We start from the raw sequence: 70204 nt of genomic DNA, 5'->3' as shown, positions 1-70204 counted from the left end.
TGTGCTCATCGGTGTGTGTTGAAGGCACCATTGTGGAAGATCCCCTCTGTGCTCTGGCTCTCAGCTGGTGACAGCCACAGAAAAATCACAGTGCCTGGGAGAGGTGCTGAGGAGACACTTGACAGCAGGGTGAATTCTTAGCTTGGAGCAATGCTGGCTTGTGTTTGTGTGCTTTGATCAACCGTGCTTAAATTGACACTTGGACTTAACTTGCTTCAACTTCATGTGCAAACAAGCTCGAAGTAGATGGGTCTCCCTTGGACTGCTCAAGGAGGCCTCCAGATGAGCTCTGGTGAGCCTTGATGAGGCAAAATCCATATTTTCTACTTACTCTGTCCCTTTGTGGGAAGCATCCACCGGCAGGACCAGTGCAGCAGTATATCAGTGCTGGTTCATCCACCTTCACAGCCTAGGACATTCTTTTCAGCTGCCGAAAAGTCCAAATTGTGACCTTCAGGTGTTAAAAATTTGCTCTTATTTAAGGCAGGCCAGTGAGCAAACTTCCCAGACAGTCTCAGAAATGCTGGTGAATTATCAAAAGATCCCTTTTCTCAGTGGGGGCACCAATAACACTGGTGGACATCATGAGTTGGTCTCTGGTCCAGTGGAAAGGCAGTTTGGCAAGCTCACAGTGGGTGGGGCTGTTTATGAATTAGGATCACATTCAATGGATAATTTGGGAGGAAAAAAAGATAGAGAATAAACATTAAAAAAGAATATAACAGACATACTTTGAATTGAGAAAGTTATGTGTATTGTGCTGATCTGCTGTCCCACTGTGAAATGTTGAATTTACTATATTTGAATGAATACATGAGCTTAGAACTTAAAAAAAAAAAACAACAAAAAAAACCTGTAAGTGAAACACATGAAAAGGAAACAAAATCTTTTCTCTTAGACTGAGTTAAATGTTCTGTTTGATCGGGTGTGATTGAGGTTTTCTTATTTTAGTTTTGCTCTGTTTGCTGCCTTGTTTTGGAAAGGGTGCCGGGGGGAACCCCACCTTTATGCTAGATCCGCCCAAAAGGAAAGCCTTCCAAGCTAAATAAAGACCATTTTCCATCTGTCCCTGCTCTGACCTTCTGGAAGGGCCCTTTCTGTGGCTGGCACCTCGCAGAGGGTGTCTGCACTCCTCAGCTGACACAGGGCCATAGCACCCTCCCAGATGTAGCCAACTTCTCAGGGCACGTGGCTGGGACAGAGAGTCCAAAGAGAGGGAGCAAGCTGCCAGGTGTCATCCCTCTGAAAGTTTCACCACAGCCCACACCGAGCCTGGAAACACCTCCCAGCTGATAGAGCTCTGTGCAGCTGCAGTTACTGTCTGCTTTGCTCATCTTCTGTGTTAGCTGCCTGCTATTGGACTCTGCTCACACTGTTGCCTGTCCCAGTAGATCTGGGCTCCCTCTCTGATCAGAGGCTGCTCCTGTTTTTCAGCAAACACCACTGTCTGCTCTGGGGTGGCTGCATCTCCACAGAGGTGATGACTGAAAACATATGCAGGGACAGTCAGGGCTGTTCCTGATGTGGCTAATATGAAAGCTGGGTGTCCTGGCACCCCGAAGCCACCTCCTGCATGTCTGCAGTCAGCAGTACAGGTGATGCTGGTTAAGCACATGGCTGCTTGGTGTGAGTTAGTCTTGATCTTCTTACTGAATGCTTACACAGATGTCCTCTGGGTCTTGTGAACATGTGTCTTCAATTAATTTTCATCAGCAGGGCTAAGGTAAAAGAGTTTAAGAGTTTTCCAGTTGGAAAATGAGATGCCTGGTATACTCCAAACAGCAGATTGTCAAGACTGGTCTGCTCTCATTCAAACTGCTATTGGCAAATTTTCCAACAGGCAGAGGCAGCCATGGCTGGTGAGAAGCTGTTTGCATACAACACCTGAAGGGCAGAAAAGTTTGGATAACATGGATCCTGCAGGAGGATCGCTCTCCCCTAGCATCATCTCCTGGAAACTGGCTCCACACAAATGTTTGAGAAGAAGAGCTTCTCGGCCCTACATGGATGCACCTGCAGGTCTTTAGTCTACAGCCACCACCTGCAGAGGATTTGCTGGCAGAAAAAAGCTGCATTGGGTGTTGGTGTCCAAGACATCCTAGCAGCCTCTTCTGTCCTCTGGAACTGCACTGACAAAAAGAAGGAATCTATTGTTTTCAGCCGCGTAGACTTTAAGATGCTGAATCCTAAAGTATGCCTGGAAGAAATAGGGAGACTGATGCCTTACACCATGAGTCCATCACTGCCAGTCATCCAGATGGGATCTGTGTGGCACAGATTTCCCCAACTCCACATCTTGTGGGGCTTCTTTCTCCTTCTGAAACATCTGAGATGGACTCTCTGAGAGGGGCTGTGCAAGCAGCAGGTAAAACCCATAGCTCAGGAAGGAGTAGGTGTGGTAAGCAAGACTGGACTATTTTCACTGGAATCTTTTCTGATTATGACTGCTTCTCAGACAAACAAAATCAGGTCCAGGAGACAGTTCCGGTCCTGTTTCTCCCATCTCACTGTGGAAAGAGCTGGAGTGTGTTGGTGGGGCTTTGAGGCTGGAGGAACTTGCAATCTCAAACAAAATGGCACCACTTACATTTTTATCAGAGCTGCCAAATTCTGGATGGATTTGAGTAATATGTCATGCTCTCAGGCCATCTTCATAATTTTATAATTTTCCTTCAAGATAGAAAGCAGTTCAAGCAGCCTTCAGAGACTGATTTAAATGACATGTCCTCAAAGGTAAAAGACCAATGGAGACCTGGTGAAAATATAAGTGGCTAAAATCTCAGTCTCTGTCCAACATACCTAGAGACTCTGTTAGCAGTGAGTCCATGAGAAATGACCCTTTGTTGTTCCCAGCATACTTTCTACTGTTGAAAATCACCAGGAGCAGCGTGAGCAGGTCAGCTTTGCATGCCTGCTAACCTTCTTTGCTGTCATTGCTCTGATTTCTAATGGTTGTTTCCTACCCTCTGGATTCCCTGCAGCAGGGGAAGAGGAGGGTATCCAAATAAGGAACTAAAATGATTAAGCAAACCAAGGCTGCAGCCTGTTAATCAGTCTCCTTCAGCTGGAGGAAGCCAGTCATGTAGAAGTCAAAACAGCACCCGTGATTTGAGGTTTAGCTTCATTCTGCAAACATCAAATACATATTTTGCTTGCTTTCTCATAGCCAAAGGATGGAAAGCTCACTCAGAGTGACTTGCTTGCCTTTGAGCAGATGATGTGAAGTGTTGCCCCTGTGATCCCACGAAGCAGCCACACAACAGCCCAGCTTTGCTCAGCAAAGCCCCCCGCCCAGCGAAGTCAGTGCAGTGTGGAGATCAAAGCCAAGTCTTCTCCTTCATGACTTTCCTGTTAAAATTTTTTTCCTCTCTTCTACATTTTTTTTTCCATAATCAGAGTCTTGACTCCTTTTTCTTTCGTATTCAGGCTTGAGATCAAACAGGCCAGACATCTGCTTCGCTATTTTTAAAATCATTTTAATGATTTAATAATTTCTAGGGGAGAGGGAGAAGAGGGAAATGAAAATAATGACAAAGCCAAAAAAATGACACAATTTTTTAAATTCAGGCACAGTTGGGAGTGCCTGTTTTCCCCTCCTCTTCTTTTTTTTAGTCTTGAGGAAATCACCATGATGATTGTAGCTGATGTATGCTGGCAAAACATTTAAGTAGATGTGTGCCTGAAAGCATGACTCACATCTATTTTCTTCTTCTTTTAGGAAATATGTTACACTGATTAAGGCTTTTTCATCTGAAAATGCAAAAAATCTTCGTCTGAAAATGTTGCAAACACCTCATCCCTGTGATGCAGGTAGAGTTCGTGTGCTGGATGGGCTGAGGTAGAGAGTTCCGGCAGCTTTCCCTGTGGGAGAGTGTCAATAGGGAGTGACAATAAAACAAATCAGTCTCCTCTTCAAAGCTGGACCATGTTTTTCATTAAAAATACATTAATTTCTCTCAACAAAATTTTATCTAGGGTTGAATTGCTGGTGCCAACACCCAGGACACTCAGCAGAGGTACAGTTTCATGCCAGGCTCACCCTCCCATTTTTTGGGAAGACCCAGCCTAGATATTTGAAGTCCTCCCAGTTTTAATGAGTCACGGGCTCAGGGTTGCAGGAGGAGGAGCATGGCCAGGAGTTGTGGGGGGCTAGCCCCCATGCAGGGGAAGGAAGCAGTGCTGCTGGCTTTATTCACAGACCAGCTCTGGGGCACAGAGGATTCTTAGCTCACCACAAGGTTTCATTTTTCACTCAATGTGACACCAGTCACACTCCAAAAGTTACAGACGTCTTTGGTTGTGTATCAGCACCAGGCCAAAAGAGTATGTACGAACTCACCCACGCTGCTTATTTTTGGAGGGAAGGCACTCAGCCTGCCAGCTGTCTCTGGGAAGAGGTCTTTTTGCAAGGAATGATGGATGATGAGAATTTAGGATATCAATCTGGTTCTCCTTTTTAAATTTAAATATACACCAGAAGTTTTCTGATTATGGAGAGGTCATTTGAATGTACACTCTATGTACCATCATCTTGCATTTTTTTGTGCAAAAGTAAAAAAACTTGAAGCAGAAAAGTCAAGACAAACCCAGCATCCAAAGGTGGTATATAATCTTCCTCTTATCTGCATGCCATTGCCCAAAACAAATGCATTAATGTATTTTATGTTTCACGGTTATGAACTGCCCCGAGGATAATCAAAATCAAATGCACCTACAGAAGATAAGGTCACTGATACTGTTTCCCACCCATTCCCACTCTGGCTATGAGTTTCACTGCAGTTGCATTTATTACCCTCTCTGAGTTTCATTGCTGTTTCTTTAAAGATTGCTTTTCCATATGGGTGGATCAGGTATAGGTCTTTTTAAGCTGTATACTCTGCAGAAATGAGACTTACTGACAAAACTGGCAGTTGGAGATGTGAGATCCTATTAGTGAGAAATAGAGGGGAGAAGTGGATCACAGTCTCCCAAAGGGAAGGGAATTCCTTGGAGCACAGTCCTTTGAAGTGTCTCTCGCCTGCTCCTTAATCAAGTGATCGTATTGGCCACCTTGTTCCTTTCAATGGGGGAAAATTTGCAGACAAATTCCTGCCAGCAGGATGTTGGAGCTCTCCCGGGTGGTGGGATAAAGATACCTGTCACCTCCACCCTGCCTCGCTGTTGGCTCACGCTGGGAGCGTGGCTGGGGAGCCCTGTGCTGGCTGCAGGGCCGGTCATTTCCAAATCCCCGTCAGAAAGTGAAATAAGACCCAGCTCCCCAATGGCTCAGCAGCCCCATTGAGCATGGCAAACAACTGTGTAAGTGGTCCCATATGCTGTAGGTACATTAGAGGGATATAAATCGTGCTTTGTGCTCATGGTGGTGGCGTCTTGCCCCTGCTGCAGAATTGCTCTTGCCTTTTATTGATTGGAGGGGCAGCAACTCTTCCCAAGAGATGTGTTAGTGGCACTGCAGCTCTGACAACTGGATCTTCCCCAGCTGGCTAGCCAGGAGAAATATTTGAAGCAATGGATCTGCCAGTGTTTCGGGTGGTGAGCACTGTGACATGGGGTACCTGCGGGCAGCAGCCCTCTCCTCCAGTCTTTGTCCCTCTACCACTCCCCCATCACCAAATGAAGATTGTATGGGCAAGGATAAACAAAGAGCCTGTTCATACGAGAGAAGTTTTGGGGGCAGAAAGGACTGAAAGGCTCAAGATACGGCAAGGCTTAATGCCGTAAATCTGATTAATTTACCTTGTGACAATTGTAACAAAAAAGCGAAGGCTGGGAGCCGGGGCTGCGGGCTGACCTTTTGCTCGCACTGAAAGGCAGCACAATAGGGGCTGGGGCTGGGCAGGGGAATGACCCTGCCTGTCACTGCTACCTGCTGTTTTTGACAATGCCATCGGACACAGCTCTTGGGGTGATGAAAAACACCTTCCCGCCAAAGGCCCCTTTTCCCCCTGCCCTGGGCAGGCCAGTGCGGGGGGATTTGGTGTGGGCAGAGCCAGCTGTGCAGGGTGCATAAATGGGCATCACTCACCAACATTAATATCCACCAGGAAAAAGTGCCCTGGGGACTTCATGGTCAGGCCCTGCATGGCCAACCCTGTGGCAGGAGTTATGGGGGGGACTCTGGGCTGAACTGCCCAGCAGACAGGGAAAGGCTTTTGAGTGCTCTGCTGCATGGTAGGATGACCCTATGTGCATGAATTTGTTGCACCAGGGAGGGGCCCGGCCATATCTGAAGGCACAGGCTGTGGGAAAGGGTTTTTCTGTGCATCTCCTGGAGAGCATCTTCCTTGTGCACCCTTGCACTGCCTGATGAGCACAGGATTTATTCCTCTCTTGTCCTTTGCTAACCAAGTCCAAAAGCACACAAGGAGGGCATGCACTATCTGCAGCAGCAGCGTATACTGCAGGGAACATCTGTCCCAGAGGCATCACAGAGCAGGAAGCAAGCTTAGGTTTGGCTCAGCAGAAATGTTATTATCTGAGGAATTAACCTTTGTATTCAATACTTGTTCTCCAGACTTGTCTTTGTCTCCAGCATCTGCTTTGCCCTGAGCAGCAGCCATTCCCACCAGGTATGACTTCTTGCTTGATTCAAATGGAACACGTGCACCCAGAGCAGCACCCAGCATCATCCCAGCCCTGCTCCCTCTTAGGAGAGTGAGGCAGAGTATTTTCATACCCCTTCACATTTCAAGCTCTCTTCTTTCCACTGTGACAGTTTGGCTTAAGTTCTTTTCCCAGAGTCACTACCACAAGAGAAGTCTGAGGGATTTCACAGTTTATTTTATTTTTACCAGCTTACAAAAACCCTGAAAACTTAAAAAGCAGGTGAAAATAACTAAAAATCTTATTTGGACCATGCACCAGTCAGGCAAAACCTGTGGTCTGCCTTTAAATGCACTGGCTGGTATCTCATGATATTCATCAAAAATAAATAGTTAATAAAGATGTTTTAACTGGAACATCTGCTACAGTTCTTGGTTGTGGAGGCTTAATTGCAGACTAGAGTATCAAACTTTCAGAAGGTTCGGGGACAGAGATTGATTGGGGTCACCAGGTTATTCAGGATAATATCCCAACCCTTATCTCTCAAACGCAGTGTCCAATTGATTTTCTCTGGACCATTACACACCACGCAGGGCCGCAAAGCCCAGAAGGGGAGTGGTGGAACATCACGCTCCTCAAAATCCTCCTGACACAAACACTGCAGTCCTTTGCACACAATAGGACAGGCACAGCTTTTCTCCATAAGACTGAAGAACAGGTGAGGAAGCCACTGTGGAAAAGGCTCAGCTGTTTTCCAAACTCAGGCTGTATCCCAAAAGGTGTTGCTACCCCCAGGAGTGCATTTGCACAGCACCCAGCCACGTGTGGTGCGCCTGATGAAACCTGGCTGATGAAAACCACCAACTACTGTTCAGCATTTCCACACAAGTTACTGGATTCCACTTATTTCAGTGCTTCAGCCATCAAAACTGGGAACAGCTTCAATCTGTGAGCAGAGCTGGCAGAGATGGGGATGTGTATGATGCCGTTTGCTTAACAGGAAAATACTTTCAGGTTAACGAGCACTCTTCACACCTAAGCTGTGGCTTGTTATCTACCAAGTCCCAGGCAGCTTGGATTTGCCAATCAAATAATTTTTAATCAAATGCCAACACCATCCCTGGTTGCCCCCTCCCACACAGCCTGGGGCTTTGCTGCCTTGGGGAAAGCTGGCTTTGACATTCCAGCCAGCCCCAGGCCCATCCCCTCACTGTTGAAGCCCAGACTTCCTATGGGGGTTTCCTGGCATCCTCATTTGGTTGGTGAGTCATCCCCCTTTTCTCTGGTCTCAGGGTGGGAGTGGGCTGGGGTGCAGCCTCCCCAGGGACAGGTTTGTGCAGCCCTGGGTTGAGCCCAAGCCAGGAGGGGTGGTGACCACAGCGGACCCACTCACTTGGAGCCTTCCCAGCACGTTTTGTTCTGCAGCCCCTAATCCTTCCTGGTGTGCTTCTCACATTCATGGTCTTCCACCTACTTCACGTTTGGGGAAAGCAGCTTTCCCTGGCATCTCCATTGATTTACTAGCTCCAGGGTCTGGCTGTTGCCCTGGGTAATTGGCAGCAGTGATATATTTGGGCTGAATTTTATTGTATGTATTAGGAAAAGTCAGCAAACAGAGCTGAGTGCCATGTCAAGTATTGCCTTTGACTTTCTATTGCAGCCGTTTGGGATCTGTTTTGTCCATGCCCTGAGAAAGTCTCTGTTCTGGTTGAGGCTTTGTCTGAGATGTTGAAGGTTAGTCTGAGGAGAGCTGTCTGAGAGACCCCACTAATCCCTTTTTACTTTTTGAACAAGAAAGTCAAGTGTTTTTTATAATAATAATAATTTGAGCTAATAAGTAACATGCTGGCTGGAGCTGCAGCTGCCTGGGGTGGAGCAGATTTGTTTTCTCCATTAATTAGAAAGCCTTAGCTAATGTCACACATGTCTTCATTTGGAGATTTTCAGGAGAGGTCCTGATTCTCACTGCTAAATCAGCATTGGCTCGGAGTCCAGGCACCAACACCGGCTTCCACCACCTCAGAACTTACCCCCCTCCCTCCATTTACACCATTCAAATCCTGCTCTGCCCTCCCTGCTACATATTTTTAGGAGGACCCCAGGCTCTGGTGTGGCCCTGAGGCAGGACACCCCCCCCATGAACAAGGGGTGCTTTGGGAGGGTGGGCTCCTCTTTCTGTGGGTAGAAATGTTTATTTTATTATTCCTTTAATTCCTCCATGCTGTGTTCCTGCCTCATCAAAAAGCATTAGCAAAGTAAATCTTCATCAGTGAGGGAGGTCTCACTTCCTTTCAGGGATAACAATTCTGTAAGTCTGTGGGAAGATTAAAAGTGTGGTACTAAATAAAAAGTCATACAGCTGGGGAAGGCAAATGCCTGTAACTGTGTTCATTAACAATATTGTATATCATCTAAATGGAAGGAAGTTTAAAGGCTTAATGATTTCCTTCTCACCAATACATGCTGTCAGCGCCAGCTCAGACAATGAAGACAGACTAACCTGTTTTACCTCTGCCCTGCTTTGATGGTTGTTTTGCAAACACTTTAGGAAACTGTTCAAATTACCATAAAATTGATTTTCAGTGGAAGCTGAAGGTAAAACAAAATATCTTCTATTGAGTGTTTTTTAGAATAAGATTAACTCCATGAGACCTCAGCTTTGGCCCTAGCTGGCCTTGACAATGTCTCCCTTTTAAGAAGGTGATGCAGCTATCTATAATTAGCCATGGCTAGTTAATAACTCATCTGTTAATGTCCAGGCTCACAAATGGAAGGTTTCTATGTACAAGGAACTGAGGTTAGGCCAACAAGGATAAAATCATGTCTCTTTTAGTCTAATGAATTCTGTTTCCATTTTTGCTGCATTTTATTTGGGCAGCCAGATAGATAGCCAGGCTTTGGAGCAGCTTTTGGGAGGGTTGCACTTCCCTGCAGTAGCTCTGCCAGCCTCTGGGCTATAACATCATGGCAGAAAATGGTAAGAGCAATGTTCTGCACCCTTCCAAGCTTGGCTGTTCAAATCTTTGTTGGTGGTAACTTGGCTAAATACCACATTATTGCTTTCTGTATCCCCTGAAATAATGGGAATAAACAGAGCAGAGGTCTCTGGTTTTGAGATAAGGTATTGCCCCTTGTTGCCTGTGGTGCCACACCCTTCACTGCTGCACAGAAGAAACAGCCCCTCCATCTGAGTTCCCATGGCTTTGGGAGAGGGACGTGCAAGGGCAGAAGCTGGGCTGATGAACAAAACCCTTCACACACTCCTCTGAGGCGATGCTGTGCCCCGGTAGTAACTTACTGCCTTTTGAATCAAAGATAAAGCCAAGGTCCTGGTGTTAGTGCATCTGGGCCCTTGGGTGGTGATGATATTCAATTTTTAAATACCTTTACAGCTTTGAGGCATTTGGTACAGGGTGGCTGAGTTTCAACTGGCTGTCGTGATTGGGCAGCTCACCTCATTCACGATGAAAACCAGCACATAAGCCAGTGAGCGCTGCCAGAAACAATCCCAACCAGTGCTAGGAGTGGTTCTAGGTAGCAGTGAGAATGGGCAAGGACTCTTGTCTTGGTAAAGACCATGATACTTATTTGCATGACAATCACTAAATAGCAGATGTGGGCTTTTTCACATTTTAAGAATGAAAAGAAAAATTACATGTAAAATCGCCCCAAATTGACCCCTTCCCTGAAACTTTCTGCTTTGACATTCTGTTAAAAAATTCCAGCCTGGCTTTAGTCATGGGAAAGAATTTTCTCCTTAAAGTTGTTTTGGTCAGAAGGAAAAATAAATCTTTGTTTGCATGACTAGGTCTCAGTCATGAAAAACTGACCCCAAAAAATGCTGCAACAAGTTTCCTCTGACTGCAGAGACTCAACCCGGGGCATGTCATTTGAGGAGATGTATGCTTGAGCAGAGTGGGGACTGGAGAGATTTGAAGAAGAAGGAACCTTGGAAGCTCCTTGTTTCTTACTGTTTTGTTTAGCACAGAGCACTCGAACCAAGCAAGACGCCGGCGGCCGGGACCGTGTCACGTAAACAGCGTGTGCGAGCCTGAGATTGCAACACTGCCCACGGGGAGCTCTGGGAGACAAACATTTTTCCAGGCCACGCAGACCTGGATGGGCTGGAACTGCTCCTTCCTCAGTGCCTACAATGGGAGCCCAGGCTGTTCAGGACAGGCAGTTTTGAGTCCCCTGCAAGGACCAAGCCATGTGTCATCTTACATCCCCAATGTCCATTCTGTCCGTGAGTCACACAGGCACTTATCGAGGTTTTGGATGATTCATCAGTATTCTCCAGACCTTTAGAACTTGTAAAGCCAGACAGAAAATCTTGTAGAAATGGTTTTTCCTGTCTGAATCCCAGCCAGGCCTGTTTTGAGGACTACCTGGAAATAGCTGGAAGACAGGCTTGGTGGAAAAAATTCCCACAGTTTGAGCCCTGATCAGGGACTGGAAGCTGGACAAAGACTAAATCCAGTTTTCTCAAATCTTAGGAAGTCCTGGGGTATATAAGAGAGCAAGGATATAAATCATTTCCCTTGCTGCTCTAAGCTGAGCTTTCTGAAGGACATGAGTGACAGATGAACTTGGCTCCCGTACCTTTCTGGGATGTGGGATCCAAACTCCATGTGGCTCCTCTGGAAATCTCACCACATTCCTGGACAGAAGGGGGGCTTTTAAGTGGTGATTCCTACCTTTTTCCCTCTGGAAACAAGATTGATTTCTTCATGTAATTGTGTTTGTCCTGTCTTGGCTTCAGGCTTTCCAACACTTAGTTCATCTTCCCCTTTGTCTGCACAGCAAATGCCAAGCAAGATCCCCCTCTGGGAAGGATGGAAAAGTTAGTCTTTTTGTCCAATAAAACCAGAGCAGCCTTCAGACTTGGTCCCAAACCTCCTGCCTATAGTCTGACAACAAAACCTAAACCTTGTTATAAACGCAGTCAGCCTGTGGATGTTGGTAGTTGTTGCTGGCTTTCACACTGGAAAATATCACTGATGGACAAAAACCTTAGAGGTTTCAGGCATTTGGCTCTAGTAGGGTACCAAGCATGCAAAATAATTTCTTGCATTAAGTCCAACCTAAGCAAACTAAATTGCAGCTTCCATGATTAATACTTGAAGCTACAGATACAAAGGAAAATCAGCAGTTCAGACCGAAGCAGTATCTGAATTTGAAAGGCACTCACCATTCGGCCTTCAAGAGCACTTTTGAAGCTGCCTGTAGAGAAAATAATTAAAGAGATGAAAGATACAGTGACTGATAGTAATAAATCACATGTGGCTGTCTTTGTTCTCTCAGCAAATATAAATCACTTTTGCCTTTAAAATATAGGAACAAGCATTCTTCCCAGATTGCCTTGAATTTATTAGACAAGGTCATTAGAAATGTATTAGGGAAAAATCTGAATTTATTAACTGAGCTATGTAATAGCTTAATTGTTCAGTTAGAGAGGGTTGTGCACTCTGACTAGTTTTCAGGCAAGAAGGAAGACAGCCAGGAATGCAGGTTCCTAAGCAGGAGGTGCCACTGTCCCCAGAGGCAGACTGCTGGAATCATGGGCAGTGCAGTGGCACGGGAGTAGGAGCACAGCAGGGGCACGGGGCATCTGAGACAGCTTCTAATCAGCATCAGGCAGGTGTGCCCCTGGGAATTGTCTTAAAGTTGGACAGGGCATCTTTTGGGAAGGAAACCTGCTGCAGGGACTGCAGCAGGGCTAGGTCAGAGCTTGGATTAGGCTTTTCTGTGTGTACTAATTTGGGAGGGCAGTTAGGAAGCTGGGCATCAGACAAATTTAGCTCCACTCTGGTCCCCACTGGGGCCACCCAGCAGCAGGCACAGCTCTGTGCCACACAGAACTGTCTTCTGCCAACCAACAGGTTTGAATTCAGCTGGATTTTTGTGTGTGCATTCAGGAGTCTCTTCCAGCCTTCACCTCTGAGACCCTGAGGATGAAATTGCTCATTGTGCTGCCAGACACACGTCCCTGCTTGCAGGACACAACACACTCCACAGCATTTCCTTCCCAGAAGGGACCATCTGCCCAGAGAGGCACTTCTGGAAGCAGCCAAACCCAAAACTCTTTTTCACATATGCTTCTCTTCCTCTGGGCAGGGTGAGGGAGGAGGCACACAGCAGATCTGAGTCACAGGCACCGATGGCACGTCTGAGGTTTTGGTTTCACAGACCACCAAAGGGCCATCACCACAGCTGGGTGAGCTTGTGGGGAGCTGCTGGGACAGGGCTTGCAGCACCCTCCGGGGTCTGTTCAAAGCAGCACAGAGCTCAGCATCTCCTGGAATAGGAGGAAGAGACACCAGATATCATCTTTATCATGGCTTTCAGCTCACTCAGAAGCTGCTATCACCCAAGCATCTGCAGCCGAATCACCTTATCTTGTGCTCTTTTAGCTTAGTCAAACAAATCTTCATTATGTTCAGCAGGCAAAGCCTCTGCCTGACCTGTCAGCTGGTGCAGCACCTTTGTCTGGTTCAGGAGATGCACAAGTAAAGACTTCCAGTGAGGATTGGTTCCTCCCAGGATGTTCAGTTCCATGAAACAATATAATTTCCTCAGTTTTTCTTCATTTACAGGTAGAATTTGGGGTCTTCCCTTCCTCTTTCTCTCCATGCTTGTTCTACCTGCTCAAGAAGATCCAAGTCCACCAGGAGTCAATGTAAGACAGAATGTCTTACCAAGACTACAACTCTTGCTGAAATCAATGGGTATTTTGCTTTGTGGAAGGCTCCATGATTAGATCCACAAATTTTTCACTGTAGCATATTTTCTCTTTCTCCCTAACAATGGGTAGCACCAGAGAAAGGAAGAAGGTAAGAGAAGAAAACATGAATTTAATGACTGCAGTAACAAACTTTATTACAGCAACTTTATGGGGAGAAAATGTCTCACAATCTTCACTGCATAACAATGTCCCGACAGACACGATGTCATTGCGTCTTAAAAGGTGTTTGAGTTGGAAAATCTTTTCAACAGTGTTTTAAGGGTCTGCTTAAATGATTAATAAGGTTTATTCATTTGATTTATTATCTCCAAGAAAAAAAATTCAGTAGGTATGAAATATATTTGAAAGGGATGACAGTGTTTATTAATGTTATAGGTTTTTATTGCCAGACATTATCAAAATAAATATGCTCACCTGTAAGAGGAAAATGTAGTATCTAGTCAAATTTTATACATCTCTGTATACATGCCCTAGCAATTTGTGTTAGAAGGAAGAAACAGGTGGGCAGAATATAATTTTGGACCTTGTGTCATGAAATAACACAAGAGTTCACCTGTTTTCCCTGCTCACTGGAGATACACCTATATGTGATGTATATTTTGCTAAGTCCATCCACTAATGCTATTTAATGGTGTTTATTATTGCACATCTGTGAATATTTATCTAATGGACAATATCTAAATCTCCTCCCAATGGGACTTGTTGAAGTTAAACTTGCCCCACAGGCACAGGGAGGGCCAGCTGCTGGAGGTGAGAGCAGCACGACTGATACCAAAATCAACCATGGTCGGCTGTTTCAGCCTTCCAGCTGTTCATATTTGAAATTCCTCTTCCCACATGTAGTGTCAACCTGAAGGCAAAGCTATAGTTTCAGCAAAATCCTGAACCAGTGTCCTACTTTTTGTCTTAAAAATCCAAAGAAAGACTGAAGCTGCCTTTATTTCCGGTGGAAGTTTTTCTGATGGGGAAGCTTTCAGTGGCAAAATGGATTTGCTCAAACACAGTTTATTTTGTAGATCTCTGAATCACAGGAAAGTATTTTAGATTATTACGAATGAAGAGGCTTAGGACCTTCTCCCACACGGACTGTGTGATGACTCCTTGCTCCCTTTTCTCATTAATTCTCTGAAGGCTACAAATCCCATAGACATTCCTGTGGTCCATTCAAACACTGGCTGGTCCCTGCCACCAGTCTAAGGGGCTCTGCAGTGCCATGGCCACTCAATTGCCAATTGCTAAGGAGTGCCCAGGCTGGGCCAAACCACATCCTAAACCACAGGCTGACTTCAGAAATGTTAGACTTGACTTCCCAAGATTCTCTTTCTCCTGTGTGAACTAGGGATAAGAATTTCCCTGACCTGATGGCACTGAGATTAAGGGTCTAAGTGAGAAGTTCAATTTCATCCCCAGGATTACTTTCTTCATGCTCTCTCAGAGGACATCAGGATGCCTCCTGCCTTCCTCACAACTCTATCCTGGGCACCCTGGGAATGACTGCTTCCAGCCCTGCCCTCAGCTCAGAGCATATCATCACTAAGCATCTCCATGGCTTCTGCCCATGCACAGAGTAATTCCTACAGAGAAAAGGTGCTAGAGATGTTAAGCCTCTAAAAGAAGCTGGATTTCTTTATCCAGAAGTGTTCACTTCCAAAATTTTCAACTACCATCCCTTGGGCACAAATACTGAGCAGACCATCACCTGTGTCCTGGGAGGGCTGTGGTCCTCTCCTGCTGCCCTGTAACTCCTCTACCCGACATTGAGGGCCCTGCTCATATTGCCAGCAGTGCAATCTTGGCACCTCCTGGCACTTCTAACCTTTATTAAAATAAGCCCAAATGGAAATTGCATTCTGCCTCCTCTGGGGTTTCCATGGAGCAGATCTAATTATCTTTCTTTAATAGCACTAATTGGCGGCCTCATAGCCCTGGCCCTTCAGTCCACTCCTCTGCGCTCCCTTTATCCCTTGCACTGCCCTGGCCTCTCAGGCTGGATGGGATTTAAACATGGTTTGATGGTTTGTGAAACCACTTTGACTTCTTGCCCTCAATTCGCTCGTGCTACCTGAGCTCCCCGACCTGTTGACAGAGGAGCTTTCCTTTGTCTTTGCAAATTGACACAGCTGCACACTTTGCAAATAGACTCAGACGTTGAGCTTTGGGCTGAATGGACCCTCCAGATTAGCACAGGGAGAATCAGCTTTAAAAACGCTAAGCTGGAGCCAACAGCAGGAGAATGGAGTGAAGCTCTTTATCAGGATTCACTGCCATAGAAAGGAGCTCCCCGCTCTTGCAATGATATTTACTTCCCTTTGGGGAGGACATTCCTGGAGCCGACAGCTCATCCTGACCCTGTAGCCGGAGTTAATTAGCCAACTGTATAATGGGGGGATTCGCCCAGAGATTACACGAGGTGATCGCTCACCACACACACTGTTTGCCGAGTGGTTTGGGGCTCTTGGCAAGCACAAAAGCACACATGCAAGCAGGAGAAAATCTGGCATGGGGGGTTGCTGCCATGGAGCTTGGCAGAGCTGCAGGCAGGGGCCGAGGCTGTGTGCTGCCGGACCCCTGCTCTCCCAGGGTCGCAGGCCCCCATCCTCATGGCATGCGTGGACGTGGGCACGTAAACCCTTGCAAGGCTCTTTTTGCAAATGGCTTGAGATAAACTTGCCAAAACTGGATCAAAACTGGTAGGAAAGGCAGGGGGTGGTCACTTCTGCCTTGCAGTAGAGCCAGGGTGGGAGCAGGGAGAAAGTGGCTGTCCGGGGAAGCCATCTGCTGCCCTGCCTTGTCTGGAGGCAAGGGGACAAGATCGGCATTGGAGGCAATTAACACTGAACAACTTGTTGATGATTTTATAGCAGGTTAAAGAAAATGCCTCAAATAAAACTACGGGAGACCTTCTATAACTCTACATGGCTATAAATATGTATTAACTTAATTACTATCAGCAATTACAGCTCAGTTTGGGAACAGTTAAAGTGGGTGCACACAAAAAAAGGATTATTATCCTTAGAAAATGAGTGTGAAGATAAAAGGGATTTAATTCACATTAGCTAATGAGCAGAGGCAGAGCTGCAGAAACAGCATCCCCCCTCTGCTTTACAGTGCTTGCAAAGGGGACAGGGAGCAGCCAGGCCACACATCCCAGGGCAAGCGAGGGCCATGTGTGTGCCTGGTCAGCTGAAGGGGTGACACTTCCAGGGGGGTGGGAGGGAAGAGCCTGGCACCAAGAAAACTGCCTGCCCTCCACAGGGTCACATGCCCACTGCAGTTACACCCTCATGCTGGTTTACTTCATCCTCAGCTGCTTCAGGGGGCTCAGGAGCAGCACCTGTCACCCACCCACTCTGCTCCTGGATGTCATTTCCCTCATTTTCTCCCTGGTTCTATGAGCGTATATTGCCTACAGCTGCAGGAGCTGGTGGGACTTATTCAGTATGGAAGGTCTGTATTTCACAGGCGTCACATTTTCCCCAGAAATGCCTAAGCTGACCTCAGGAAGGGATGGGAAGTCATCACTCCTTGGAGTGAGCATGTGTTTCTCCTTTTCCTGGCTTGTTACACTGGTTCCTGACCCTATCCCTTAAAGATAAATGCCTGATTTCCTGTTAAATGTGCCCTGATTCCCTTTCCTGGTTTTGAGTCTTGTTATAACATTCCCTCCTAAATTGAATATTCTTCTATTTCTTTGTCCTATCATCACTTTTACAAGTTTAACCACCTGCTCATTTTTCCATACAAAATTGGTTGAGCTCTGCAAGCTCCAGAAAGCTCCTTTTTACCTTCAAGTAATTTTTGTGACTCTTTTGGCACTTGCCAACTTTTCAGCACACTTTTGTAGTGTGAGCACCAGAAGGTGATAAGCTCTTTCCTGTGACTGTCCCAGGACCTCCTTGGTGTTTTGTCACAGCAGTATCACTCTGCTGGAGTGAAAGTTCTTAGTCCTCACACTGAGCCCTTCATCACTTGCTGGTCCCCTCTCCCTGTCTCAGCTCATCTCCAGTGTAATTAACATTGTCTTAAACATTCATTCCTCACTCTCACTGGCATGCTTGAAAGTTGAATTCTCAATTAACTATTAACTCGTGTTTAAAAGCCAACAGTTAATCAAAAGCATTGGAATATTTTGCCTTCTGCATCTGTCTCTGGGGAGCTGTTTCTCTGACTAACCAAGCAGGAGTTGCAGTGGTTGTGGGTGATGCACAGAGCGTTTCCCAAGTGCATCTCCCAGCTCTGCCCGGCTGCCTTTGGCACTCGTGGCTCCTGCTCCACAACCCAGACCTGCATTTCAGATTCCCTCTGGGCTGGATTGCTGTGGTCTCCAGGGCACCCTGGGCTCATCCTGAAACTGCTCCTGCTCTTTGAAGATGCCCTTACTCACAACCCCAGCCTTTGAGACTGGGGAACAGAGCTGGGAACCTGGTGAGATAAAGCTGCTTTGTGATGCCAGTGCTTTTGTCATGCACCGAGGCTGCCAATACAACTGCAATGTCCCTTATCAAGCGCTTAGCCCAGCCTCCGAGTTTGGGGCCAGAAGGCAGAGAGGCTGCCTAGGAAAGCTCAGGGAGGTGGGGGACTTGGCTAACAGGCCATTCTGTAGCCCTGAAAAATGGAAAACTGGGCAAGTTTCAAGCATGGGGAAAGGACGATGAATGGATGGTCCTGGACTATATTGACTTCTAAACTTGGGCACAGACAACCTTTTCAGGCTGCTGCCTGAGCATAGGTGCTGCTCTTCCTGGTTCCCAGCCCAGGACCTGCCTTTTCCAAGGTCTCCATCGAGCTGACACTGAGCTGGGAGCACCAAGACCAGCTGAGCACCCAGAGACCAGTGCCTGAGTCACGGACAGGAGCGCAGCAAACTGGGGTGCTCCAGTGCAAGCAGGGATGTCGCTTTACTGCCTTACAAAACACATTTATCACTATGGAATATGACTTTTACACATATGTGCTTTTGCTCCCTGATACACACCTTCAACCCCAGCTCAGTTCACCTGTGTTCAGCATGCCTTTACTGTTAATTATCCCTGCAAATGACAACCTCTCTCAAAGGCTCCTGCCACCATTCTGGCTAAGAGACCTGTTTAAGGAGGAGCCTGAGTCTGAGCTCTGGAATGACATTTGGAGCAGTAGCAACGTTTGAACACAATGGTATTTCCTTCTGAGAGAAAAAAAGACCCTTCAGCTTGTTTTCTCTCCCCCACACCCCCCTCCTGGAGGAGATATTGCCAAGGCTCACAGATGGGATCGTTTACAGTTTCCTTTTGAGCTGCCTTGGCCCTTTCAGGTTTTGTTTATTCGAGCTGAGCTGTCAAACAGGGGAGGGTGGGCTGGGGAAGGCCTCCCTTCCATATTCTGATTTGGATTGGGGTTACTCAAATTCCCCATCTGACAGAAGATGATTGATGAGAACGATGCTGGCTGTAAACCTGGGAGGCTTTGGAGATCAGGCAGCTCTGCTCTTTGCAGGGCCTTAAATCCCAGTTGTCGGAGCAATGCAGGGAATGGCATCCCAAGGTAATTACAAACCAACAACAGGAAAAGCCACTGGCAATGGCAGGCACTCCAGCATTGCCAAGGAATGGCTGGAGAGGCAGTTGGGGATTTTTTGGTTTTCTTTGCTTGTGAAAACACGCACACATGGTCCCGAGCTGAGGTCAAAATATGCTTACAAAAAACAGGGTCTAGAGAGGATGAGTAGAGACAAGACGCAGCAAAAAAATTGCCTGGAATGTTTCTGGAAGAGCTGGGGAGCACCCCAGAGAGAAGGAAGTCATTGCTACATGCAGAATCTTTGGCAATTATCCTGGCAGCAATGGGATAAATACACACTTAAGAGCATGAAACCAGCTGGGACAATGCTGGTCCACCCTGACGGCCAGAGCCTCCCACAGCCTCCTCTCCTGCAAGGAGCTCTCACTGCACAAGTGCCAGCCTCAGTTTCTCCAAACCAAGCCTTGGAGGGAAAGGAGAGATGGATGAGAGGATGAGATCCCTGTTTGACTCATGGGCCCAGGAGGCAAAGATGGGAAGCATGGGGTGCCATCACATGTCAGTCAGAATGGTGGCCCTGCCCCAAGTGCATGACTTGATCAGCAAAGCTCTTCAGGGGACATGTACAGGGACGCCGAACTTTGATCTGGTCTGGCACATGTACTAGCAATGGCTTTCAGCCAAAAGAATTCATCAGCATCTTTGTCATGCCCGATTCAGGCAGGTCAGTGCTGCTGAGGAAGTGTACGAGGGCTGTGTGGGATGGGGATGCCTGTGCCCATGCTGGTAGCTCCTACATTGGGCACTGGGCCACCAGTTTCTCATTTCCAACAGGATGGTGAGTACAGACTGGCAGCAATTTTCATTGCTGCTGCTGACCAGAGGTGTCCTGGTGTTAGATTTACTGGACTACAGGGTATGTGACCAGAGTTAGGTCTCCAAGAGCTTTATCCAAAGCTGTAAGCACCCAGAAGCCTTTGGACTAGAAATTTAACAAAGCCAGGAGAACTGAGCTAGAAACTCAGGGTGAAACAAAGCTCTAAACTAGATGCACTTAAGAGTAGCTGCTCCAGTTAGACTGGCTGACTCTGCAGGTCTGGGATGGGAAGGAGGGGATTTCCCCTCCCTTCCCCTGTGCTGCTGGTTTAAATCCAACCACAATTGAGCAGTAAATAAGAGTTACCACCCAGCAGCTGCTGGATGACCTGTGTGCAGTGAGTCACTGAGCTCACAGCCCTGCAGACATTGGCAGCAGAGGATGCCTGGGCTGAAAAGTGCATTTTCCTTGGGAATGTGCTGTCATTTGGGTGAGCCCTGCAGCATTTCCTGTGCACCAGTGCTGCAGAGGCACCCTGGGATGCAGTGATGCGCACCAGCACTGCAGACACACCCCAAAACCCAGCAATCCCTGCATACCAGTGCTGTGCCACCAGCACAACAGCCAGCATCCTTGTGTTGCAGCTCAGCCATTGGCGTACATGGGGCCAGTGGCAGAACAGCGCCAGTGGGACCCTGTAACTGGAATAGCCATGGTGAGAGGGGAGCCAGTGCCTTGTAACTGGCTGAGCAATCTGTCATCAGCCAAAGAGAGTTGTGGCACTGTGGCAGGCCAGGCTGAGCACTGTGGCACTGTGGCAGCTTGGGCATATTCATAACTGCCTTGGTGACATTGGGTTACTCATGTGAGGCAGGGTACATGTTTAAATGCAGGGAGGATGCTAAATATCTGACAGTTCCCCAGTGTCTCATGGACCTGACAAACAGAGGGGGATTTGAGCAGATGTTTCAAGGGCAGAGCAGACTTTTTCTAAGAACTTCCTCTCCTGGGTAGATATGACAAAAAGGGGGTAAAGCCAAGCAAAAACACATGGCTGCTTATTTACCACTTATATTCAGGAGAGCTCAGCCTTATACACCTCCCACTGTGACAGGACTGCACAAACACATGAGGACACTGAGGTCCTGCCCCAGAGTTTCCAGTCTAAGATAAGGAATTTAGAAAAGCAAAACAGAACAAAACAAACTTGGAGGAGTAGCAGCTCTTCAATCTCTCTGTAGATCTCCATCTGGTAAAAGAAGTGCAGACAGGGGCATGTTCTCTCCACATCAGCTGCACAGCAAGAGCAGCTTAGATGAACTCTCCTGGCTGGTAATAAAATGATTTTACATATGTAGGAAGCAGGATGTGCAAAGCCCAGGAGTCTGATCTTGTTTCTGAGATCAAACAGAGTCTTATTGTACAGGGGTGTGGAGCTGATGTAACTGTCTAGTGTGCCGGACACAATCGCCGTGGTTACGCAGCTGGACCGGAATAAAGCAAGTCTGTATCTGAACTCATTAATTTTTACAACCAACTGAACCACTCTGCCGTTTTCTTTTGCCTTTTTGGTGGCAGAGGACTGTTGTGTCACAGCAGAGGGGCTCCCCAGCAACTGGCCCCTTGCCTGCAGTGTGGCAGGTCGGGGCTGGAGTGGCGGGGAGCAGCCACATCCCCGTGACCTGCCCCCCAGCCCAGCCATCCACTGGATCCCTGGGGATGCTCAGTCAGATCCACGGGTCCGTTTCTGAGACAGGCCAGGAGCTGCAGGGATTAGGGATGAAAATACAGGCTTAATGTGAGCAGAGCTGTTGCTCTGTCAGCTACAGGTTATGTCAATGTTTCCATTAGAAACCCCTGGTTGCAAGGTTTATAGCTTGGCTGTGAAAGTGCCCTCCAGGCTGGGCTCTGGCAAGCCAGGGAAACTCACGTTTTTCTGCTGAAATATTTGATGCAGCTGCTCCCACACTCACACATCGCTTCTCACAGGCAGGGAAATCAAGGGGGCTCCTTCAGCAAGCTGTGTGGGCAGCAGGACTTGGCACACTGCCCTGGAAGCCCAGAGAGATCTCTTGAGTGGCCTTCCCTGCCTCGGGGAGAGTGCTGTGTCCCCAGGCAGGCAGGGCAGGACAGGCAGGGCAGGACAGGCAGGGCAGGACAGGCAGGGCAGGGCTCACACCATGGGATCCCAGGCTCACAGGTAATGTGGCAATGCAAACAATGAGGTGAATTTACCAAAAGACAAACTAGAGGCACAGCACCAGAGCCAAGGCTGGTGAGCTGCAGCAGGGTGAGGGTGCGGGACTGGGACCCCTGATTTCTTCGGGCCATCAGACAAGGATCAAGAAGCCACCTCACACTCCCCTGCAATAACCATCCCTGTGCTCCCATGGTCTGCCTCCCCTGGAGCCTGGCCAAGAGCTGTGCATCCTGGTCCAGGTGCCTGATAGACAGCCATGGCCCAGGAACAATGCCAGCCCAGCACTTGGCAAGGAGGTTTTTATGCAGCGGCCGGAGTCCCATAAGAGGCTCTCCTGGCCAGCAGCTTGCTGAGCCTGGATCTCACCCTGGCCTGGCTCTCACTCCAGGGGCATCCTGCCTGGCTTTGGGACAAACACGCATCCAGGCCTCCTCCCTTCATCCCACCCTTTCTCATTCCTGGAAAGCTGCTTTTGAGATAGATGCATGTGGCTATTTTAAAGAGCTGTGAAGAGCATTTGCAGGCTGGGATTTCACTGTAAGCGTGATCTCCCAGGGCGGGCAAGACTACTTTCTTCCCTTGTTCTTTCCACCTGGAAGGCTAGAAAGAGGAGAGAGGCCAGCATGCTGCTGGGCATGGAGCTGAGCCCCCAAAGGCATGGCACACACTTCCCTTGCAGGGGATGCATGTACATCCCTGCCCAGCTGTGAGCGTGCCTGGTTCCACACAGAGGTGCTGCAGGTGGGCAGCACGCTCCACCCCAGGCTCCATGTTTCCCTCACCATGCTGAGGGGAGGCAGTGGGAGGGTAGGGAGTATACTCCAAGGGTAAGAGCTGCAGCACCAGCCTGGGGACACAAAAAGAAATACAAAATATTAAGGAATAATTTTCAGCTTTTACTCCCGTTACAGCAAGGCATCCCCCTTTAGATTTAGTTAACACTGAAGTGTATCATGCATTTTAGCGTGTGGTCTCAGGCTACTGCACATCCCAGACAGGCAGGAGTGGTGCAGCTGGGGCAGGCAGCGTGGGGGAGAGGGCAGGGAGCAGCTTCTGCTTCTGGCTTGGAAACAACCTGTGCTCTGGGTTTCCATCCCCAACCATCCCACCAGAGAGGGCTCTTCACTGGGGCTGCTCCACCATGCCCAAGACACTACAAACTGCAGGCTCTGCTCACCCAAAAACCAACAGAGAGAGAAAAAAAGAAGGGAAAAAGAAAAAGCCCAACTCCTTGCTGTGTTTCTGCTGCCTTTCCAGTATACTTGAGTTACCATGGTTAGCTTTCCACTGTTCTCCTTGACCCCTGCAGCTTTCCCTTATGAGTTAGTGTCCTGGAATGTCTCTTTACGAGGTGCCTACAGAAGTAAAGCTGACCTGATGCCAGTGCCCCCACACTGAGGACTTTATTAGTTTTTTAATTTTCTGTCTGGGTGCTCTCACTTGCCTCAGACTTTCCACAGCTGCTAGGATTTATTAATGAAGGAGGTTCATTTGTGTCTTGCCTCCCCTTCCCCTGCTCAGTTAATTGGTGGTGTTGCTTTGCCAGTTGCTATTTTTAATGGCTTTTTGGGGGGTTTCCAGAGATTTGGGTGAAGATTTTGCTTTGTGCCAGCAAAATCTTCACCCAGATCTCCAGAAACCCCCCCAAAAATTCCAAGAGACACATGGAGGCCACAATGAGGAGCAACTGTGATGGGACTGACCATCCTGATGGAAACATCTGACGTGGCAAGTGGAGTCCAACCAAGGAGGCAGTGCTGAGACCAGGAAAGCTGGAAACAGCTGCACTGTTACTGCTGGGATGCAAATACCAAGAATTAAGAGGATAAAATAATTTTGGTTCTCGCAAAAAAGCATAAATGCTTAAAAATGGAGATGGGAGCGTTTCTCCTTCTCTCTCATGCTGAAGGGACCCCATGACACTGGCCTGTAGGCTGAGGAGGAGGAAGAGGCTGAGGGGTGATGAAGGATATGCAGAGATGTGCTGCATGGACAGGAGAGTAGGATGAGGAAGGAGCACAGAGACCCTGCAATATAAAACCCATACACAGAGCCAAAAGGATGCAGAGAGGGAGAAGAGACGGACTTTTAAGGCAAGAGGAAAAAGAGACAAATATTTATTTGTCCATAAAGTAAGTCTCCATAGCAATGAAGTGCTTCACAACAGATTTTCAAAACAAGCCCAGCCACACTGCATGCAGAGAGAGCTGCTGGAGTGGAACGTGTCACCTGCCTTCCTGGGGTGGTCAATCTCACTCGAGAGGCTGCCAGCGTGGCACAGGGCCATGGGCAGGGAACAGGGAGGGACTGTCCCTTGGGAAGCATCGGGCAGCCCAATCCATACCCTGGGGGTGTCAGTGGGGTTATTTCTGTGCCGGGGCAAGGTGGAAGGATTGGGTGGATTTTCAGAGCTGTATCATATTGGGACATCCCAGGGTCTGGCAAGTGCGAGGTGCATGAGCACAGCCAGGGCTCAGCAGGCAAGGAAAAAGGACATGCTGCCCCAAATTGCTGGGAAGACAAAGGAGTTGAGGGGTGGGATGAAACTCCAGCTGCCACGCATGGAGCTGGCAATGCCACCCAGACTGGCGTCTACCTCGGGTGAGGAGCATGAAGCCTGTGGGCGCTGTCACACCTGATATGTGGCTCTGGGGCTACAGGGCACACTGAATTCATTACAGAGGAAGAAGCAGGTGCCAGGAACAGAAAGGCATCCATGCTTTACAGCCAGGGCAAGTCCTCTGCAGACCACACAGGAAGTGCAGTGGGGTTCCCCAAGTCATCCCGCCCCAGAGGATGCAAGATGGTTGATCCTGAGCCCTGGCTCTGTGGGCAGCCCTCCCCTGCTGCTCATGCCATGTGAGGCTGCTGTCTCACCCCAAAATATCTAAGCAGCAGCATCAAGCACCTCTCCTGGAGAGCTCATGCTTAGACAAATGCCACTGCAAATGATTTGGCTTCAACCAGCAGGGACATAAATTCCATTATTTTGATGTCAGCTGCACAATTTGTTCCTGTAACAAGGTGTTTTAACCTCACTTCATATTCATTCTTCTGCCTGCTTTGATTTTACTGTAAATGACTGAATTTGCTTTTGATCTGGTGCCAGTGCCCCATAAATCTTGACACTTGGTGTAAGAAAGGAAAGAGCCCTCCCCGCTGTTTGGTTTGCAGGGGGTGGAGGTGAGGGGGGCTGGAGGTCACCGGGAGGGTCTGTGCAAGGATCCTGCACCACCTGAAGCAAGGTTTGGCTCTGAGCATTCAGCTGATTTTTCCAGGCAGGAAAACAGTCTGTAAGAGGGGAAAAGGTGGCAGGGAGGAGGAGCTGCTTTTCTCTCAAAACCACAAGCTTCAAACCAGCCTCATTCAGCGATTCACAGCTCCTTTGAGGACCATGCCGGCACTCTGAGCTTGTGAGAAAACCCCAGACCAAGCACGATTTGTGTGGTTTGAGGTTTCATCATGAGCTGCTTTTAAGTGTTTCGGTTCCCAGCACCTCTTCCAGAGTGTGCTGGAGGTAAAAAGGGGCAATAAAACCATCCCCCACAAAACCCACATTTAACTGAACATTTCCAAACCCAGCAGCACTTGGGGGATGGAACCTTCCATTACTGCCATTGCCGAAATTCTTCCTAAAACCTCCTGTTTTCCAGCAGGCAAATGTCCCTGTGTTTTGTTCCTCATGTGCCCGAGTCTTTCTGCCCAGACTGCCTGCCAGTGCAGCCTGGTGAATTCTGGAGGTACTGCTTGCAGAAGACTGTTCCCTGGAGCCTACCTGCCCTGGAAGTGCCCATGCCCAGCAGGGATTGAAGAGCCAGCCCCAGCACTCACACCAGCGTGAGAGTCAGGCTCGTGACCAGGAGGAAGCCACGGCCTGGCCTCCACCAAACAATTGGCGGAAAGGGGCCATGACCTTGGCCAACACTCTGGGGATGGGGACAGCTGCCCACGCAGGGGACAGGCCTGCTCCTGCCCCAGCTGCATCCGAGCCGGATGCCTTACCCTGGTGCTGCCCCACATGCATGGGCTCCTTCAAAGGGACTTTCCCCAGGTTCCAACAGAGGAACATAGGAGCACGGGCAACCGGGGCGGTGCCTGGCATAAGGTGCACAGTGGCTGAGGTGCATGGTGTGGTGCATGGTGCACAGTGCCTGGCTGGCACAGCACGGTGCACAGTGCAGGCTGGGTGCCACAGTGTGGGATGCTCACTGCAGAGTGCCCACAGTGCCCAGTGTGGGATGCTCAGTGCAGAGTGCCCACAGTGCCCAGTGCGGTGTGGCCTGGTGCGGTGCCCATGGTGCTGGGTGCAGTGTGTCCTGCTGCAGTTCCCACAGTGCCCAGCATGGCGTGTCCTGGCACGGTGTGTGCGGGCACGGTGCAGCAGGGCCCAGCGCGGTGTGTCCCGGTGAGGTGTGTGCGGGCACGGTGCCGGAGGGCCCAGCGCGGTGCCACATTGCTCAGCGCGGTGTGTCCCGGTGCGGTGTGTGCGGGCACGGTGCCGCAGGGCCCAGCGGTGTGTCCCGGTGCGGTGTGTGCGGGCACGGTGCAGCAGGGCCCAGCGGTGTGTCCCGGTGCGGTGTGTGCGGGCACGGTGCCGCAGTGCCCAGCGGTGTGTCCCGGTGCGGTGTGTGCGGGCACGGTGCCGCAGGGCCCAGCGGTGTGTCCCGGTGCGGTGTGTGCGGGCACGGTGCAGCAGGGCCCAGCGGTGTGTCCCGGTGCGGTGTGTGCGGGCACGGTGCAGCAGGGCCCAGCGGTGTGTCCCGGTGCGGTGTGTGCGGGCACGGTGCAGCAGGGCCCAGCGGTGTGTCCCGGTGCGGTGTGTGCGGGCACGGTGCCGCAGTGCCCAGCGGTGTGTCCCGGTGCGGTGTGTGCGGGCACGGTGCAGCAGGGCCCAGCGGTGTGTCCCGGTGCGGTGTGTGCGGGCACGGTGCAGCAGGGCCCAGCGGTGTGTCCCGTGCGAGGCGCGGTGCGTGCAGCCCGTGCTGTGTGGGGCGCAGCCTGCAGCGCGATGACCTCTCGCTGCCTCTGGCCCTGAGCGGGGGCCAGGAAGGGAAGTGCTGCCGGTCCTGCTGCTTTCATCGGAGATCTGGAGCGCCGAAGCCTGCCCAGATCCTAATCAGTGTGGGAAAGAAACGGCAGGGCCTGCTCTCGCCCCGGCCTGCTGGAGATGCCTTTTATTTTCATAAGCTTTATCGCAGCCCGCAGCCCCTGATAAAGCACCGTAAATAAACGGAAGGAGCGTGGCGGCCGGCCAGGGCCGCTCGCAGATGCACGCGCTCGCTGCCGCCCCGCTCCCCGGGGGGACGCCCCGTCACACGCCAACTTTCAAAGCCTTCCTTTTATTTCCCTGCACAGGGAAACCACATGGCCTTGCATTGGGGGACCAGCCAGGCAGCCAGCACCCGCCGGCAAATTCCTGCCCTGCCCCAGCCCCCCCCCCGTTGACCCCAGCCTGTCGCCGAGCTGGGGTCCTGCTCCCAGCACTCGGCACGAGCCCTCGTGGGGCCACAGCGGCTCAGGATGTGTCTGGCCCCTGCTCTGGGACTGGGGGAGGACAGTTTTGGGATGTCACATCCTCTCTGGGTGGCAAGAAGGGGGTCACATCCCACCAGGGAGCTGAACTGTCAGCAGGTCTCAGTCCGTCCGTCCCCCCCGCCCTGGGTTTCTCTGCTGTTGAATTGCTGGGGTTTGACACAAATTAACAGTTTGGACCTGCTTTATTTTTTTCTTTCTATTTTTCCTTTGCTAAGAAGTTTGGGGTTTGTTTAAAAAGGTTTACATTCTTCTGAGAGCACGGAAAAACAGGATCTGGGGGGTTGTTTCCACTCTGGCTCCACAGGCTGACAAAGACAGAAGTTAACTCTTTTCCGTTTCTGTTTGACGCTGCTGCGGGTGAAAGACATCCCTGCCCAGGCTGGCAGCTGCCCCATAGCTCCACTGGTTCTCAGCCCTGGAGTGCCCAGCTCTCCTGCAGTCTCATCCCCTCTTCAGCATCCTCTTCCCATTGCAGGTAGGGGCTGCAGGGAGATGTATTTACTTGTGTTTCATTTCTCGCTGCGGCCTTCAGTAGCTCACTTTAAGCCATACCTTATCCCAGCACTGGCAGAAAGCAGCTGGCTGCAGCTGGCTACCAGGGTTTTGTTCCTAGGCATGCCTTCCCTTCCTGCAAGGGACAAGCTTCCTGGGACCAGTGCAGGAGGGTTTGAGTTGCTGCTGGTTTTAACCCCACCTGCACTACCATCCGTAAGGGAGGCCACCCACCTGGTGCTGACAGCTTCCCGCGTTAAATTGATTAAATTTAATACAGAAATGGCTCAGACCACAGCGCTGGGAATTAAAGGTGTATAAATTGCATGGCACATCACATGTGCCAGAGCTCGTCCAGTCCACTCCTGCCCAGATGTGGTGGGTGCCCACAGGTGGCTGTCACCTGTGTTTGCCCAGGCACCGCAGACTCCGTAGGGCTGCACGGGAACCTCTCCTGTCTGCATTTGCACGGTCAGCAGCACCTCCTGAGGCTGCCTCCATAGCTCCAGGCTGCAGCAGAGGTGGCAAGCAGGCAGCAGCAGCCCAGGAGACATTTCCCCTGCCCCCTTCTTGCAGGAACACGCCACAGCACACTCCCCTCCTCCTCAGCCTCCTCCCAGCTTTTCATCCCGTTTCTCCAGTTTGCCACAATCCTTTTTCTGTCTGCAGCCCTGGCCCTTCGTGGCATGCAAATTTAATAAATACTCTCTCTGTTTCTCCGTGCTGGCTGTTAATGGGAGTGCTCAATAGTGGCTTTCCAGCCCCACAGTGAGCCTTTGAGAGCTGCCTCTCGCTCCCTCTGCACCCATCATGAGAACCCTGCCTGGCCCTGCTCCCTGTCCTACAGCAAGGGAGGCACAGCATCCCCATCCCACAGCCACCACTGCTTCGCCATCTGTGGGCTCCTTGTACCCTGCTGCTGAAGGAAATTAAATTGGCCTGACGTGTCTCATTCTTGACAAAGTTATATCAGGTATTACTCATCTCTGTGCTAACTTCCAGATGCTCACAAAACTGCTTCAGATTATTCATGCCAGCATTTTTCTGGGATGGGAAGTGGTTTGTAGCTCCCCACTCCTTCTTTTTTCCTCACTTAGATGGGTACTGTGGTTCCTGGTCTTGGGCTACTAAGAGAACATCTTCCCAGCCACTGATGGCTCTGAGATCCTTGCAGCAAGTTTGATCCCAGTTTAATTCTAAAATGGATCATCCAGTCTAAAAACACTAAACACACCACATACCATTTTATAGTAAAAAATATTGAGGGGTTGTTTCTCCTACTTCAATGCTACTTTTGTCTCTGATAAAGAGACATATTGTGGAGGGACTGAAGCCTCCAATTATTACAAATGAGAACTACTTTTTTCTTCAGGATCACCAGAAGAAATGTTTACAAACACACTGATTTTCTGCAACAATTTCCGCTCGTGGAAGAACATCCCTTCTTGTCAGTAAGAATGCTTTTCTGTTGGATGCTCCAGTTATGCTCCATACATCTTTCAGGCAAGGATCTTTCAGATGCTCTACTCCTTCTTGTGTAATATCTTGGCTCTGGGTCTTGGCTCTGCTGCAGATGAAGGAGTCTGAGGGCTCTTGGGAGCTTGGAGGGTTCAATGGGACAGCAGTGGAAAACATCCATAATTAAGAGGATATTTATGAGACTCCTTAGGAGGAACATTCAAAAACTGGTGGTTTCTCACCCCAGAGTCCTCCTGGGACTGGGCCGCATGGGGTGCTGATCCCCCTTGCAGGGAGGGTACTTGCATGTCCACACCATGATCCTCACCCTGGATCTCAAGGGGTTTGAGCTCCTCCAGGAGGTCTCCAATCACAAGAGAAGCCAAGGCCCTTCTCCAATCTGCGTGTCTGAAAGCCTCCAGGGATGTTCCAATGGGATGTGGCATTGGCCACATGACCAAGGAGGGTTCTTGAATTTTCCTCCCCAGGGTTTTATTCTTTAAGGTGGTGGCAATGAGAAAACCTCCTTTGCACCCTTCCCCCACCTCAAAACATCCTTTATAAAAATAAAGTGCCCAAAATAGCCCTAGACAGTGCTTGACATTTGCCAGACAGCTGCTCTCAAGAGTGCTCCAAAGGTTATGGATTGCTCTCTGCTTCCCTCCTTCTCCCTCCCTACCACTGCCTGCGTGAACCTTGGAGCAGGGCCAGGTTTGATCAGAGTCTCATGGTTTGTAAAAGCCAGATTTGAGAGGAAGACAGGATGCAGGGAGGTGTTTGTGTGTTGCTGCCTCCTGTCCCAACAGGCAGCTCAGAGCAGAGCTGGGGCAAATTCTGCAAGGGGAGCTGCAAACCCTTGTGCGAGTTCTGCCCCTGCCTGGGCTGGAAGGATGCTGCCACAGAAGCCCAGTGTCCACAGTGCAGGGTTGTCACCACCTGCGAAGTGTTGAGCACCATTGCTTGATCTCCCAGGTGTGTGAAAGCACAATAGGGGGTACACCTCACCCTGTGCAGCCAGGAAGGGAGTCACACCTGGCTGCAGGGTCACACCCAGTCCTAATGGGTCCCCAACAGATGCATGGTCAGCCCAGGATGCCAGGGGTGCCTAGGAAAGTCATGGCTCAAAGGAAGACTTGGGAGTCACATTGAGTCCAAGCCCCAGCTCAGGCCTAAGGAGTCTGGAGAGGGAGCAATCAGGATGGGAGAGCTGCAAGGATGCAGTGATCAGTGCTGAAATTGGCTCCCAGAGGGGAATGTGGGGACACAAGGAGAGGCCAAAGGAAGGACCTGGCCAGGCAAGCCCTGCAATGAGAGGCAAAAAGGGCACAGCTTTGCAGAGAGCAGTTTGAAAAGATAATCGAAGCACCTGCAAGAGTCAGGGAGCTCCTTCAGTCCAAAAGCGGCACTGGTTCTATGCAGCCAGGGGGTTTGTCATGTTTCTTGGGAGCACCTAAGAAGAGTTGCAGCTGGAGACAGGACACTGTCTATGGCCAAGAGGGGACCTGGAATTACATAGGATGACCCCTTCCCATGGCGGTTGGCCGGTGTATCTCAAACAAGGACAAGGTCTCACTGTGGAGTGGGAGAAACACCCCTTCTGTGCAGCTGGTGTTCTATGCAGGGAACATAAAGTTGGGGCCTGAAAACTGAAAGATAAAGGCAAGAATTTTTAAGTTAAATACATAGAGAAATACTTGAAGTCCACTGTCTTAATCAAAATGAGAAGACTGCAGCAGCAAGGCATGACCCAGTTTTGTTATCTAGTAACCAAATAAATATATGCATGTATTTTAAGCAAAAGAATCAGCAGCTTTTAAATAGAAAAAAAGCATGTACACAGGAAGGAAATTGATCAAATTGAGCATCTTTGAAATGTTAAGTGCAGTAAAAATTTGGGTTATACTTAACAAGTAAGGAATAGAGGCCTCAAAGAACTTTTAAGTCCCAGCAGCCTGACTACATCGTGCTGTGCTGCACTGGAGGCAGGGTAAATGGTAGGATCACAGTCAGCTGTATCCATAACATTACCAAGTTCGGGAGTTATCAAATACTGGGAGGTCTTCAGGTTTGGGTCTGTTTTCCCTTATCACAGCTTTGGGGCTTGCACCTGCTCAGGGCAGGGTCACCCCTGCCCCCTAGGCAGCCCTCAGGGCTCTTCTGTGGCTGAGGGATGAGGATGGGGGGATGCAAGAGAAGCCATCTAAGGGAGTTGGTAGCTCTGGCAGAGCCACACAGCCCAGAGGAGCCTCACAGGCAGCCTAGCTTGCTTGTGAGGTTTTTTGCTTTTTCCTCCCACTTTTATGTTTGCACACATTAAGGTTTCCAAGGAAGTGCATTTCTGGCTGAGGCCACACTGCCAGTTTTCCGCAGGATCTGTCTCATTTCCTGGGACATGAGACTATTTTAAGGACTCTTCATGTCTCCAAGAAAAGTAACTTCTAAGATGTTTTTCAGTGCCTGTTTCTCCAGCCCGCACACTGATCTGTCCCTGCAGTTTCACCACCCAACAACTTTGATGTCTAGGAGTCTGCAGGGCTCACCTCTGAAGCATTTCCCATCACATGTCTGGCTGTTTATACCTTCGAGGCGTGCAGCCATCCTTTTCTGTTTAAGGACTGTCTTGACCACATCAGTAGAGTGAGAATTTCTAAAAATAGATGAACTGGCAAACTTCTCAATATGGAAAACGACACGCTTTTGAAATCTCTGGAAAAGAATGGATTCCTTAAAGTATAGTTTACAAATACTGATTTCATTATTTATGGTAGCTGTAAAGCACAGTGCATTCAGAAAGCTTCGTCCCATTGAAGAAGTGTGTTACTCATTACCACAGCTTTAGCATTCCAGCATGTTCCTCAGCAGAAATGTAGCCAAGAGAACAAGCTGGAGGCATACACAGGGACAGCCTGGGGGGAAGCTGCTTCTCATTTCATGTTGGAAAGGGTCTGTGAATAGGAGAAGGGGAGACTCAGGGGAAGCACAGGATCCTGTGTTAGAGTCTCTGGCAATACCAGACCAAGAGGGTAAGGCAAGGAAATTAAATAGTAACAAATTCACAGCTGGACAGAGAAGAAAACAGATTATTATGAAATGAACACTCCGTCCAAGACACCACTGAGCCAAGGTTGGAGCTGGGTATTAGAGTGGTGCTTCTCTGGCTAAGGTGCTGGGGACTGAAGGTTAGGCATAAACCCCATGAGTTTTGGGAAGAAACACCAATTTGTAAAGCACACAGATGATCTCAGATGGGTGGTTTTCCTCCATACTTGTTCACTCAGCACCCTCTCCTCCCATCCCTCCTTGGTACACCCAAAAGTTTATGTATTCTTTGCTGTTCTTCCTTCAGTATTTAGCTTACGCACCACAATTTCTGGCATTTCTTTTCCTCAAACGGTGTTCTGGACAGAGACTAACTCTCCTCCAAGTCTTTCGAAAAGCACCCAGTTTTCCCGGGAATCTTTCTCAGGATCCCAGGATTTAAATTTCTCTGGGATCTTTGCTCTTACCCTGTCACTATGTTGTCCCTCACTCACTCCACTTTTTTCATTCCTAAAGCCACTGGTAGCCAGGGGAACATGCTCCTTTTTATGCCAGCTGTCCTGCTCTTATTGTTTCTTTTAAAAGATTTATTGCATCGTTGCTCTCTGCTCCTCTCACTATTTCCACTGGTGTATTTGTAGACAGAGGGAAGCATTGCAAGACTGCCTGCACCTGTTCCTCTGAGCCCTCCTTCTCCTCTGCATCTTGCCCTTCTGTGAAACCCTGCTGCAGGAATTCCATGCTAGGCTTGTGTTTCACCCTTGAGTCGTACCTTTGGAGCTCTGAAACCATGCTCTGAAGTCTTGGCGCTGCAGAAGCAAGAGGTTTCTCAGGAATGTTCTATAAGGGTTTGGGGTCTGCTTCAACTGTTACAGCCATGTATAGATGTATGAGTGTGTGTGTGTATATATAGGAAATTTCTGGCATCCCACCACAATGGCAAGCAATCAGAGGGTAATTTCTTGGCACTGAGGGCAGTGTACCCAGCCCCTCTGACAGTGCTGGTCCTCGGCAGGACCCTGCTCTGGCTGCTCCCCCCTGAGCACCCACAGGCACTTGCTTTGGGAACGCTGCACCCATCAGTTCAGTACTGAGGGGATGCTGAGCTTCCTAAGTCCTTGTGCCAGTGTCATTTGCATAGTGGTGGCTAGGATGGAGATCATCTGGACTCTTCCTGTTTCTCCTTCAACGCATGTTCACTGGGAGGTACATGGACAACCCCATCCACAGTGCTCTGCTGTACAGCTGAGAGGAGGCTGTTCCTCCCACGTGTTGAGAAGTTCCCTGCTATGAGAACATACTCCCCCTAAAACCTTATGGGCTGCTGCCTCCCACAGTCAGCGCAGCTGGGCATGTGTCTGCCCTTGGCTCTCACCTGGCTAATCACACCATGGAGCACACACCGTCCTTCAGCACAGCCACGCTCAGCTATGTCACCATGAGACTCAGCAATGGCAGCTCTGAGATCCCCTGCAAGCACCAGCTCCCACCCAAACTGCTGGAGGCAGCAGATAAACACCTGCCAGCAAAGGGAGTTTGCACACATTTATGTCCCATCCTCAGGTTGTTCTTGGCTCATCTCCCCAGGGCTGGGCGGTGCCCAGGGAGATCAGCAGCTCTCTTGAAGCAAGGAGTTAGTGCCGTGCTGTAATTATTTGCTCTGTGATGTATTTATAACTTTTACATCTATCTGACATTCTATGGCCAGGCATTACAAGAGAAAACTGCTTTCCATTACTCACAGCCATGAGCTCTCATTCAGGGTATTTTTCCTTCCTGTGACATCAAGTTGGCATGGCACAGTGGGGCCCAGTGCTGGCCTCACTGACACAACCCACGATGCTCCAGGAGCTGAGCAAACAGATTGCCACCATGCTGTGATGGACCTCACCTTCAGTCAGACCTTGGGTGGAAGACTGTTGCTTTTCCAGGCTGAATTTTCTGGCAGTAACCCTCCCATGAAGTGTGACAAAAAATCCCATTCCACAGTGGCCCACTGCTGCAGCAGTCTCATGTGAGGTCCCACAGAAGAGAGTGAAGAAAAATTAGTGTCAGGGGACAGAAGAACCTTGTTTGGCCCCTTTGTGAAAAAAGACAGCGAGTTTTAAAATCTCCCAGGGAGGGTGACTGTGCTCAGCTCCCTGAAGCACGAGCCACACATGGCAACCCCCTGCCTGCACCCCCCCACGTCTGGCTTTGCTGTCAGCTGCCAAGTTGGCATCCCTGTTCTGTGCCTCAGCTGACACAGGGACAGTGAGGACTTTGCACCATCTGGGCATGGGGAAAGTGTGACCAAGGGACAAATGTCACCTTTATGCTGATGGCACCAGACCCAAAGCACGCAGACAGCTCCTCCGGCAGCCCTGGCGTGGCCGTGGAGGGAGGTAAGAGAACACCAACCCACTGCAGACAGCTCCTGACACTGACCCCTCCTTTCTCCTCCTGACTGAAATTTTCCAGCCTTCAGTCCCGCTGCAGCCAGGGCCAGGGGCAAATGTCTCACTCCAGCTGCATCCTGCAGAGCACTGGAACAGGAGCACTCCTGCTCTGCTTCCAGGCAGCATGACCCCAAGAACAGCCCCATCTGCCTCCTTCATGCAACTTCACCTTTGCATGCTCCAAGCCTCCAAAAGGTTTTACAGGGGCAGTTGCATGCTGCATGAGGGTGTCTCAGTGGATCGGTTGGAAAAGCTGGACTCTGGTCACTCTTGGTCTGGCTGAGTGGCCAGATGGGACTGAGCATCCCCCTCTTCCCTCTCCCCTGGTTTCCCTCACCTCTGCTGCCTTTCAAACACCAATCTCATTCCTGGATGCCTCAGAGATACTGGTTACCCCTGCCTGGATTTGATAGATGTCCATGTTTGAGCTGGTATCCAGCATTTCCCTCCTGTCTGCCATCGTGGTGACATGTGGGGACAGTCTCACTACTGGAGCAGTTTGCAGCCCTGCAGGATTGCAGCCCACTGGTGTCCCCATGCGGTCCGGGGCTGTGCACAGTCCAGGTGCTGCAAGGGGTTGTCACACAGGCAGAGGGATATCTTTGATCATGAGGCATCCTCCCACCTTTTGGGGCCACCCTGATGTTGGGGCTCTGATATGCCCACATACATTACAAGATGACACACATGCACATTTGTATCTTCTCCCTTTGCTCTGACAAATTGCTTTGCATTAAAGTTGCTTCTCATGGCTACCCCGAGGTTGGGGTAATCTGTGCTCCTGAGTTCCAGCTAACCTAGGAAAGACAAGGAAAGACAGGTTATAAAATAAAAACGGGCTTCCCAGAGCTTAACTCGCAGAGCCTGTCACTTGCCACCAGCTGCAGACAAGCACCGTGAGAAAACGGAGCGAGCTGAGAGCCCTGTGCAGCTCCAGGCAGCCGGCAGCTGCTGTGCAGGGAGGGTGGAGCAGCAGGCTGGGGATTAGGGAGCACAGGCGAGGGGGGTGCCAGGGCCCCTGGTTTGGTGTGGGAGCCAAACTGGCCACCAAGCCTTCTCCCCAAAGCTCCTGGTGTGAGTGATGCTGTGCCAGAGGCTCTGCAGCTTTGGCTGCGGTGGCAAAGGTGAGACAATGGGGGACTGTCAGTAAGTCTGGGGTGCCCCATCACCCTGCTGTTCCGGCCCAGGGATGTTCCCAGCTCAGGGATGGACACCAGCTGATCCCGGGGGTATGTCCCTGCCACTGTGTCCCGGGCACTCAACATAGAGGAGAAGAGGGCTCGTGGGACTGGGGTGGTTTGCTCTCCCACACCTCACACCCACTTCTATTCCCTTATCTGAAGGGTGTGGGGTCTCCACCATCCCCATCATGGGGCCATCTCCTGTGCTCCTTGGGGGGAGGGGGGCTTTGGCTGGGTGGAAGTTTCTTGCTGCAGCTTGGGGCCAACAGGGAAAAGGGGGGGGAAAACTTTTCTCTTTGGAGGAGAGCTGCTGATGGGTGATTAATGGCCATGGCCAGACCACTGGGCTTGTGCCATCTGATAAGAGGCCTTCTGACAAAACAGACCTGTTGCTGGGGAATTCATCATGCCTCACTCAGCAGCAATCAGATAAGAACAGGGCTGGATCCCTCCCATTCATCCTCTTCATTCCCTCTTCTCCACCCTCTCCTTTCACCCTGTTTGCCAGAGCGTTTCATTCTCAGAAGTGAACTCAGAAGGCACAAGAGCTCTCTGCCATGAGTGGGGGGAAAGAGCCAAGGCTAACCCTTTTTTAGGGTTTAGGGGCAGGGTCTTTCAGTCTGGCACCTTTTATTAGTCCTCCTGTAGGATCTCGCTCAATTTCTTCTCTCCTTTGATGAAAATCATCCAGCTTTAAACCAAGGGGTCACGCTTATAGGAAAAAACCATCTCTGGGGGTGGCAATGTCCAACCACACACTTTTCATGGGTGGTTTTGAGTCAAACTCTGCCCATCTCGTGGGCTCTCACCCAAAAATTAGACTTGCCGTGTTTTAGTTAGGGACTACTTTTTCAGCTGCTAGAAGAAGGAGGCAGTTTTTGGGAGGCTGGGGTGCTGTGGACCCCACTGGCACAAGGCTGCAGGCTGTGTGTGCATGTGTGTCTGTGCAAGCCAAACCTCCCTGCGGGGTATGGATGTGATCCCAGACCAACAGCGCTGGAAAACTATTCCACTTAGAGGGTCTTGGGAAGGGATCCTGGGAGGCTTTTGGGTTATCCCGCGGGGAGCAGGGAGGGGCCGCCTGGGCTGCTGAGCTGGTGCTGGGCTGGGCTGTGAGCACGGGCAGCTCTGATGGCACTTGGGGTTTCATTATCCTTTCAGCTTCTTCCCTCTCCCAGCACAGAGCAGGATCCCTCGCCCCTCACTCAGACACCAGTGCCCAGGCTGCCCAAAAGACCCCGATTTCCAGCAAACCTAATCCTATAGACACACACTAACAAATACACATCTTGTCATTGTGGGACTTATCATGCCACAAGGGCACTTAATGCAGTCAGGGATCTCCAGCAACGCTGGAGTCACATTTTTCTCTCCTGCAAAGGATGGGGAACGGGGGTGGAACCCAGCCAGGGCAGGCACCATCCAGGGTGTGCCACCACGGGCCACGCATGAGCCCCATACTGGGGCGCTTCCCACACTTCTTCTTCAAAAAGGCTTTTGCAAGCAATGTCCCGGAGCAGATTGAATTAGAGCCTAATAAAGCAGTGGTAATTTGCAAACTGGAAATGCTCCAGGGAGCCCAGGACTAATTATTAAAGTCTTCCTCCTCCCCTGCCTTCCCCTGGAGGTATCTGGTTGAAGGTAGCCAAGCTCTAGCCCAGCTGTCCTGGCTTTCCTTCCACGCCCCACTCCTGTGCTTGCTGTCATTCTCACCGTTGAAGTTTTTCCCATCCTTGATGGAGTCAGATTAAATATAGGACCAGAGACTGACCAAAATAAAAGCTTAGCATCAAATAACTAATTTTGGTTTAAATTTTTCTGCTATTAAAAATGTAGTTGTTACATAAAGCATTTGTTTTTAGGGTAAGGATTTCAAGCTCAAAAAGAGTTTTTGATTTTCATCACACCAGAATTTGAATAAAACCAGATTTTTTTTAAAGATAGCATTTTGAGGGCTTTTCCCTTTTGAATTTAAATTAGAAACTGGAGTTGGAAATACTTTAAAAATCAAAACTTCTGGCTAAAATGCTTCTTTTTTCATCAGTTCAGCTCAAGTCCCTCCTTTTCCAAAGCAGCAAGAGCTTCCAGGACTTGGCAGTGTTGGGTTATTGTCAAAGCATCCTGCTTTTCCCTTGTCATGGTGGGAGAGTGATGGTGACCCCCAGACCTCTCACAGGGCCAGTGGTGACAGGCGGCTCACAGTGTCACAGTGCTGACACTGGGGAAACCTGTGGGGCTGGAGGATGACGACAGTCCCTTTCTTCTGGTGTGGGGACAAGACCTGCCCCTTGGTGACAGCAACCCAGCATGGGAGTTCAGGGCACGATGACACCTCTGTCCCATGTGCAGGATCTCCATACCCTACCGAGCACCCATGGGTGCCTCATCGGGCTCCTGGTTTTTGCAAGCTCAGGGTAGCCAAGGGGCTGTGGGACTGCTGTCCTGCTTTCCACCTCTTGTACTGCATATGCTGCACATGGCAGTGCAGGATCTGCTGTCAGAGGGTTTGAGCCCATTGCTGGGGGCTCCAAGTGTGACAGCCCCTTGGCCAGGTTTCCTGAGCTGCCTTATGGCAGCAGGTGCCCTGAATTTGAGCGTGGGCTGCCTTGGGTGTTGAGAGGTCAGGGTGGCTCTGCCATCCCAGCAATGTGCCCGCTAAGCAGGGATCAGCAGCGAGGAGAAACGTTATCCCGACGAGCCTCTCGCTCGAGTGCTCAGCAGCTAAGGTCAGAGCAGAGGGGAAGCTATTGGACCTTTCGGCCTGCTGGCAATCCCCTGATGGTATTTTTGTTGCCCTGCTTGCCAGACCTGCTGCCTCCCAGCTGGCTGGAAGGGAGGGAGCTGTGGGGATGTGCTCTGTGCTGCTGTAGTTGTGCCTTCAGCAGCAGGGTCAGCCTGCATGGTGGCACCTCTGGCAGCAATGAGGGACCCCTGGCCCCATACACAGAGGAGTGTCCAGGAGCATCCTGTAAATCACCCCAGCACTGGGTGATGCAGACAGCTGAAGGACTCCTCACACACTGCACCAGTGCTGTGTAAAAGCCAGCCAGGGGACACTGGAGAGCAGTGGGACTGGGGCAGCCAGCAGCTCCATCATATATATGTGCTGTAGCTCAGCCCTCGCATGCACAGCACACCACTTCTTAGTTCACTGGTAGGGGATGGGTGTTACTGCTAAGAAAGCACTCAGATGTCCCCTGAGAAGGAATTTTGGAAAGCAGTTAATTCATCTTTAGAGCTCCCAACAACCTCTAGCACCCTGAAACTCCTGAGTTATGAATCAGAAAAACTACCCATCATCTGCATTCTTCTTGCCCCTAATTTCTGAGCATTCAGCAGACACTGCAGGCTGCTTTCAGCAGGCACAAGGACACAGCCAGTGCCTTTCCTGTGGGATGACTCTGTCCAGCTGGGCCAGGCAGAGCTGGTCACTGATGGTGCATTGGTCATCCTGGATGCTGCTGGGCACCTCCATGAACACAGGAGAGGTTTAAGCAAGGTAATTCCCTCTTCCCACCTGTGCATCATATGAGAGTCAACTGTTGCCTAGCAAATACACCTGGGACATAAACACGGTCATTAGCACTTATGTACATGTATGATCCATGCTCCAGTGACTCACTGGGGACAGGCAGAGCAACAAGGGCAGCCCAGTCTGCCTTTAAAAAGGATCTGGACCAACACTGCAGAGATGATGAACTGCCATAGCACAGGGCCCGTTAAACCTCACACTCCATGTTTCTTCCTCCTGCCAGTGCAATCAGACCTCTGTGGAGCATCAGTAAGGCCAAGGCTCATTTGGAACTGAGCTTGTAAGCCTTGGAAAAATTTGGCTGATCCTTCGTGAATATTTGACTGATGCATTTGGAAAGTATAACAAAACCCAAACCAGAGAAGGGCTGCAGGAGCTGTTTGCTTTTCTTGCTCGGTTCTGGCAAGGAGAAAATGATGACCCTGAGCTTCCAAGCACAGTTCCTCTTCATGTGAGTTGTCCCCAGTCAAGGGCTTTCAAGCAAGGACTTTAGGTCTAAACCTAATGCCAACAGCAAATATTTTCTCCACTTGAGAGGCCGTGTGGGGATACTTGCAGTCAAGTATGGGAGCAGCAGGCACAATCTTGCAATCAGGGTCTGCCTCTGCTCCCAGGGTGGACACAGCCTGGGTCTGTAGCAGGTGACACATCAGACTTTGCCCTTGCAGTGAGAAAGGATGTGAGCCATCACAGTTGTGGCCAGGCAGTGAAAAAGGTGCCAGTAAGATGCTGGAGCCCCAGACTTTCTCACTGTGCTGGAGCTCATCTACAGTTGAGAGCCAGAGAGGCCACACTGCTGTCCTCGATTTGCAGAGATAAGCCCTAGCCATGCTGTCCAGTCAGTGCCTGGGTCAGGGTTTTCCCAGAGCCTGGGAGCATTTGCATCCAGTGTTTGACTTGGCCCATGGTTTCTAACACCCCCTGGCCTCATTCTGTACCCGCTAATATCATTGTCTATCTGGCAGCAGCAGATCCCCAGTCTGCACGGATGCAACCCAGGAAAGACTCCAAGCTAATTTTATTAGAGCTTTGGTTTGTTTGGGTTTGGACAACAGATTTAGAAGGGGGTGAAAGCCTGAGATCTGCTTCTGCCTGTCCCTCTGAATTTGTGTAGCTCTGACCAGATAAGTCAGCATTGCTCTCCAAAAGTTTCTGAAATAGCAAAAGGTGCACAACGTGCTAACTGGAGTCATTAAGAAGTCAATAGTAAGGCACTATCAGGGATATTCCAGCCCTCCACCGGCTGCAGAGCATCCAGGTAATTTTTTTGGTAAAAAGGGAGCAAGTCTACCTCTCTTCTCACTCCTTAAAGCTATCATTGACAATGGACCCATCTTAACATTTGAGAAAATACATCAAGAGCTGTGGAATCAGGTCTCAGGTGAATCTGAGCATGGCTGTTGGCCAAGCAACATATCCTGGGCACCATGGAGCCTGGGGAGCTGACTCTGCTCCTGAGCACCACTCTTACTTTAAGAGGACCAGGTGGGAGATGTTTTGGGGGTCTGCAGGCAGAAGGTCAGCACTGGACCCATCAAGGAGCACTGCAGCCAGCTGTGCTGGCAGGGGCTAAGGGCATGTCGATAGCACAATTGCAGACTGCAGCCATCCTACCCTTCTTATGCCATTACAAGTAGCTCGGCCACCCTAATGAGAGCCGTGGCTTCCTGTGGAAGAGGTTCTCACCAAACGTGCTCCCCAAGAGTCCCTGGTGCTAACCTGGGCCAGGAGCTATGGCACAGATGGACCTGGGACTGACAGCACACCTCCAGGACACGCTGCAGGTCAGGGACTGTTGTCCTTTTCTAGCTGGTTTGGGATGTCGACAGGAGTAGGAGAGTGGGGCAACACTGCAGAAAAGCAGAGGGTAGAGAAGCTAAGGAGCTTTATTTTAATTGATCCAGGTTCACTGAGCCTGCCAAGTTAATGAGTCCCCAGCAAGCAGCTTTAATGAGAGCCCATGGCAGGCTTAGGAGAAGGAGATGAAAATGAGGGCAGAAATAGGTGCTTGTCTGTAGAGCCTGGTCGGCTGGGGCCAGCACAGCAAGAAGGAAGCTGGGGAGGGCTGGCAGCAGGCACAGAGGCACCAGCCAACCATTGAACACACTGCTTCAGTGCTTTGCATTGCTGCCCTCCTGCCAAGCCCCAGCCTGGCTCTCCTGCTCCCTGGGTCGGCAATTAATCCGCTGGCAGGGGGTTGGGGGGAAAAAAGGGTCAGGCTGTTCCCCACCCTCTATTCAGCTAGGTCTTGCTTTTGTGTGAGTTTAGAGCTGCCAGACGTGGGGGCTCCCACAGCAAGGCAGCCAACCCCTCCACACAAAGCTGAGGGCCATGCTGAAGCTCCAGCACCAAGCTCCTCCAGGAAATACTGTGCTGATGGCCACTGCAACACCCAAAAGGGCTGTGGTGGGCAAGGAGGATGCTAGAGAAAAGGAAGGGGGCTGGCTGCTCCCCCAGCAGCTGGAATGTGGGTTCAAGAGCATCCCCCCCCAGCATGCAGCATCGTCTGCCTTCTCTCATAGATGTGGGCAGGGATGTCCAGTGCTGGAGCCAGGGCCGAGCCCACACCAGGCAGGCTGACCATGGCCAGGGCTCTGGCCGGCTGCAGGCACCACACAGCCTGAAAGGGGCCATTGTCTGCCCAGAGCTTTGAAGACACAGAGTTTTGTACACGTGCCAGGTGGTGAGAGCACGGCATGGGGGTAGCTCCTGGCTCCCCGAGTGGCTGCTCCTGTTCTCAGCACCCCACACCCTTCATCTAGGGGAAAAAAAAAAAAAAAAACAACCATAAAAGTGCAGGGAAACAACTCTTTCTGAAGGAAAACCAGGTCAGCAGCCCTTCCTTCACCACCCACAGTGGCTGTGGCAGGCGCTGGGGGCTCAGATGTTCTTTGTCACCCGTAGGGCTGGGGGCTGGCAGGGGACCCACGCTGAGGGGAGCAGAGCGGGAGTGCACTGGCGTCCCAGGGCGGCCAGCCCAGCTCCTGTTCTGGGGCCAGGGCCGGGGCTGGGGCTGGGGCAGGGCAGCTGCAGTGAGTTCACTGGAGCAGCACTTTCCCACAGTCTGGAGAAGTGACACATGGCTCTCACACATTCCTGCGCCGGCAGGCTCGGCCGCACTTGGCCGGCAGTCAAGGCGGGAGGGAGGGAAGGGAGGCTGGGAGGCTTGAGGGAGGCTGCGGCTGCTGTAGCTACTGATTAGCAGGTTCCGACGTTGGCACCAGCCCTGCCCGCAGAGGGAGAAGGCAGCGGTGGGGGCAGAGCCAGCCTGGGAGCTTTGTGCGGGACACACAACACTCTGGGACAGGCTCTGATCCAAGCCTTCCCTGGGGGTTTGGCTCCCCTTTGTCTGCCTGGCTTTGCCCAGCCTGCGGCACGGTGCCCAGCAGCCCACGCTCCCTGCCCGCAGCACCGGCATCTGCCCACACTGCCCCAGCAGCCCTCGTGTCCCTCGGCGTTCCCCCGAGCACAGGTGGGGTGTGCATGGGGCCAGTGTTGGTGCTTGGGGGAAGCACTGGAGCCTGGAGAGCAGCACAGTTGCTCCTGCCAAACAGCAGCCTCACTTCCCAGGCAAGCTAGCCAGCTTGCCCAGGGAGCCAGGCAGGGAGTGCAGAGGATTGGCAGTGTCCCAGTGCACCAGTGGGTGCTGGAGCAGCCTGACAGAGCACCCAGAGAGGTGTCAAATGAGATCCTGGTGCAGGAAAAGAAGGGTCTTCCCACATGCTCCCCAGGATGGCAGTGAAGGAACCGCTGCCCAGGGTCTGGGCCCTCTTTGCAGGCAATGTTTTCCCTCACATAAGCTTTTATTCACATGCATTGGGTATTTTTTCTGAATTTGTGCCGACTGCAGAACTTCATTCCACACATGGGGGAAGGCTGGGGGTCAGAGCTTCCAAGCCCATGGAAGCACTTTGCAGGTTCCCAGGAGGCCCAGGCAAGCATCTCCCAGGGCTTCAGCAGTCCAGTTGCTCCCAGCCCTGCCTTGCAGCCAGGAGACTGTACAGCCCCTGCCCTAGCCCAGGGAAAGGCCCCTGTGTCGGGAAGTGAGAGGTGTACTCGGGTGTACCCAGCCGCTGCCAGGTGAAGGATCTGGCTGCGTGCCGGGGCTGGTGATTCACAGTGTGCTGCAACCTGCACTGGCCCCGTCTGCTGGAGCAGTCCCGGTGGTTCCCAGCCCGCCCCCGCCGGGGCCTCCATCCCGCAGAGCTGGCAGAGGGCCTGGGGCAGTGGCTGTGGGGCTGGGCTGGGGGGCTGCTCCTCACCTCCCTGCTGAGGTGAACCCTCCCTTGTGATAACATCAGTTTCCCAACCCTGCACAGGCTGCAATGCTCATTCCCATGGAGCACCTGTGGCTTTAGTCCCTTTTATTTGGGAGCCCAAAGCAAGGACAGGCACATCCTGGTTCCTGCTGCATTCCACCACTGCCCAGCTTGGTGGGAGGAAGGAAGAGGCTAAGGATGACCTTGCCTTTGCCTGCCACCCCCTTTTCCTCTGTCCTGGGGGAGACTCCCAGGCTGAGGTTTAAGAAGGACTGCAGTGTTCCACATCCCAAGGTACTCTGCTTGGCAGCAAGGACAAGGACTTGAGTGAGCTGGTAGTGACACTACGCTGCCCAGATGTCTCTGCCCTACTGTCATGTCTCAAAGCCCTGCCAGGCTCCCACTGACATGGCACACTGAGCTCCCAAAAATTCCTTGGGCTCATCCAGCTCTTGCCCAGGTCCCCACAAGTTTACACAGCTGAGCCCTGAGCCTGCCCCCAGGATAAGGCAGCTGGTGGCCGTGGCCTTAACTGGGACGATGGCAGCTCCAGCTCTGCCCCACTCTGCCTGTGGGAAAGTCATCTCTTGCCTGTTTCCACTCCTGTTTTGTGTATTCAGGCCATGGGTTCTTCTCTCCAGAGCCTGGAGCAGCTCCAGCCTTAGGTGGGGTCTCAGTACTGTCATGCAAAAGCTGTGGCAATCTAAGTGCTACACCACCACAAGCAATTGAATTTACAAGTTTCCCAGTCCTCCCAAAAGTCCAAGGAGCTGGTTTCATGCCTTCCTCCCTGCCTCTTGCCTTCGCTTGCTCATTTTGTTTGATTCCAGGCTAACCATGACCTTCTCAAAGGCTGGAAAGGGCTTTTCACCAAACAGCTGGAGGCAAATCTGGGATGGCCTGGGGATTCCAGACAATGCAAACATTCTCTTTTATCTTACCTATGTATTTTTGCTCCTCCCAATTAGCTGCCTGCTCTGTCTGATCCCTATTTCCCTGCGGTTCCTTCCAGCAGCCCTGCCTTAGAAACATTTTGGCAGAGAAGCACATCCCTGGCCCTGCAGCTCTTCCAACAGCTCTCTGGTGGGTGTGGGTGCTGGCCCTGCACTCAGACACCAGCGAGGCTCGGCAGGCACTGGTGCTGCAGCTCATGGCAGCCTGAGCTTTTGGGCATCTCTTCTGCAGCATTCCCTGCAGGAGTTTCTTCCCCTGTCCTCATTACGGGTGACAGGAACCAAACACGTGACTGGAGGCTGCTTAGACATCCTCCAGGGAAGAAGCATTTGCTTTCAGAGCTTTGTCTCCTCTTTGTCCTCATCTTCACACAAGAAAAGCTGAGGAGAAAAGAAGTTGAGCAAGACCATGTGTCACAGCTGGCTGTAAGGACCAAGTCTCTAGCACTGATATTTGGAGTGGACAGGCTCCTCCAAGTCTTGGGGATAGAGCCTGACTTTGCATTTTTCTGCACTGGGAGGAGGGAAGAGCATCCACCTCTTCTTTCAAAAGGATACATACAAAAGCAATAAAAAATGTAGGCTTCAATGGCACCACTAATTGGATCTCAGAAAGGGTTTATTTGTTTGCCATGTGTGATCCCCAGGTCAGGGAAACCATAGCAAAGAAGGCCACAATTTTCAAAATTCTCAAAATAGTCTCAAAATTGTGAAGGAAGCAGAACAGCCTAAGACCCTTTAAAGTATTTGCTTTTACAGGAAACCAGATAGCTGGATCACTGCTATACGAGTGCTGCTGATATGTCCTCTCCCTGCACTTGGCTGTTACCTGGCCATTTCAAATATTATTTTTTGAAAACCACTTCCATAAATCAACAAACACAGCCCAGCACCAGCAGAACAGCCCACATGGCTGGAGAGCTGGTGGCCACCGCCAGTCACTGAAGTAGAACAAACCAGCAAGAATGCAAAAAAATGCAGACCACAAAGCCTATAAAAACACATTTCTTGCTTTTATTAGACTGAAGCAACTGTATGAAAAGGGCATGTGAGCCCAAGATGCCCAGACAGAGGACAGCAAGGATTGCCACTGCCTTGTAAACTTGAGGTGTGCGGATCCTCTGCCTGCCTCTCATGCTTCCTGCTGCCCCACGGATAGGGGGGAGAGGAGGCTCCACCACAGCATGCCTGGTTAGCAGGGACATGCATCCCTGCTGGAGCCAGCTGGGATGGGGAGTGGGTATGGAGGGGAGAGGCACAGCAGGGTGGTGGCACTCGTGAAAGGATGGGTGTTGCTGAGTGTCCAGCACTGATGTGTTGGCATCACACAGCTGAGGGGAGGATGCAGCAGCATTTCATCACTTGTCTCACGCTCACTGGGGCCTCCCACCTGGGGAAATGTTATTTTTGCCTTCCCAGATACTTCTTTTCATGTCAAAAATAAAATGTGGAAGGGAAATATTTGTTGTCATCCCTCATTCAGCTTGGTGGAAACCGTAACAACAGTGGGAGCTCAAGGAGGAGAGCAGCATGGCACCCTCCCTTCCCAAGGAAAATAAAAGCTACTCTACATCCCTGCCACTGGCACAGCCTGGGCACAGATATTAAAAAAAAAAAAAAAAAAAAAAAAAGAAAGAAAAAGAAAGAAAAAGAAAGCCCCTTTTTCTGCTCTTCAAGGCAAAATCTCCTCAGCGAGTGCTGGCAAAGAAAGGCATCTTGTTCAGGGGCTCTGAAAGGCAAGATGAAAGGGGAAACCTACATTTTTCAGCCCAGCCTGTTTCTGACATGGGAAAATAGCGCAGACAAGAATAGATAGCTTGTTGGCTCATTTTTTCCTTGACAGATTATCTGTGTGAATGCACCGTATTAAGCCGGGAGTAAGACGCCAGGACCCCCCCACTGTGGCTCTCCCCCTTCCCCAGCTACCTTGAGAGCAGCGAGGAGTGAGGAGCTGTGATTTGTGAGTGTGCAGGGCTCTGGAGGAGCACAGGGCAGCCATCCATCACCAGCCACCTATTTTGCCACCCCTCGTGTGCTCAGCAGCCTTCTGCCCCCACACTCAGGCTCCTTCATGCCCTAAAAATACAACTGTAACCTTGTCAAAAGCTAAGCTCAGGTTAGGAGGAGCTGTACTGAGATTAATTTAGTGATGCACAGAGCAGGACATGCTCCTGTGATGGGACAGGAAAGGGTGACCATGGCCATCGACAGCCCATGGGGGCCTGGGCTGGTGCCAGCACTGCTCTGGGGTGGCACTTGACTCCCCGAGGGAGCCCGTTTTGGCTCCAAATGCTGCTGCTGCCGTGGCAGCTCCCTCCCACGGTGGCTTTCGCTGCACTCTCAGTAGCTCAGAGCCATTGTTCCTGCCCCAGCACATGGGTCATTAGCTGTGGCTGGCTGTGTGACCCACCAGCACTGTGACCCATGACGGTGGCTCTCCGCTGCCAGCTACGGATTGCCAGGCACCACGTCATTAAAATAAATGTGCAGGTGCCACACTTAGAGCTTGAGGGAGGCTCACGCCAGCTGTCTCCCGGCTGAATCAGGTTTGCACACTGCAAAGAAAGCAAAAATGGTTCAAGTGAGGGCTCTGTGGATGCCTGGGGGGAGGCTGGTGCTGCCTCCATGGGCACCAGGAGCACGGCACCATCAGTCCTGCTGCTCCCATCAGTGGGTCATGCTCTTGGCTTCTCTTTAGAAATGAATCCCTGTCAGAGGGCAGAATATGTGGCTGCTTTGCCCAGCCCTGGGCATGCATACCAAAAAGCCTCACTTAGGTCCAAACCAACACAACAGCTAAAAGAATGCAACTAAAAGTCCTGTGCATTTTGGATCATCTTTGTCACCTTCTGAGCCATTTGAGTCCTATTTCCAGGTTTTACTCCACGGGTGGAAGAAAGAACTAGCCAAGTTATTAGACAACGATTTTCCTTTCCTCACAAGGCTCCTGTAGGGTGTGCAAGCCACCATGCCCCAGATGCAGCAAGAACGTGGTCACCAGCAGCACCAAAAGGAAGCCACTGAGGCATGACAGGATGATCAGGGAATGTGCCTGGCCAGACCATGGCTCACTGGGAAGATCTCCCCTCCTCCAGCACCTGGGATGTTCACTGAGCTAAGCAAAACCTGTCCTGCATCCCCCTGCATTCCCCTGCATCCTGCCAGCCCTGCAGCCGTGTGCATGCGTGTGCAGGTGCGTCTGCCTGGGCGTGCAGCAAGGTGCTGCCTCCTGCCCGGGCAGTGCCTCTGTGTGGTGTGTGTGTGTGTGTGTGTGCACAGGGAGGCCTGTTTGCATACGAAAGTGGCCGTGTGCTCCAGAGGGCTGTATCATTTATTGTATGATCTTATCTGGCGCGTGCCTCAGCCGCCCTTTCCCACACTCTGCATGCTCTGCTGCCAAGGCCCCGGGCTTAGCCTGTCAGCATTACCCGGGCTCAGCAGGCAGGCAGTAATTCCCTGAATAAAGAAAACATTTTAAGGTTTGACAAGTCCAGCATTTGCATGTCTGTTTTCAGAGAAATAACCATCTCAGGGGATTAAGCCCTTTTTTTTCCCATCCAGCCCAAAGTATGAAAACATTCTTGACATAGTTGCCTGAAAAAAGGATTTCTATAGAGTAAAATACCTTGCGTCCTGCGTGAGTCCAATGATTTGCTTTGGGCGGAAGGGAAAAAAAACAGAAAAGGAAAAAAAGAAAGAAAAGAGGCGCTCCAGTCCAATAGGTTGTTGGTTTTGAAGTGGGTGAAATGCACCAGCAAGAACCATGGATCCCAGGCGCTGCACACCCCGGGAAGGATTTGCATCCCTCCCTCACTGCCCACCTCTTTGTGCCGCACCGGCAGTGCCTGTCCACTGGGCTCCCCGTGGGGCTCAGGCCGTGCTGGAGCTCAGCATCAGCATTGCTGCTGAGCTGAATGAATCCCCCCCGCTCAGCAGACCCACAGGGGCAGGCAGCTGCCCGAGGAGGAGGGCCAGGAGCTCCGGGGGGCTCAGCTTGCTTGAGGCATGTCCCAACACAGAGACTTTGTCCGCCCTTGCCGTGCGTGTCCTGGAGAATCGCTTGCCTGCTGCCAGGTCAAGACAGGTGACATGCTGCCACAGGAAAGCACTGGTCCCTGAAGGGTTGGGAGCAGGCTGTGGCATAGGAGTGTAGCCAGGTTGGCTAAATGCCAATTTTATTTACTTAGATTAAATCGGATTTACAAAGGGCTTGTCACCCTCTGACTCCAAAGAGGAGCTCTCACTTTGCCAAATTCAGCCTCCCCAGGATTTGGCCCTCTGGTGCACTACTGGGGGTACTGGGAGAGACCAGTCTTTGCCCCGGTACTGTCTGGCAGCTCCTGTGCTGGCAGCTGCCTTTGGAGCCCTCAAGCAAGAAGGCGCACGTGGGAATTACACACACATGCCAGCCTCGGCCCTGGGCTGGTGATGAGCATCGTTCACTCCTCTGGGCTCTCCACCACGGTGCTGTTCTGCACACCCGGGATGCTCCCAGCTGTGCTGGCCGCCGGCTCCCATCCCGCCAGGGCTGGTGGTGGAGCCTGGCGCGGCTGTTTGCAATTTGTCAGGGTGCTTTGCCTTCCTCCCCCCACCTCCCCCCGCGAGCACACTGGCTTTCTTCACAGCTAAATGAGGCTTTAAACCAGGGGATAATACAGCTTTAACACGGAGAGGCTTAAAAAGCAAAAGTGAATCATTTCTCAGTTCTCCTTCCCATAATCTCTCCTGGTAACATTAATTATGAGTTTGCACAGAGTGCCCCAAGGCAAGCGCTGCTTTCCCAGGACAATTAAAGTTACTTAATTATTAAAAACCATGTGTGCTGTTCCTGTGCGTTCCCCAAAGCACCGTGAGGCAGGCAGCCTGCCTCAGCTCACACACTTTCTCAGAGCAGCGATTGAAGCATCTGTGGGAAAGTCTGCTCCTTTGTAATTCCTCCGGCATAATCTCCGCAAATCCCACCCCAGGCCCGCGCCCTGGAGGGCGAGCGATGCCGGCGGCCAGCCCCTGCCCCTGGCCCTCGCGTGCAGGATGGCAGCACTGGGGCAGGTGGCAGGGTGCCAGGCACGGGTGCTGGCCAGGCTGCTCACTACGGGAGGAAGGGACCTTGGGGGGACTGGATTTTGGTGTGGAGCTGTGGAGGATGCTGAGCTCTCTTGCCACTGCTCCAGGGTCACAGCAGGGCTGGCCAGATAGGCAGCAAATGGCTTTGCACAAAAAAACCTCCCACTTGCCAAAGGCCAGGTGTTGCCCTGACAGATGAGTCCTGCTGTCCCAGTGCCTCCTTCTCCTTGCAGGAGCACCAGGCTGTGCACCCAGCATCTGCCGCCCAGATAGCCGTAACACTTCCCTATCTCTGGAAATGTTCAAGGTCAGGCTGGATGGGGCTTTGAGCAACCTGATCTAGTGGGTAGCATCCCTGCCTGTGGCAGAGAAGTTGGAACTAGATGATCTTCAAGGTTCCTTCCAACCCAAACCATTGATTGTATGATCCTATGACATCACCCCAGTGTGCAATGCAGAGACAGGTTCAGCTTCTTTTTCTTCCTGACTCAAGATATTTGTCAATGTGACAGAGGAAAACTTGGTCAATCCTTGCTCATAAAAGTCAGGGAGGGGTGAAGGTGCTGCACAGCGGACAGAGCAGTAGCAGGCAGGGCAGCATTTCTGGCTGGCAGCTCAAAGCTAGTGCGGCCCATGGAAAACAAAGCACCAGGGCGCAGCTTCCTGCCTGGCCCTTTGCATCTCAGAAAGTGCCTCTGTTTGCTCAGCTCAGCTCAGCCTTATGGTCTGGTATCCTGCTTCCTTCACCCTTTTCCCAGGCCAAGAATTGCCAGCTCACAGTGCAGGAGGAGCCCCAGGCCCTGCTGTGAAGGTGGCAGGTACTGGGGGGAGCAGAGGAGCTCAGGTGTGGGTAAGCTCTGTCTCACCCACTGTTGATGTGTCAGACTGACTCAACATCAGTGGGTGCAGCTTTCCCCACTTAGTGCTTTTGGCTGCTACCACAGCCTGTGGCCGAGGGTTTCACAGCTGGGCAGTGCCTGATGAAGGCAAAGGCGTCCTCCTCCTTGTTTTGGACATATTCTCAACATGATTTCACTGTTCCAGTTTGATGCCAGCTCTCTCTCCACCTCATACTCTGACTCCTGGGACCTTTATGACCTTCCTTCAGCTTTTCCAAGCTTATGTGACCATGACATCTGATCTTTCCTGATCTTTCCTCACCATGCCTCCAGACTCTACTCCCAGGCATCCTTAAGGCCTTTCTTCATATTTCTTTATTTCCCTTATATCCTTTTTGAGAAAAAAATGCTGCACATACTACTCCAAAAGAGGATGTATTTAGTTGTCCTCTCTTCTTTCCCTAATCATATATCATGCTTGCTGTCCTGACTCTCTCCCAGCATCACTGAAGAGGGGGTCAGCATTCTGCATGGCTATTGAGGGCTGCTTGTCTGTGGGTTGTTGCTTTGCCTTTATCAATACTGAATTTCATCTGCCATTTTACCAAGAATACTGTGTACTCCCGCTCAGCAGCCAGCTTTACTTCTGCTATCTGTAAGTCTTTTAATCAGTTGTTTTCCTGTGCAAGGCAACTGTCCCTTCAGTCCATTGGGCAGGAGGAGGTGCCAAGGCAAAAAAACCATTTTGGAAGTGTCACTGCTCCATGACCAGCGCATTGCTCTGCTCCCCACATTTGGTGACCTGGCTGATTTGTGAGGCATGGCTTCCTCCTGCAAGGTGGTGTTGAGTCTCCCCTAAGTGTAGCATTGCCCCAGATCTGTTATAGATCAGTTCTCCCAAACTGAGATCCCCTGAGCCCCTCTGGCTGCGGCTCATGTTTCCTTCCCCACCCTCTGCCCTAGGCTGGCAGGAGCAGCTGGGTAACACCAACCCCAGTTGGACTGGCATTGCCTCATCTCATATGTGTGCCACCTGTAGCCCCTTGTTTTGTTGGAAGGTGTCTCCAGCAGGCCCCTCTGTGGGGCAGGCCCCTGGCACAGCCCTGCAGGAAGGGTGACACAGGCACTGCCTGAGCATCTTCAAGCCACCACTCAGCTTTTCTGCTGAGGCTTTGCCTTCCCTAGGTGCTCTGTTCATGCCTCCATCATCCACAACCTGCACCAGCTTGTTGGCTGGTTTCCTGCCCCTAGCATTTATGCAAATTTGTTTATTTTCAGGTTTTAATACCCTAAGCAAGTTCTTCCCCAGACTTGTAAATTCCTTTTATTGTGACTTTACTTTTAACTTGCCAAGGTTTCACATTCACTTTTAAAGGCTGTCTCCACCACTAACTGGTTTGCTTCCCTCCACAATTACTGGGCTGCTTATAGGCCCTTCCTGAGTGACCAAATGTGCTGGAGGCTGCCCAAGCCCCAAGTGCTGCTCAGTGGCAGTGGCAGAACAGGGCAGCTGTCCCCGGGGCGGCCTCCTGCCCCGCAAACACCCGGCCACCCTCTGACTTTTGCCCTTCGTACAGCAGAGGCTCTTTCACCCCCGCCGCATGCCCAAGCACCTTTCCTTCCCTTTGACAAAGCCAAACGCGAAACAAAGATTTTCCCCAGCGCTGCCGGCAGCCGGTTTGACTCCTTGAAGTAATCGCTGTAATTGACCCTTGCAGGCGCTGGGCGCCGAGGGAGCGGGGCCGCTCATCAGGCTGACGGGGTGTGAAAACCAGCAGCTCTCTGGCTGGGCTGGCTCCTGCCCCGCCAGCCTCTGTCGGGCGGCCGGCGAGCCCCACGTCTGTCCTCTTCCCACGGACCCCACTCCCGGTTCAGTGGGGGCTGGATGGGTTCCCGGGCTGCAGCAGGGAGAAAGTGAGCAGTACCCCTGTTCCCACTGGGCATCCCTATGACACGCAGGGAGCAGGGGGGCTGAAGCACCTTTAAAAATAGCCTGCTTTCACCCAAAATCTGCCAAGTTTGGGTCAGCAGCTCTGGAGCCCCAGGATGTGGGGACAGGCCCAGCTCAGTGCTGAGGCTCTGCACTACCAGCAGCATCAGAGCGTGGGGTGGCATCTCTGTACACCATCACTTCAGTGCACCCGCACCCGAGTCCAGGGTCGCTGCCATTCACTGTCCTGCATCTGAAGCCCGTAAGCTGCTTTTCCTTAGGCAAAGGACATCTTCAAGGCATAGAGCTGATGTCAGAGGTGAGAAGCACGACACATACCCAGTGATAACCCCATGGGGCTGGCTGCTCCTGACCTCTGCCTCCGGTGCCTCCTCCTCCAGCTCATGGCAAGGAGCAGGCTTGTGCTCCTCTGTGAGCAGTGGAGACACAGTGCAAGGGATGCCTGTTCCTGCCAGTCCATGCTGGCTCATCCCTCTCATGTGTGGCTCATGTTTCAACAAGCAATGAGGTTATTTTCTGACTGTGACTGCTCTGGCTGGGAGTTGCTCTGGACCCCCTTGGTCCCAGTGATCATTTCAGTCCCGTTTGTCTTGCCAGCAGTTTTGCCATTCTCTTCTAATGTTTTCTTCCTCTGACTCAGCCATACACATGTAGCAAGCATGTTGTCAAACAACCACCAATGCCAGGACACTGGGCAGGAGCTCCTGGCCCCACACCGGCCTCCACATCTCACTTTCTCGTCTGGGGAAACACATTTTGCAAGCAAATGCTCCCTTTTTGTGTCCAAGTCACTGGTGAAAGGAGAGTATAGCCACCAGCATCCTCTTCCAACCCTCCAAGCACAACTGGTTGCCATCCTTGCTCCTGCCCCTCCCTGTGCTGCAGCTTCTTGGTGAATTCTCACACCTCCTTTTCAAGGAGCATCTTCCTACAGTGCACCAGTGCTGCCATGCATCACAGCAGGCAGCAATCAGCTAGCATTGCCAGGTCTAAAAACGGTGTCTTAAAAAAACAGATCTGGATAAACAAGACATAACCCACCAATCCCTGTCCACCCTTCAAGCTTATTTTCCATTTACATCTCCTTTCACTACCTTTCTTTCAACAGGCATTGAATGTGTTGCATGTGAGAGAGAGTAATTTAAAGGACTGGCACACTGTGGGCTGGGATTTGATGGGATTATGGCTTCCTCCCTTCCTGTTTCTCCCAGAGACACAATATTTAGGATCTCTGGCTGTGGTGTGACTGTGGGAAGGCTGTGGGAGGAAGGCTTCAGGTGGGACCTGCCTCTTCTGACCTGTGAGTGCATCTCCTCCCAGGAGAACATCAGTTAGTGGGGCCAGCCTCGGAACTGGTGCTTGCTTTCCCCTGCTGCTTGCAGCTTCTGCTCATGGTTGTTAGCCTTGTGCAGGTGTCCAAGACAGAGCTTATAGACCTTGGCAAATCCCTGTGTCCCAGATTCCAGTGCTAGCAGCTGCCAGCTGCAGTGCCATGTTTGCCACCCAGCGTCCCAAGGCAGATGTGTGTTCTCTTCCCCTGGCTGCCAGCTGCCAGGGGGAGCCTGTCGTGCACCAAGCATGTCAGCCAGTCCTCTGCTGTCACCCTGGGACAGATCTGCCCTCCCTGTTCTCCAGAGGCCGTTTGCTTTACAATCTGTGAACATCAGGAAGAAATGAAATAGCAGTGGAGAATTCCCTTCAGCAAAGCTTTGATGGTGAAAAATGTGCTGTTGGGTTGTCTGTTTCGTGGAATTCAGGAAAAAAAAAAAAAAGACAGGGAAAAGAAGGAGGAAGGAAAGAGAGAAACCATCTGCTATTTTCAGAAGTCCTTCACCCACACATTCAATCGCTGCTTCCCAGAAAGGCTTTTTCTCCTCTCCCCTCCACTGCGGTGCAATCAGATAGTCCCCAAACTGCCCCTGGGTTAATTGGAACCAGAAGCCGCTGTCACTTCCAAGTGTTATGAGCACAGGGACCACAAGGAGCTCAGGTGTTTTGGAAAGGCTGATGTCAGAAGGGGCTGTGATGAAAGGCTTGCTGACAGCCTGCGAGGCGATGCCGCGGGAATGGCTGCAGGCAGGGGCTCAGCCCCTCTGTGGGTACCAGCTCTGCTCCATCAGCCGCACACTGGATGTGACCAGGGCCACCCTGTGCCTCTGGCTAACCCACAACAGACATGGCAAGGCAGGACACCAGCTCAGGGACTTTGCTCTGTCTGTCTTGCGCCCTCACTCCCATGCTGCCATTTTTAGGGCAAAAATAGTTAGATTTTTGTAAAGAAAAAAGACCAGAGTGAAAAAGGCTCTGGAGCCGTTCCTGACAGGGGACAGCCGGTGACAGTGTGTGCTCAGCCTCCCTCCAAAGTGCAAGTGGCTAATCTTGTCTCAATAAAACCAGCATCATGTCAGGGTAATCAGCAGATGTCAACACTTTAATGACACTGGCAGAGACCCAGCAAGGTCCGGGGGTTATCTTGGCTGCATCATATTCCCACGGGAAAGGTAGATAGCAAGCTCCCTCCCTCAGGTACCCACCCGGTGGCTGTCAGGCACGGCGGGGCAGGCGCAGCACTGCCGGCACCTCTGCTGCAGCTCCCACTGGGCTGCTCATGCTCTGCTGCCTGCAGCCAGCCCTCCTGGGCAACCTGCCTGTCTGCACTGGGAGGGGACAGGGTGAGACGGCACGGGATGGGATGGGGCGGGATGGGACGGGATGCCTCGCTCACCAGTGGACAGCGTAAATCTCAGCCTCCCAGGTGGAGCAGCTCTGTAAACCACAGCGGCTTCAGCACCAGGTTTATGCGCTTACTTTTACAGCAGGCAAATTGACAGATTAGGCTGTGTACACAGATTGTGTAAACTGCTGTCGGGTGCTGCCCTGTGCCCCTCGGCGGGTGTCAGCGGGTGCCCAGTCCTCCCTGTGGGAACAAGAGGGAAACAGGGGAGACCTGCCAGCAACGCAGCCCGGGGTGAGCCTGGTGTGCTCCCACATCCCCTGTTCCCTCAGCTTCCAGAGCAGGCCTGGAGGAAAGCGAGGGGAGGGGGGGGAGGGGACATTGATTTAAGATGTGAGAAGGTCAGAAGTTTTCTCAAGCAGAGTTGCTATCACAACACTGAACACTTCATCCCCCTTTTTATCTGCCCCAGTATTTATTGTCCATGAGCAAATACTTGTGTTTTTATAAATTCCTTTAGAGTGAATCACCCTTCTCCTGTTTAAACCAGCAAAGACCACATCAAACAGTATCACTCCATCTAGAATTAATCATTAATTTGAAGAATTTGACAATATTTTGCCAGCATTATTTCTTCCTCTCCCCAATTAATAAAGGTTAAGCCTCAATACTGGCACTTTTGCAGGACACTTGCTACAGAGTGGTGTCACTGGGAGCTCACAGTCCCTAACCCACCGTGGGCAGCAAGGAGAGAGAGATGCAAGTCTGCACCAGGCTTTCAGGCAGGTGTAAGTGGCCTCACTGCTGCCTACACATAGTGCGGAGAAAGCAGCTGAGCACCCCGGGATGCTCCATGCCACACCTGGACAGCCTACCTGCATAGGGGTTGGTGTCAGAAATCTTTTCACTTGGAAAGTGCAGAAAGGTTGATCTTGTCTATAGGATTGTAGGAGGAGATGAAGACTTCCTTTGCCTGCTCTCACTGCAGCCTCTGTGAGCACAACTTCAGATCATGCCAATAACTGATGTCAGATGAATGCATGTGGCTTCTATTCACTTGAGACAGAACCCACCCTTTAAATACCACATTTTGTACTTTGGTTTTTGTTTAAGTCTCAGGCATGTGTTTTGCTAGGACACTGCATTTCATTTAAAAATTAGTTTTGACAAGACCTTATGGTTCATGAATTCCTGCACACCAAGTCCTGCAACATGTGTCCCAGTTCTGCTGGTCTCTTCAGAGGCACCAAATTGGGGTGGTTTTGCTTCCTGCTCACAAATAAGCCATGAAACAACCTTGATTTTCCCATGTCTTCGTAACAGGGCATTTTCCTGAGACTTTTCTGCCATTCTATTGCAGTCTTTGGATGGTTTGCAATGCAGCTTGCTTGGATGCTCTGCTAGAGAGCATGGCTGGTTGGTAAGTCCTGTGGCATTGGTTCTTGCATTCAAATGGATGGGTAAAATGTATAAACACACAATGGCACATGATGAAGGCAGAAGACAGCCTGCTAAACACAAATAACACACAGGAGAAGGACAGATCAGGTCCTTCACATGGTAAGCTCGCCATACTGACACCACTCAGGCAGGCTGAAGGAGCTCTGGGTCCCTGGCATTTCATGAGCACATTTGGCTTTGAATCTGGTACTAAAGGAAGATAAACAGGAGCAGGCTTGGGACCTTTTGGCATAGTTTTCACATTGTAACACTTCACAAGCTGTTCTCCAGGTGCCTACAGAAGACCCTCCTAATCCACAGGTGTCTTCAGCTCTGAGAAAGCAGGGACAAGCTCCTGGGCATGCAGCACAAGCTGTCTCTCCTAGCTCTTTCCTTGGTCTCTCCTGTCTGTGGCATCCAGGGTGTTTATATCAGAGGGGACAGGGAAGCCACCACCATGTACTGCACTCCTGGCTGCAGCTTGTGCTACTCAAGAGTGCGATGAAGATGGTGCTGGGCAAGGCAGAAGAGCTATTTTTTTACCTCTCCAGCAGCAAGATTGCAGAGGCTGGATGACCTGTCATAAAGCCAGGGGCAAGGGTTGCTTCTTGTCTTGGAGCCAGTCACCTGCCCAACATTCCCCAGATTTACACCAGAAGAACCCTCTTTTATTGTGGTGCAGCAGCAGAGAGAGCAGAGCAAAGCGCTCTGTAACAAGGGGCTGGGCCACCACAGCATCCCTGCAGGGAGCATCCCTGCCCACTCTGGCTGCTGGCATTTCTCCACCAGGTTTATCACTGTATCAGCCATGTGAATACACCTTTTTTATGGCATGAGCCTTTCAGTGGACTTTTTGAAAGACAATGATGGGCCTTTAAAGGTTTGGCCGATCCTGTTTCCTGTATGCTCCTGAGCCTTGTATACATTTAAATTTGACTTGTTAACTTTATAAGGTACTTCAGGCTTGTATTGTACTGAAATTGGCTGGGATCTCAGTATCTCCCTTATTCCCACGTACTTTATTCTTAGAAATGCTTTGTAGTCATGTTATTGCTGTTGGGAGGTTAGGCTTTAACAGCCTCCAATAAAGATATGGGCCTGCAAAAGGGCACCAGTAGCCCAAGATTATTCAATATCAGCAACTGAAGCACAGGTGCCTTCTGTTTGCAGGGCCTCTTATTCTGGGCAGCAGCAGCAGCCGGCCCCAGCTCCAGCAGCATGCAGCAGGCAGGGCTCCTCACTCCCTGGAGAACAGGACGCAATCCTGCACAGATTCCTGCAGCCTCTCGCAGTGCAAGCAGCAGCCACCGGGCACACGTGGCCAGCAGCAGGCTACAAAACCCCTCTTTGCTGTGTTTATTTGCTGCTGCTTCTGCTTGCATCCTCACACTGGGCCCAGGCCTCACCAGCGCCCAGGCAGCAGCACTAATGCCTCCCTTTCATCACCCATACTCCCAGCTCACCTCTTCAGGTACTCCCCATGCTTTTCACAACCCCACAGCCATCCTGCCATCACTTAGCACTGATGTGAAGCCTCCCAGCCTACTGTAGATGTTCCCCCATTTTTGACTCTATATTCTCTCTTTGCATTTTGTAATATTAAAAACTTACACCTGCATAAACCTAGGTTTGCTGCTCTTCTCTCTGTGTCACTCCTGGGGGATTCCTGCCTTCCCCTGTGTTCCCAGGCAGCCTGGGCACATTTCTGAGGCAGCCAATGACAACACTGCCCTTCATTGCATGGAAGGAAGGACAAGGACCTTGAAATCTCATTTCAGGATATTTCATCATGTGAGAATAAATGTCATTTCATACGACATTCCAGATTACTTATCAAATAATGATCTGCCTCTTAATGTCTAGACTTCTGGAATCTGTGCAAATTAAACGTTGTACTTACAAATGTATTTATTCATTGCAGTTAGCAATTAACACATGATTTAAGCAATTGAGCTGTAAATTATCCCCTTGTTTATAAAACAACAACATCCTCTGAAGGATAATATTTTCTATTAAAACAATTAGTAACACATCAATTCTTGACTAGCTTGCAAGAGATCTCATATTAGCCCATATGAGGATGATTCTCCAGCATGATCTCTGGCACCAGGGCATGCACACAGCTCTGGACCAGCACCACATGTGCAGCCGTGCACAACCAAAGCAAATGGAAAATGCACAGGAGTTTTCCAAAAATCCCACCCCTTGCTAACACCTGTCAATGGCCAAAGGGCTAATGGAGAGTTTTGGCTCCACATCAGCAAGCAGAAAAAGAAAAATAAGGGAGAAACCACTCCATTCTAGCACACACCCTGCGCTGCTGTCAAAGTGTGCCAATTGAGGATTTCAAATCCCCTCCTCCCACTGACTGCCCTGGGCAGAAAAACAAACAGAAATCCACCGTCCTTGTGTCCCCCTGGCACGCCGCCCCGGATCACCTCACCTGCCGCCAAGGCTGAACTCTGGCGCAATTCAGGTGGCTCCCCAGGACTGCCGCGGGCAGGAGGCAGGGCAAGATCTGGCTCCACGGATCCTCCTGGCCACGCACCTTAGAACCATGCCCTGCTGCCCTACCCACGTGTGTGAAGCCATGTGTCTGCATGAGGTCGCTAATCCAAATAACATGTGATCATTCTGATACTCTTGATATAGCTAAAGGACTAATTTGAGCTCTGTTGTCACCTTGAATAATGAATATTGCTTTTAGGAATACAGGATTCAAATTATGTATACATTTCAATATTAGCAAGATAAGCGAATTCTCTCCATAACGCTGTGAAACTTAAACAAAACTGAAGACACCAGGGAGGTCAGGCACCAAGTGCAAATGATTCATTGTACCCTAGATTTATCAGAGTCCATCTACTTACACGTCGAGAAAGATGCTGGCTCTGCAAAGGCTCTGTTCTGCAGCAAGAAAGCACTGCACCATGAAGTATCCTGTGTTTTCTTGAATAAATGGACACAGGAATAATGGAAATGGGAGGGCTGGCAAGCTGTGACCAATCCCATCTGTCAAGGGGAAATTCCTGGTGTCCCAAGGGCTCTGGGACCAGGTCAGACCAGGCAGGCTGAGACCTCTGTCCCCACCCTTGGTGGCACACAGCCCCTGGCCTGCCCGTCCTGCCCACACTGCCTTCAGCAGAGCCTCCCAGCGTGAGGCAGAGCTGCCTGTCACAGCACCTCCAAAAGGTTCCAGATATTTTCTTGCTGCATCATCGCGGTTGCCAGGGTTTTGAGGATAACATGAAGTTTACACAACACGCTTCCTGCTGCCAGTTCGTGGCATGAAGAGAAGAGATGGTGGTCAGCTGGTAAATTTAGCAGAAAGCGCAATGGTAGTGATCAGTCCAGGCTGCTTTCTTGGACTGATTAATACCAAGGAGAAGGAACCGTGTTGGAAAATATGATTGATCACTCTGCAGAGGAGCACAGACACTGTGGCCAAGGGCCGGCCCTGTGGGATTCATGAGTCTGCAGTCGGTGAAGGTTGAGTCCCCAGGGAGCCACATGCCAAGGCTCCCACGTACCCTTGGCTGCAGGCACCAGGAGGGCCAGGGGAAGAGGGCAGAGGGGGCACAGAAAAGGGCTTGTGTGCTGGGAATTTGAGGGCAGGCTGACGCACCCAGCCGCAGGCTCCCTGTGCTGAGGACAGCTGGCAAGACTCCCACCTCGCCACGCTCCCACCCACGTCTTCCCACCCCCTGGCTGTGCCGAGCCAGCTGTGCACAGCTGGGCTGCAAACCGCACTGCTGGTCTGATCTGACTTAAAAGCCGTGTTCTGGAAAAGCCTGCGGGGCTTCCTGCAGCCACAGCATGTCAGGGACCACAGACGGCTCAGCACACCAGTGCTGCAGCAACACGGCTGGAGACTGGACTCAGGATGTGGAGCTGATGCTCCACCTTCATCTAGCTCTCAAGAGGGTTCCTTCTGCTCAGTGTTTGGGACAGGGACATCTTCTGTGCCAGTGAGCCCTCATGCCTTCTCCAGCTCCACCACTGCCAAACTCACAGTATTTTCTGCTTCATAGCTTGCAGTCTTTCCATTCCCTGCAAGCACGCAAGCACCACGGCACCAGCACAGAGACCAGCAGCCTCAGGCAGCAACACAAGTGGGATCTTAATAAATAAATAACTCAGCTCTCACTGCCAACACCTCCCACCACAGAGGGAGAGAACAAGAGCCGAGATGCTCCTTCTCCCCTCTGGAGCATGGCAGTGACTGCGCATTTATTTCTGGTTCTCAGAGGGCTGCAGGCTCAGCTGTCTGTCCCTGTGCCTGGAGCTCCTATATCTTGCCAAGGATACTGGCTGTTGTACTGGAGTGGGACTGCCCTGTCATGGTCAGCGGACTGCAAATCAGTGGTCCGGTGAACTCTGGGCATGTCACATGAAAAGAGCATCTCTAAAAGAAGGATATAAGGCAGCTCGCAGCCTCTGGCTGGTAGTGGCAGTGCCAGATACAGGTCCAAGCCCCACAAGCAATTTAGGGATGTTCCCAGAGCTTGTTCCCAGCTGCAATGCCTGCCAACACCCAGCTTTGGCTGCCAGCAGAGGACCAGGCTGGAGCTGGGGCTCTGGAAAGGCATGCAGGGGAAATCTGGGGCTGCACCATCTCATGCCCATGAGCACATGTGGCTGCTCTAGCCAAATCAGCAACCTCTGAAGTAACGCCATGAGTATCAGGAAGGGAATTCCCATCCACATGGGTGATATTTCACAGCTGCCAAAATGCCCTCCCTGCCGGCTCCCCAGCAGCGTTTCCTTGGTTCAGCAGGATAGGAGCCTGCCAAGAGGAATCAGCTTAGCAAGAGATCCAGGTATCCTGGCTCTTGTCCCAGAGCCTTTTTCAGCACAGAGCTGTGCTACAGCCTGGGATGGGATGGGCTGGGGAGGTGAAAATGGTTCTTCACTGTCTGTCCTTAGTGACTCTCGAGTTTCTCAGACTGGCACTCTGCTACTCAAGCAAAGCTTTGGCCTTTTCATCCCACAGTTTCCTGCACCATTCCCAGGGATGCCTCCCTGGTTGTGGGGGAACAGAACGAAGGGTACCAGTTCCTGGAGGCCAGGATGCTCCCTCCACACAAGGGGGTGTCACTGCAGAATGGCCAGAGCTGCCCCACACACACCCAGCCTGACTCACACAGTGAGGAGTAAAATGAATAAACACTTCAGCCTCTCCTCTGCAGTGGCAGCCAGGGAACAGCTGAAAGAGCCCAGATCCTGGGGAGCAGCTGCCACACAAGCACCCCGAGGCCCATCTGACAGAGCTGGGACCTCGGGTCTCAGCAGGTCTTTGGCAAATGGGTCCCCAGTGGAACAAGAGGGCAGGACCTGCCACAAAACCAGGCTGCTGCCTTAAAATGAGCTACTCCTGCCATCGAGGGGGCCAGGCAGTGACACAGCTGCACAAAAGCTGCCCTCTTTACCACAAATGCCTGGTGTGTAGGGAAGCAACGTCCATGAAGGCTTTGCTTCATCTAGGGGGCTTTGTCAGGAAGTCAGTTTGAAAGTGACCTTGTTCCAAAGACCTGGCAAACGTTTATAGAGGGGAAATAAATCCTGAAACCTGCGCCCAAAGCTTCTTAGATCACCCCTCCCGGGGGAGCCGGTTGGGTATGGATTGCACAACAGCTTCTGGGACGGGAACTACGAGCAGAGGCATGTGTGCAGGGCTGTCCAGAGGAGACACCTGTGCCAGGGACATGTCCCTGAGACGCAGCACTTGTTTTCCACCCTTCAGGGTGGTGACAACTCTGAGCTGTGGCCAGGCTAGGTTTTCAGCCTGTGACCCAAAGAGGAAAGGCTTGGTGTGCCATTCCTGGGATCCAGCTTGCAACCCAGTTCTTACAAGCAACTTGGTTTCTATTTTCTGTATTTCCTAGGATCTTTCAAGCTTTGGATATTAAAACACTTGGATCGCTAGAAGCACATTTTGCTCATCTTGGCTGCTTCCTAAAGGACCATAGAGCAGGCACGGCCAACCCTGCCACCTCCTCACCTCCTGCATGCTACACCCAGCAGCAGCATCCTATTTTATTCCTTCCCACCCCTGGGCCTGTGCCCAGGACTAGTCTAAATTTTCTTGCCAACACATTTTTCCTCCAAGATGTTCTGCCAGTCAGTAAAGCCCTAATGCGTCATCTAAAGGTTCTTCCCAAATCTGTTTTGGACAATTCCCAATTTGTAATCCAAGATGACTGCTGGAGCAATGCAAAAAAACATTTTGAGAGGACTGTGGGACAAGGGACATCCCAGTCCCTGGGACAGTCCTTTATCTCAGGGTTCCACCTCCCCCTTGACACCTCTTTCACAAGAGAAGGCATGGCTTGGAGATGCCCAGAGGATATGTTCCAGATCCTCTCAGTAGTTACAAACCCCTTCACTACCTCCTTCCAGCCTAAACCTGGCCTCAGCCATTTCATTTCCAGAGACATCCTTCCATGCAAATCCTCCCCTTCCTCTCCTGATCCCTGGGGAATTCACAAGTATATGTGCTTCCGCTTGGAGATCACCACCCTTGCACATGAAGGCATTTCACAGCAGCAGGCAGGCAGAGCAGGAGATGTGGAGCAGGGACACACCAGTGTCGCTGCCTCCCACTGCCCCGTGCAGCACTCGCTGACGGATCCAAGAAGCCTCCACCGAAGCAGACGCTTTTAGAGGCCCAGTCCCCACAGCCCGGCTCCTCACACACCCCAGAAGCGAAAGGCACCCGGCAGGCTCTGCAGTGGTCAGGGGCTGAGCTGCAGCGAGGTGGGAGCGCAGCAAGGGGAGCTGCTGCCACGCAGTTCCCAGGTCCCCGGTGTGGGCGAGAGCTGGCAACCCCTAATGACAGCCTGTTCTTGCTGCCTGCCTCGCTCGTTCCACAGAGACACCGACCTGTTGCCGGCAATTACAGGCGGTTTGCAGCTCCTCGGCTACCACAAACATAGACATAATTGCAGCCTGTTCTCACTCCAGCCGGGAGGGACCGGGCTGCCCAGCGCTGCATTTCCTCAGCCCTTTGCAAACCCCTGCAGAAGGGAGAGCACCAGCTCAGTAATTGTCATAACTTTCTTCCCCACCAATATATGCAAATATCAGCACAAGAAGAAATAGTGATCCAGTGGAGAACTTTTTAAGCTCTCCAAAAACATACTGCAGTTTTGTGCTAATCTGTGTCTCCAATTTCCCCACGAAGATGACTGTGAAAGTGCTTTTCGGCACTGACTTCCCAGTGCAGTCTCGGTCTTTTCCTCACTCAAGTTTGTCCAGCTGCCTATATGATTGAAACTTACGTCAAATAGTGTTCATCTGAAGTTAAACCTTACACGCTGAGGGCTGCCTTTTTTTTTTTTTTTTTTTTTAATCAAAAGACTTGTGGCTCCATTAAGGAGCTAAAAGAAAGCCTTGATTCGTACTTTTCCGCAGTTTTAAACATGACACCCTCCCTTTTATTTATTTTCCTTTTTTTAAACTCTGAAGGCTCAGCAGGCAAGCCTCTGCAGGGACGAGGGCTTTGCACCGGTGAGATCTGCAAACATCTCTCTTCTTTCTTGAACTTTATTTTTCTCACAGTCTCTGAAAAGGCAAGATCGAGTGATACGTGTGGGATTGGCCCTGTACAGGTGCAGATCAGGTACAAGAGGAGGTGGAAAAACATTACTGTGTATACTCAAAAAAAAAAAAGTGAGAGAGACAGAGACAGAGAGAAAGAGCAAGTGAGCACATTTTTGAATAGGCCAGGTCTAGTTCTTGGCAGGATGACTCAGGCCTAGCTGGCAGACTATGGGAATACGAGTGTGAGAAAGTCAGTCAAGCGGAGGGGAGAAAAAAAGGATTCAAGTCCCCAGGCAAAATACTTTTTTTTTTTTTTTTTTTTTTTTTTTTTTTTTTTTTTTTTTTAAAGTAACCCACAAACTGTCCAAACCAGCCGGAGGTGGCAGCAGGGCGGCTGAGCCAGGGCCGAGGGACAGGCACCTCCCTCCCTGCGGTTCTGCCTGCTGTGCCCCGCGATGTCAGCGCACGCACCACCGCATCTGTGCCCGCGCCGCCAGCCCGGCGTGCGAGCCGGGGAGCAGAACCCACGGCGGCCACTGCCCCCGGCCCTGCGTGTGCCACCGCGCACCTGCCCCGTGCCCCGCGCTCCTCCGGGCACCGGCCCTGCCCAGCTCCGGCCACACTTGCGGGGGGCAAGGGCAGCACCACGTGGCATTGCCCGGGCGGGCGTGGAGAGAGCTGGGCGACCGGGGGGAGACCCGGTCTGCTGTGAAGAGACCGGGGTTGCCTTGGGGAGATCCGGGCGACCGCGGCAATGCTGCGGGCACCGTGGGAGGACGCAGCCACCGCGGCGCGCCCCGCGGTTCGCCGCAGCCCCCGCACACAGTAGCTCTGCTCCGGCCACCACAGCTAGGCCCGGCCCGCCGCGACCCGCCCATCACCCCGGAGGGCCGCGGCCCCCCACAGCGCAGCCCGCCCCGAGGCCGGCAGTCCCCGAGGGGAGCGGGCGGGGCCGCGCCTGCCACGGGCGCCAATTAACCCGGTAATTAGCGCGGCGCTCCCCGCGCCACCGCCCCCCCCCGCCGCGGGCGGTGCCCAAGGGGTTAAACCGCGGCCGCCCGCCCCGCGCCATTGGCCGGCGGCCGCCGCGCGGCGCGCAGCCAATGGGCGGGCGCCGTCCACGAGCGGGGCCGCGTGCGGGCGGCGCCCATTGGCTGGGCGCGAGTGTGGGAACGGCGGCGGGGGACGTTTCACACGAGCCGCGCGCGTGCGGCGCGCGCTATATAAGTAGGGGCGGCCAAGGGCGCGCGGCACCCGCGCCCCGCCGGCCCCGCCGCCGCCCGCCCCGAGCGCTCCCGCACGGCCCGGCCCGGCCCGGCCCCCTCCCTCCCTCCCTCCCTCCCTACCGCCACCGCCGCCGCGGCGCCTCTTCCCGGCGGCGCACGATGCCGGCCGACCTGATGGAGAAGAGCAGCGCCTCGCCGGTGGCCGCCACCCCTGCCAGCGTCAATGCGACACCCGACAAGCCGAAGACGGCGGCGGAGCACCGCAAGGTAAGGTCGGCCGGGACGGAACGGGACGGAACGGGACGGTGCGGAGCCGCGCCGGCCGCTGACCGCTGCCTCTCTTGCAGTCTTCCAAGCCCATTATGGAGAAGCGGCGGCGGGCGCGCATCAATGAGAGCCTGGGGCAGCTGAAGACGCTCATCCTGGACGCGCTGAAGAAGGATGTAAGCGCAGGGGGGCCGGGGCGGGGGGTGTGGGGGCAAACGGCGCTGCCGTGCCGGTCTGAGCCCCGCCTGTTCCCGCAGAGCTCCCGGCACTCCAAGCTGGAGAAGGCCGACATCCTGGAGATGACCGTCAAGCACCTGCGGAGCCTCCAGCGAGCCCAGATGACTGGTGAGTCCTGGGGGAGAACCGGAGAGAGGGAGCCTGCGCCCCGGGGGCTGGGGACATCACACACTCTGCCTGTATGCTCGGTAGAGAGGGTAGCAGGAGCACCAGGCTCTGCACCTGCATCCCCGGGGAGTGAAGGATGGAGGATACTGTGTTCTGTACCTGTATTCCTGGTGCCAGCAGCCCGTGGCTCTGCACCTGTATCCTGTGTACTGGAGAGTTATGGGGGACTCAGTGCTCCATCTCTCCTACTGGGGGGTGCTGAGGGGCATCATGCTCTGTGCTTGTATCCCCAATAAGGAGATGCTGGGAGGTCACTGTGTTCTTTCTCCATCCCTGGTACTGGAGGGCACTGGGAGGGCTGCAGCTCCATCTTGAGTTCCATGTACTAGCAGAGCTGTGCTCCCCACATGGATCTGTTTTGGGGGTGTGAGAGGCACAAGAGCCACTGGGGGGACTGTGTTCCCAACCTGGGTCCCCAGTATATGGGACATAGGGAGATTCTTAGGAATTGTCTGTTCCCCACCTGAGTCCCTGGTGCTGGTGGACTTGATAGCAGAGGAGCTGTGCTCACCATCCAAATTCTTGGCACCTGGGAACACAAGACATACTGCCAGAGGGGCTTCTTTCCCTGCCTGGATTCCTGCCTCAGAGGGACTGTAAGATGCAGTGCTGGTGGGCTGTGCACCCCTGTTCCCTGTGGAGCCTATTGACTGCCGTGTGCCTCTCTCCACCCACAGCTGCCCTGAGCACAGACCCCACAGTACTGGGCAAGTACCGAGCTGGCTTCAGCGAGTGCATGAACGAGGTGACGCGATTCCTCTCCACCTGCGAGGGCGTCAACACTGAGGTGCGCACCCGGCTCCTGGGCCACCTGGCCAGCTGCATGACCCAGATCAACACCATGAACTACCCTGCGCCCCCCCCACCGCCCCCGCTGCCACCAGCTGCAGCCTTTGGGCCACCCCTGGTTCCTCCAGGCAGTGGTGCGGGGCCGCTCCCGGGCATGCCCTGTAAGCCGGGTGCTGATGCAGCCAAGGTGTACGGTGGCTTCCAGCTGTTGCCGGCCTCCGATGGGCAGTTTGCCTTCCTCATCCCCAGCACTGCCTTTGCTCCTGGTGGAGCTGTGCTGCCTCTGTATGGTGGCCCACCCACAGCTGCCACTGCCGCCTCGCCGCCAGGCCCGCCACCCGGCACAGCCGACTCAGTCTGGAGACCCTGGTGAGGGTGGCGGGCACCGGACTGGACTAGGCACTGCACCCCGTGCTGCTGGCACGACTGTACATAGATTATATGTTCATATTGGATTGTGCCTTTGTACCATAGCACTCCCTTGACAGTGTTTCGTGTTTTACACGAGATCTTTTTTTCTTCCTTTCTTACCCTTCCTTATGTGACACCAAAGATTGGGGGTTTGTTTTTTGGTTGGGATTTTTTTTTTTTTTGAATGCTCTTAAAATAAAAGTTTCCCTTCCATTTTGGAAGGCCTTTGGAGAAAGTTGGAGCTCTGGCATGTGTGCATAAGAGGGAGCCCAGTTCCTGGCTGCCTGTGGACCTTGCTGCTCTAGGGCTGCCTTGTCCTGCTCGCCAGGCTGGAGCTGTCACTCAGACCCTCTGTCCCCTCTGTCTTGTGAAATCACCTGGCCCCTCTCCCTGCCCTGGGGCAGATGTAATTACTGCTTCTTTGGCAGCAGCTCAATTTATCAGACTTGTTAAAAGGAGGTTGTATTTGTAGAGTTGGTGAATGTACTGTGGGAGGTACCTCTGCTCTGTTCTGGCACCTCGGGCTGATGGAGTTGGTGTAGCCGTGGTAAAGCGAGACATTGAGCTGCCTGGGTGAGCCTCCTGCCCTGGACCCGGAGGAGCCTGCTTCCCAGGCTGTAGTGTAAATTGCGAGTGACTCCAGCCAGTTGATTGAGAGAGCCGTGCCTGCCAGCTTCTCATGTTACAAAAGCAGTGGCTCTCTGCAGGACAAGCCTGACACGAGTGCTCCCGTCTCCTGGCTGATGGGCTGCAGCAGGCACTGGGCACTACCTCCACCTGGACTTAAAAGCATAGAGCTGTTCCCAACCCTAAGCACCAGCCAAGCTCTGCTTGATGATTAATGCTTTGCATGTGGTTTTGATAGAGTTGGGCATTTCCTCTGCTGTTATATGGAAAACACGTGGTTGAGGGAGTGATGTGGGGCTGCAAGGACTCCCTATAATCGTGAGCTGAAGCTGACCCCTGTGACTTGGGGATGCCCTGTTTCCAGGCAAGATGCAAGCCATAGATAATGGGAGCAGCAGTCTCAGGTTACAGCTTGCATGGCCCTTCTTAACAAGTCTTAACTCAGAGCGGACAGCTTTAAGATGTGCCAGGATCCACTGGGGTTTCCATCCAAATCCTGCTGCAAGAGCTTGTTGGATTTTGTCTGGATCAGCCAGGTGCTTGACTGTATCCAGGTGCTGGGGAAATTAAAGCTGGAGAGAGTGAGACCAGATGGATTAAACCTGCTGGGGTTTGACTCCCCAGCTTTGCTCCCAGTAAAGAAACATACTCACCTGATCTGAAAATACATCCTGGGATGTATTTTGGAAGCGGGGATGGTGTGTGCCTGGGATATCTCTTTGCAGGGTGTGCTGACAAGGCTGGAGGCTATGGCAGCTTTTTTTTTTTTTTTTTTTTTTTTTTTTGGAAGGAGCTGGTCTCCCTGGGATGAGGTTTCCCTTCTCTCTCTTCTCTTAACACCTTGCTGGCCTGCCTGCATTGCCACTTTGACAGGGGCATCTCACAGGCAGGTTTCATGTGCAAGGTTTGGGAATATCAGATTTGCTGTGCCAAGGCAGGTGTGTAGCTGTACAGGCTGAGTTTTCCTTCCCTTCCTCCAGCCAGAGTGTCACCTTTTTGCACTGGAGATACTGAGGGTAGGACTGAGCCTACCTTGTGATCAGAGAAGTGCTCGCAGGACCTGTCTCGGAATTGCATCAGACCAACTCCTGTTGCTGGATGGCTTGTGTGGAGCTGATGTAGACCAGTAATGCATCACCTATAAGACTGAATGCTGTTCCAGCTGAGCAGAGTCTTCTTTTTCTGCTGAAGCAGTTGGTTTGGAAAGCACATTAGAAAAAAGAGACTTTGCTGTAGGCTAATGGAGAACATAGAGCAGATCCAGGAGTGAAAGACAAGATGAACCTATTTGCTAATGGAGTTTAAATAGCCTAGTATAAAGCAGATATGGCATGCTTGGACCGGTTTCTCCAAAGCTTTCTGTGTTTACTCTATCCCACAGCCTGTTGACGTGAGAGATCTCCTTGAGTTTGTGAGCTTTAAGGGGATCAGAGCAATTCCCAAGAGCTGTGCTCTTGGTGCCAGTTCACTGAGCCCGTGACAAATTGGGATGACAAATGCAGGCTGTGGGTCTGTGGATCATTGTGTGTGGGAATTCTCCTTCAGGTGCAGCAAATGCCTTTAAACTGATGCTGTGGGATGAGCAGGTAAGGGAAGGGTGGGGAGTGCCAGAGAAGGTACCGGGCTGAGCTATGACCCTGCATGGGGACTGTGCAGGACAGGCAGGAAAAAGGACCGGACTTAGTGCTGCCGGGTGGGATGTAGCTCCTGTTGGCTTCCCTGGGCACCTTGCTGAGCCCTGCCTTCCAGCGGAGAGGACCCTGGGAAGGGCTGGAAGGCAGGTCTGTCCCTCTCATGACCACTCTTGGGTTGGTCAGCACTTTGCCACAATCCTGTGGGTGCATTTGCAGCCCGGAGGGTGCTGAGCTGGAAGAAGCACTGCTCTAGTCCCTGCCTGCAGTGCACCTGCACGGGGGTCCGTGAGCAGGGGGCTTTTCCTGCCTCCCCCAGCACCCTACCTTGCCCCCCACCCACCACAGACTTTACAGCGCCGGCTGCCCCTGGCATCCCCGCAGCTCCCTTCCATCTGCCGCTGCTGCCGTCCCGGGAAACCTGTCATTAAAGTCAATTAACTTTTCCCACACTCCTCGTGAGCGGTGCAAAAGCCCCTCCTTGCTTCCTCCTTGGCTCTTAAGTGCTACCATATGGCACAGGCCCCCGCTCTCCCCCCCCCACGCCCGCCCTGCCTTTGATTCCAGCCAGACAGCCGGAGCTTTATGATTTAAGCCAGGAGAGCCCTCGTACCAAGCCCTGGGCCGCTCTGCGGCCAAGGTGGTTTTTT

At 51.7% G+C, this 70204-nt stretch overlaps 1 protein-coding gene and 1 long non-coding RNA gene across 7 annotated transcripts; one reads left to right on the top strand and one right to left on the bottom strand.

The window, feature by feature from the left end:
• Positions 1-27499: 27499 nt before the first annotated feature.
• LOC125330906 lies at positions 27500-59253 on the bottom strand. 6 transcript variants are annotated; one of them, XR_007205757.1, is made up of 4 exons: positions 59100-59253; positions 55268-55459; positions 31827-35560; positions 27500-30932 (listed from the first exon to the last, which is right to left on the bottom strand). It is a non-coding gene; the product is annotated as an uncharacterized LOC125330906 (long non-coding RNA). The 6 variants fall into 6 exon arrangements; XR_007205756.1 differs by lacking the exon at positions 55268-55459; XR_007205759.1 differs by lacking the exons at positions 55268-55459; positions 59100-59253 and having other exon boundaries at positions 31827-31992; positions 34217-38002.
• Positions 59254-65488: 6235 nt separating this feature from the next.
• On the top strand, positions 65489-67531 carry HES1 (hes family bHLH transcription factor 1). The gene is made up of 4 exons (XM_048314980.1): positions 65489-65691; positions 65772-65867; positions 65949-66036; positions 66774-67531. Exons 1-4 carry the CDS (start codon positions 65584-65586, stop codon positions 67256-67258), a joined length of 777 nt encoding a protein of 258 aa, XP_048170937.1. The 5' UTR covers positions 65489-65583; the 3' UTR covers positions 67259-67531.
• Positions 67532-70204: the final 2673 nt, after the last annotated feature.

The sequence above is a fragment of the Corvus hawaiiensis genome, chromosome 10, assembly GCF_020740725.1.
Source record: "Corvus hawaiiensis isolate bCorHaw1 chromosome 10, bCorHaw1.pri.cur, whole genome shotgun sequence".
Classification (NCBI taxonomy): domain Eukaryota; kingdom Metazoa; phylum Chordata; class Aves; order Passeriformes; family Corvidae; genus Corvus; species Corvus hawaiiensis.
Note: the sequence above shows the minus strand (reverse complement) of the source record. Positions and strands in the feature narration are given on the sequence as shown.

Excerpts from the sequence above, each read along its gene's own strand:
- HES1 (XM_048314980.1), top strand. The coding sequence starts at position 65,584 with ATGCCGGCCGACCTGATGGAGAAGAGCAGCGCCTCGCCGGTGGCCGCC. Across the intron at positions 65,692-65,771 it reads CGGCGGCGGAGCACCGCAAG|TCTTCCAAGCCCATTATGGA; the intron begins GTAAGGTCGGCC and ends CCTCTCTTGCAG. Across the intron at positions 66,037-66,773 it reads CCAGCGAGCCCAGATGACTG|CTGCCCTGAGCACAGACCCC; the intron begins GTGAGTCCTGGG and ends CTCCACCCACAG.